Raw genomic sequence first — 72,089 nt, 5'->3', positions numbered from 1 at the left:
ACTTGTAATTCTCTGTAGCGGTCAGTTCACTGGAATGGCATATCATCAGAGACACGATCGTTCCAGTCAACTGACCGCTGCAGCTAATCACAGGCTTCAATGTTTATGTCACTGAAGTACAGGACGTCATTGCAGCACCCCAGAGTCCTGGTTGTTGCAGTACTGTGGCTCCGCCACTACGGGGAGCTATGGTACGTCTGATTGCACTAAGGAGTTTCTCTGATCAGGTACACTCACACCACACTTCACACTCCGGCCACCAGGGGGGGTGGTCCTATCTAGTAGGCCACTCCTCACAACTCTGGTAAAACTGGGGGTTGGACAGGAAGACAGGGAGAAGTAGCTGGGAAGAGCTAGTGAGAGGACCTGTCAGGGATGGGATCCTGGCAGACTCCTCAGAGCAGAACTAACCAGTAAACAACGGGAATACAGAAAAGGAGAAATACCAGAAGGGGTCTTGCTGTTAGACCGAGGCAACATCCTTCTGAGGCGCAACAGTCGGTGGCCGGAACGCCGAGCAAGTAAGAGACTTTAAGTACATTGCAAACCACGGCAGGACAGCTAACTACAGGTTGGCTGTCTCACTTAACACCTAAGCAGACAACGGAGGCAGCTGCGGGAGAGGGGCGACTCTAGAGTCCCGGAAGAACTCCAGGCCTACCCCTGTTGTGAATTTGGATTCTGGGCTCCCCCGGTGGCTACTGGTGGAATTGAACTTGTGACATCATCTTCCCTGTTCACCTGTTCTGATTAGATCTGGGTGTCGCTATATAACCTGGCTTCTCTGTTAGATGCTTGCCGGTCAACAATGTTATCAGAAGCCTCTCTGTGCTTGTTCCTGCTCCCAGACATCTACTAGATAAGTTGGACATTCGTCCATGTTTTGTTTTTGTATTTTGGTTCCAGTTCACAGCTGCAGTTTCGTTACTGTGTCTGGAAAGCTCTTGTTGATCAGGAATTGCCACTCTGGTATTATGAGTTAATGCCAGAGTCCTAAAGTAATTTCTGGATGTGTTTTGTTAGGGTTTTCTACTGACCATGAAAGTATGCTTTCTGTCTTCTGCTATCTAGAAAGCGGACCTCAAATTTGCTAAAACTATTTTCCTGCTGCGTTTGTTGTTTCATCTCATATCACCGCCAATATATGTGGGGGGCCTCTGTCTCCTTTTTTTGGGCATTTCTCTAGAGGTGAGTCAGGTCTTATATTTCCCTCTGCTAGCATTATTTAGTTCTCCGGCCGGCGCTGGGCATATAGGGATAAAAAGTAGGACATGCTACCTGGCTACTTCTAGATGATGCGGTAGGTTTAGTTCATGGTCAGTATAGTTACATCTTCCAAGAGCTTGTTCCTATAGAGGCTTATGCTAGTTCTCTGGCCATGGAGATCATGACAGTTTGACCGGCCCACTAAAGGGTTAAAATCCTTGGCTGAGAAAGGAGAGAAATAAGAAGTCTGCTGAGAGTTTTTTTTTTTTTTTTTTTTCTCTCTTTCTCTGTGCTCTTATTTGGATCACTTGCCAGTCTGTCTATGCTGCAGTCTTTCTTTTTTTTCTCTCTCCTTATAATCTTTGAATGGCTTTGTGTTCACCTGTTAATAATGGATCTTCAGAGTGTAACTGCAGGTTTGAATAATCTCACCACGAAAGTACAAAATTTGCAAGATTTTATTATTCATGCTCCGGTATCTGAGCCGAGAATTCCTTTGCCGGAATTCTTCTCAGGGAATAGATCTAGCTTTCAGAATTTTAGAAATAATTGTAAGCTATTTTTGTCCCTGAAATCTCGTTCTGCTGGAGACCCTGCACAGCAGGTTGGGATTGTGATTTCCTTGCTCCGCGGCGACCCTCAAGACTGGGCTTTTGCATTGGCACCAGGGGATCCTGCGTTGCGCAATGTGGATGCGTTTTTTTTGGCCTTGGGCTTGCTGTATGAGGAACCTCATTTGGAACTTCAGGCAGAAAAAACTTTGATGTCCCTATCGCAGGGGCAAGATGAAGCTGAAATTTACTGCCAAAGATTCCGTAAATGGTCTGTGCTTACTCAGTGGAATGAGTGTGCCTTGGCGGCTACTTTCAGAGAGGGTCTCTCTGATGCCATTAAGGATGTTATGGTGGGGTTCCCTGTGCCTGCGGGTCTGAATGAGTCCATGACAATGGCCATTCAGATCGATAGGCGTCTGCGGGAGCGCAAACCAGTGCACCATCTGGCGGTGTCCACTGAGAAGACGCCAGAAAGCATGCAGTGTGATAGAATTCTGTCCAGAAGCGAGCGGCAGAATTTTAGACGGAAAAATGGGTTGTGTTTCTATTGTGGGGATTCTACTCATGTTATATCAGCATGCTCTAAGCGTACTAAAAAGCTTGATAAATCCGTTTCCATTGGCACTTTACAGTCTAAATTTATTTTGTCTGTGACCCTGATTTGCTCTTTGTCATCTATTACTACTGACGCCTATATCGACTCTGGCGCCGCTTTGAGTCTTATGGATTGGTCCTTTGCCAATCGTTGTGGGTATGATTTAGAGCCTTTGGAAACTCTTATTCCTCTGAAGGGGATTGACTCCACCCCATTGGCTAATAATAAACCACAATACTGGACACAAGTGACTATGTGTATTAATCCGGATCACCAGGAGACTATTCGTTTTCTGGTGCTGTATAATCTACATGATGATTTGGTGCTGGGATTGCCATGGCTGCAGTCTCACAACCCAGTCCTTGACTGGAGAGCTATGTCTGTGTTGAGCTGGGGATGTAAGGGGACTCATGGGGACGTACCTTTGGTGTCCATTTCATCATCTATTCCCTCTGAAATCCCTGAGTTCCTGTCTGATTATCGTGACGTCTTTGAAGAACCCAAGCTGGGTTCACTACCTCCGCACCGTGAGTGCGATTGTGCTATAGATTTAATTCCGGGTAGTAAATACCCAAAGGGTCGTTTATTTAATCTGTCTGTGCCTGAACATACTGCTATGCGAGAATATATAAAGGAGTCCTTGGAAAAGGGACATATTCGTCCATCGTCATCTCCCTTAGGAGCCGGTTTTTTCTTTGTGTCAAAAAAAGACGGCTCTTTGAGACCATGTATTGATTATCGGCTTTTGAATAAAATCACGGTTAAATATCAATACCCATTGCCGTTGCTGACTGATTTGTTTGCTCGCATAAAGGGGGCCAAGTGGTTCTCTAAGATTGATCTCCGTGGGGCGTATAATTTGGTGCGGATCAGGCAGGGGGATGAGTGGAAAACCGCATTTAATACGCCCGAGGGCCACTTTGAGTATTTGGTGATGCCTTTTGGTCTTTCTAATGCCCCTTCAGTCTTCCAGTCCTTTATGCATGATATTTTCCGCGATTTTTTGGATAAATTTATGATAGTGTATCTGGATGATATTCTGATTTTTTCGGATGACTGGGACTCTCATGTCCGGCAAGTTAAGAGGGTTTTTCAGGTTTTGCGGTCTAATTCTCTGTGTGTCAAGGGTTCTAAGTGCGTTTTTGGGGTTCAGAGAATTTCCTTTTTGGGATATATTTTTTCTCCCTCTTCCATTGAGATGGATCCTGTCAAGGTTCAAGCTATTTGTGATTGGACGCAGCCCTCTTCTCTTAAAAGTCTTCAGAAATTTTTGGGCTTTGCCAACTTTTATCGTCGATTTATTTCTGGTTTTTCGGATGTCGTTAAGCCATTGACCGATTTGACTAGACAGGGTGCTGATGTTGCTAATTGGTCCCCTGATGCTGTGGAGGCCTTTCAGGAGCTTAAGCGCTGTTTTTCTTCTGCCCCTGTGTTGCGTCAGCCTGATGTGACTCTTCCTTTTCAGGTTGAGGTCGACGCTTCTGAGATCGGAGCTGGGGCAGTGTTGTCGCAGAAAAGTTCTGACTGCGCCGTGATGAGGCCTTGTGCCTTCTTTTCCCGTAAATTTTCGCCCGCTGAGCGGAATTATGATGTTGGGAATCGGGAGCTTTTGGCCATGAAGTGGGCGTTTGAGGAGTGGCGCCATTGGCTCGAGGGGGCCAGACATCAGGTGGTGGTATTGACTGACCACAAAAATTTGATTTATCTTGAGACCGCCAGGCGCCTGAATCCTAGACAGGCGCGCTGGTCATTATTTTTTTCTCGGTTTAATTTTGTGGTATCGTACCTACCAGGTTCTAAGAATGTTAAGGCGGATGCCCTTTCTAGGAGTTTTGAGCCTGATTCACCTGGCAACTCTGACCCCACAGGTATTCTTAAGGAGGGAGTTATCTTGTCAGCCGTTTCTCCAGACCTGCGGCGGGCCTTGCAGGAGTTTCAGGCGGATAGACCGGATCGTTGTCCGCCTGATAGGCTGTTTGTTCCTGATGATTGGACCAGTAAAGTCATCTCTGAGGTGCATTCTTCTGCGTTGGCAGGTCATCCTGGAATTTTTGGTACCAGGGATTTGGTGGCAAGATCCTTCTGGTGGCCTTCCCTGTCACGAGATGTGCGAGGCTTTGTGCAGTCTTGTGACGTTTGTGCTCGGGCCAAGCCTTGTTGTTCTCGAGCTAGTAGATTATTGTTGCCCTTGCCTATTCCTAAGAGGCCTTGGACACACATCTCGATGGATTTTATTTCAGATCTGCCTGTTTCTCAGAAGATGTCTGTCATCTGGGTGGTGTGTGACCGTTTTTCTAAGATGGTTCATTTGGTTCCCCTGCCCAAATTGCCTTCTTCTTCCGAGTTGGTGCCCCTGTTTTTTCAAAATGTTGTTCGTTTGCATGGTATTCCTGAGAATATCGTTTCTGACAGAGGAACCCAATTTGTGTCTAGATTTTGGCGGGCATTTTGTGCTAGGATGGGCATAGATTTGTCTTTTTCGTCTGCTTTTCACCCTCAGACTAATGGCCAGACCGAGCGGACTAATCAGACCCTGGAGACATATCTGAGGTGTTTTGTGTCTGCTGACCAGGATGATTGGGTTGCTTTTTTGCCATTGGCGGAGTTCGCCCTCAATAATCGGGCCAGCTCTGCCACCTTGGTTTCCCCGTTTTTCTGTAATTCGGGGTTCCATCCTCGATTTTCCTCCGGTCAGATGGAATCCTCGGATTGTCCTGGAGTGGATGCGGTGGTGGAGAGATTGCATCATATCTGGGGGCAGGTGATGGACAATTTAAAGTTGTCCCAGGAGAAGACTCAGCTTTTTGCCAACCGTCACCGTCGTGTTGGTCCTCGGCTTTGTGTTGGAGATTTGGTGTGGTTGTCTTCTCGTTTTGTCCCTATGAGGGTCTCATCTCCTAAGTTTAAGCCTCGGTTCATCGGTCCGTATAAAATATTGGAGATTCTTAACCCTGTTTCCTTCCGTTTGGACCTCCCTGCATCCTTTTCTATTCATAACGTTTTTCATCGGTCGTTATTGCGCAGGTATGAGGCACCGGTTGTGCCTTCCGTTGAGCCTCCTGCTCCGGTGTTGGTTGAGGGTGAGTTGGAGTACGTTGTGGAAAAAATCCTAGACTCCCGTGTTTCCAGACGGAGACTCCAGTATCTGGTCAAGTGGAAGGGATATGGCCAGGAGGATAATTCTTGGGTCACTGCATCTGATGTTCATGCCTCTGATCTGGTTCGTGCCTTTCATAGGGCCCATCCTGATCGCCCTGGTGGTTCTGGTGAGGGTTCGGTGCCCCCTCCTTGAGGGGGGGGTACTGTTGTGAATTTGGATTCTGGGCTCCCCCGGTGGCTACTGGTGGAATTGAACTTGTGACATCATCTTCCCTGTTCACCTGTTCTGATTAGATCTGGGTGTCGCTATATAACCTGGCTTCTCTGTTAGATGCTTGCCGGTCAACAATGTTATCAGAAGCCTCTCTGTGCTTGTTCCTGCTCCCAGACATCTACTAGATAAGTTGGACATTCGTCCATGTTTTGTTTTTGTATTTTGGTTCCAGTTCACAGCTGCAGTTTCGTTACTGTGTCTGGAAAGCTCTTGTTGATCAGGAATTGCCACTCTGGTATTATGAGTTAATGCCAGAGTCCTAAAGTAATTTCTGGATGTGTTTTGTTAGGGTTTTCTACTGACCATGAAAGTATGCTTTCTGTCTTCTGCTATCTAGAAAGCGGACCTCAAATTTGCTAAAACTATTTTCCTGCTGCGTTTGTTGTTTCATCTCATATCACCGCCAATATATGTGGGGGGCCTCTGTCTCCTTTTTTTGGGCATTTCTCTAGAGGTGAGTCAGGTCTTATATTTCCCTCTGCTAGCATTATTTAGTTCTCCGGCCGGCGCTGGGCATATAGGGATAAAAAGTAGGACATGCTACCTGGCTACTTCTAGATGATGCGGTAGGTTTAGTTCATGGTCAGTATAGTTACATCTTCCAAGAGCTTGTTCCTATAGAGGCTTATGCTAGTTCTCTGGCCATGGAGATCATGACATACCCCGTCATACGGGTGCGTCCTACCATATCACCTGGGGGACGGAAAAAGAACAGTAGAGACAGAAAGAAACAGTTGTGAGGACTATCCCGGGAGCTCAGCAGGGAAGAACTACAACACACAGCGCTAGAAGGTAGATACTGATTCCCACCTGTAAAGAGAGCTCCTGATGTGTCGTTGGACCGGCCTGTCTCTGAAAACCCAGTTAACAGCGCTCTGGACTGAGGTCTCCCACATCTTCAGTAAAGAGGTAAAGAGACTGCAATCTGGTGTCCTCGTTATTTACCGCGACCTGCACCCCACAACTACACCACCGTTACAACATCACTTATTCTACCGGACGTCCCCCACTGACAAACAGGGCCACGGACCGGGTTTAGCCACCGTGACAACCCCAGGACTGAGACCCAGAGGCCCGGCTCCGGGTACCCCTAGGCCCTGCGGCGGTGTGGGGGCGCTCCAACTTGGCGTCACGAACAGGATCTACTTAAGCCTGAGGAATCAGGTCATGTGTGCCTTGGAACTGTGATTTGTTGTGCTTGGACTGTACTTTATTGAGAGAACTGTGTGCTACTGCTTGCCGCGGAAAGTTACCGCCAAAATTCGCCATTGCCGCGCGCGGAGGGAGGAGCCTTAGCTACGTGGGCGGGATCAGCCAAAAGAAGCGCGGGACGGAAAGCGCGGTGAGACGCCAATCCCGGAAGAGGAACTCCGACCTCCAGCAGGTTAGTGGGAGGAAGGGACGGCCATGTCCGAGTCGGGAGGAGAGGAGGTGGCGGTCGCAGCCGCGGACGCAGGGGCAGCTCCGGTCCCCGCAGCGGGCGAAGCCGTGGCCCTAATACCACCACTGGCTGCCGCAGAACCCGCTGCCCCCATCAGCCAGTCGGACACTGCCGCTAATGCAAAAGCCATAATGCCCTTCTCCATGCCCTACCTGCCCGGAGCGGCCTGGCTCCCACGATACTCTGGGGAGGCGCATACATTCACTGACTTTAAGGAAGGGCTCTGCAGCCTGCTCGAGTTCTATCCCCTAACCGAGCCTCAGAAGGTCCATATGATAACCGGCCAACTCTTTGGGGCGGCTCTGAGAGAATTGAAATCCTGGCCCGCTGAGGATAAAGGAACTGCACAACAGATTTTTGCCAAGCTTAAAGCCACCTTTGATACTCGCACTGCTACAGAAATTAAACTGACTTTTTATGGATGCAAACAAAGGTCACAGGATAGCTTACGGGACTATGCCCTTAATCTCCAGGAAGCGATGCGGGCCATTAAGCAGAGTGACCCCGGCAGCATGCAGGATGAGGATAAAATCCTGAAGGAGCGGTTCATTGAGGGGCTCCTGTGCAGTCACCAGCGGAGCCAATTGCACTTCCTGGCCATGCAAAATCCAGACTTGACTTTTGCGCAGTTTAAAGATAAAGCTATCCAGGCATTGCAGGAGCGACAGCCCAGCCGCGCAATACCACCCAGGCGCCCCGCTCTCACATACCACCAGGAGGTGGCATCGGATACCCCAGTTGCCGCGGAGGCCGACGCCCAGAGCTTCGAGGACGACTCCCCTGCAGGACTCCGTCTTCAGATGCAGGAGCTAACCGAGAGCGTTGCTGCCCTTGCCCGGACGGTGCAGTCCCTACAGGAGGCCCCCAAAGAGAAGATCCAGTTGGCTTCCAGTCCGGAGGATGTCCCTTGGATGCGACAGAGGAGGACTCTGCCGACTAGGAGCCGGCCCGACGATCGCTTCCACCCGGATGGACGACCCATCTGCCGCCGCTGTCACCAGGTGGGCCATCTTGCAAGGTACTGTCCTTTAAACGAGCAACCCCTGGGGCAAAGGGCCAACCCCCAGGAGTAGGACGGTCAGGCCCGCGGCATTGGAGAACCAAGTATATTGGAGGACGACCAGTTCTCCCTGTAGTGATTGATGGAATCCCCTTGAATGCTTTGCTGGACACCGGTTCTCAGGTGACGACTATACCTTACGTGCTCTACAAACGGTATTGGGAGGACGCTGATATTACTCGTGGCCCTGACGATGATTTCACCATAATCGCCAGTAATGGTCAGCCGTTGCCACAGGTGGGGTATAAGGAGGTCACCATCAAAGTGGGGCGGGTGGAATTGAAAGCCCAAGGGATTGTGATTGTAGATATTGATCGTCGAGAATGTAATCCCATGATGACTCTTGGTACTAATGTTATAGAAAATTGTCTTGCAGAAGTGATTGTTTTGTTGCAACAGGTGGCAGAAACCGCTGGCCACAGTGAGCAACGTGCCCTGCAGAAGGAAATCAGAGCTCTGATGCAGAGACAACAGGTAGAGCTGACTGGTGGTGAGATTGGTCGTGTCACTGTGAGTGATTCAAACCCCATCGCGATACCCCCCAAAAGTGAAATGTTAATATGGTGTCGAGCAGCCATAGGCCTCAGGGGTAAGGACTACCAGGCCTTGGTGGAACCTGTATATTCAGACAATAGGCCTACTGTTCTGACAGCCCGGGGGGTGGTCGACGTCCGACAGGGGAGAGTGCCCGTACGTGTCCTCAATTGTGGGGAGGAAGAGGTCCACCTAACCAAGTATACCACGCTCGCCAAACTGTTCACTGTCAATAATAGTGTAATACAGACACCTGAACCCTTGGTCCCGTCAAACGTGGCGGAGAACAAAGGTTCTGCCGAGCACTTGAAAGACTGGTGTCGGGAATTGCATGTGGGCACTGACTCTACCCCATCTCATCAAATACAGGGGGCTTACAGAGTGGTACACGAGTACGAGCAGGTATTCAGCAAACACCCCTCAGATTTTGGGCAGGTGAAAGGGATCCAACATCACATCCCCACAGGAGATCACCGACCCATAAAAGAGAGATATCGCCCTGTACCCCCAGCTCATTACCAGTGTGCCAAGGACATGTTGCGAGAAATGAAGGAGGCTGGGGTGGTGAGAGACAGCTGTAGCCCCTGGGCGGCTCCGTTAGTCCTTGTTAAAAAGAAAGATGGTACAATGAGGATGTGTGTTGACTACAGACAGTTGAATCGCATTACACATAAGGACGCATACCCACTGCCCAGGATAGAGGAGTCTCTGGCTGCCTTAAAATCTGCTAACTATTTCTCTACCTTAGATCTCACCAGTGGGTACTGGCAGGTTCCTGTGGCGGAGGCGGACAAAGAGAAGACGGCCTTCACGACGCCAATGGGCCTCTGTGAGTTCAACTACATGCCCTTCGGATTGTGCAATGCTCCCGGAACGTTCCAGAGGATGATGGAGAGCTGCCTGGGACACCTGAACTTTGAAACCGTGCTGCTATATCTGGATGACGTCATAGTCTTCTCTAAAACCTACGAAGACCATCTGAAGCACCTGGCCGAGGTGTTTGAAGCCTTGTCCAACTTCGGCCTAAAAGTGAAACCGTCCAAGTGTCATCTGCTGAAACCTAAAGTGCAGTACCTGGGCCATGTGGTGAGCGCTGAAGGAGTGGCCCCAGACCCTGACAAGGTCACAGTGATCAAGGACTGGCCAAAGCCCAGTGACCTCCACGAAGTCCGGCAGTTCCTCGGGCTGGTAGGCTATTACCGGAGGTTCATTAAAGACTTCACCAAAAAGGCCGCACCCTTGCAAAACCTGTTGGTGGGCCAACCAAAGAAGACCAGGGGAAAGAACACCCCCTTTGACTGGAACGGGGAGCTGGAAGAATCCTTCACCTGCTTGAAGTCGGCGCTGACGGGGGAAGAGGTACTGGCTTACCCCGAATACGACCAACCGTTTGTGCTGTACACAGATGCCAGTAATGTGGGATTAGGAGCCGTGCTGTCTCAAGTCCAGAAAGGCAAGGAAAGAGTGATTGCTTACGCCAGCAGGAAACTCCGTCCCACGGAAAGGAACCCTGACAACTACAGTTCCTTCAAACTGGAATTCCTTGCCCTCGTCTGGGCGGTGACAGAGAGGTTTAAGCACTACCTGGCCTCTGCGAAATTCACCGTCTTCACGGACAACAATCCGCTAACGCATCTGGATACTGCCAAACTCGGGGCTTTGGAACAGCGGTGGATGGCCCGGCTGTCCAACTATGATTTCACCATCAAATATCGGGCAGGGCACCAGAATGCCAATGCCGATGCTCTGTCCCGAATGCCCAATTTACCAGAAGTGGGAGAAGACCCGGAGGCACTTGAAGAAGTGGAGCTGCCTGCCTTCCATCGCCCCAAAGCCACTCAGAACTCTCACCATGTGAAGAACAGGCACAAGAACCAACCGGATGCCACGCTGAATCCCCTGCCCCACCACGGATGGGCAGAAACCCAGGATAGTGACCCCGCGGTCCGTCAGGTGAAGGAACTCTTGACGCAGGCTGGCTTGCACCCTGGCCCAGATGATCCACAAGAGACCCAACAGCTGTGGAAGGGGAGAAGCAAACTGTTTATCCATGATGGCAAGTTGTGCAGGAGGAGCATCGACCCACGTACTCATGAATTGGTGTGGCAGATAGTGGTGCCAAGGCGAGATGCGCCCATGATTCTGGGAGCCTACCATGATGGAGCCGGACACTTCGGATGGAAGAAGCTGGAGAAGCTGCTCCGAGGGAGGTTCTATTGGATTGGCATGAAGAGAACCATTGAGAAGTGGTGTCGGGAGTGTGGTCCATGTAGTCTGCGCAGGAAGGACCGTGACAGTCAACGGGCTCCCCTGCGGCCTATCATCACCAAACGGCCGCTCGAACTGGTCGCGCTGGACCATGTGAAGCTGACGCCTAGCCGGTCGGGCTATATCTACGCCCTTACCATCGTGGACCACTACTCCAGGTTTTTGGTGGTTGTGCCTGTCAAGGATCTAACAGCTAGGACTGCCGCCAGGGCCTTCCAGCAGCACTTTTGTAGGCCCCATGGCTACCCAGAGAAAGTACTGACCGATCAGGGGCCTGCATTCGAAGCGGAAGTGTTCCAAGAATTCTGCCAGTTGTACGGGTGTAAGAAGATCAGAACTACACCGTACCACCCTCAAACCAACGGGATGTGCGAGAAGATGAACCAGGTGGTAATTGATTTATTGAAGACCTTACCGGTGGAGGAACGGAACCTGTGGCCGACAAAGTTGCCTGACTTAGTGGATATGTACAATCACATCCCCGTAAGTTCCACCAACTGTACTCCAGCGTACCTGATGCGAGGAAGATCTAGTCGGTTACCCGTTGATCTGGACATGGGGGTCCTAGTACCCGAAGATACCTCGCCGGATGCAGATTGGGATGCAGAAAGGCAGCGAAGGTACCGCGAAATACAGGAGTGTGTAGAGAGAAGTCTCGCCCAGGCCAGGCAGAAACAAGAAAGGGACTACAATCAACATGCTCCTGCGACTCCCCTGTCACCTGGTGAGCAAGTGCTTAAACGAAAGAGGAGGTTACACAAGCTCGATGACCAATGGGAAGCGGAACCGTATACCATCTTGCCATCCGACTTCGACAACACTAAGGTCTGTCTCATCAGCAAGGACAGAGGGGAGACCTCGGCAGCGGTATCCAGGGATCACCTTAAGGTCTGCCCCGATAAGTTGAAAGAGGGGGGCACGGCCCCAGAAATCTCCCCGCCGGTAGAAAAGGAGAAGGTGTTCCATACTGTCCTTGGTGACTTTCCCCAGTCCTGGACTCAGATAAACCAAGCCCTCGTGGTACCTGTCCTAATGTTTCCACAGCCGGACCCGCCAGAAACGATGGAGGTACCAGATCATCCGGCCCCACTACCTCAACAAGCCTTACCTGATGAAGCCATGCCAACCGTTGAACCGGCAAATCCTCCCTCTGCTATCGGTGAATCTGCTGTACCCACTGTTGATAGCAGCAGCTCTGAGAGCCCTAACCTGCCAGTGCTACCCAGACTCACTAGAAGTGTAGTTAGAAGACAGTGCACTACACCAGCGGTAGCAAGAATAGCGGGCCCTGTTAGGCCAATAGCAACCCCTGCGCTGCGAAGGTCCACACGCAGCACTCAAAATCAAACTCCCCTCCGCTACAAACCTTGGAGGTATTAATAAGGGCCGCTATTTAATTGAAAATGTTTGTATATATATCTTTTTGTTACAGGGTTTTAAATGGACAATAGAGTAATGGACGGTGAATTGCTCAAAAACTTTCAAAAAGGGGGCCCCTTTGTTTACCCGGGGTCCCCGCTGTTTCAACCACTGAACTGAGAGTCATAAACTGTGCATGACCTAACTTTTGCAACGTTCAAGAATCCTCACCTCCTGTAAAGGGAAGCACTGTTATGTTTACTTGTTTATGCTATTTCAAAAGTTTGTGTGTTTCCTGTTAACATGTATTATTGTTCTTGTTTTCCCAGTCCCGGAGTACTGGATTTAACCGGGGGGGAGTGCAGCACCCCAGAGTCCTGGTTGTTGCAGTACTGTGGCTCCGCCACTACGGGGAGCTATGGTACGTCTGATTGCACTAAGGAGTTTCTCTGATCAGGTACACTCACACCACACTTCACACTCCGGCCACCAGGGGGGGTGGTCCTATCTAGTAGGCCACTCCTCACAACTCTGGTAAAACTGGGGGTTGGACAGGAAGACAGGGAGAAGTAGCTGGGAAGAGCTAGTGAGAGGACCTGTCAGGGATGGGATCCTGGCAGACTCCTCAGAGCAGAACTAACCAGTAAACAACGGGAATACAGAAAAGGAGAAATACCAGAAGGGGTCTTGCTGTTAGACCGAGGCAACATCCTTCTGAGGCGCAACAGTCGGTGGCCGGAACGCCGAGCAAGTAAGAGACTTTAAGTACATTGCAAACCACGGCAGGACAGCTAACTACAGGTTGGCTGTCTCACTTAACACCTAAGCAGACAACGGAGGCAGCTGCGGGAGAGGGGCGACTCTAGAGTCCCTGAAGAACTCCAGGCCTACCCCGTCATACGGGTGCGTCCTACCATATCATCTGGAGGACGGAAAAAGAACAGTAGAGACAGAAAGAAACAGTTGTGAGGACTATCCCGGGAGCTCAGCAGGGAAGAACTACAACACACAGCGCTAGAAGGTAGATACTGATTCCCACCTGTAAAGAGAGCTCCTGATGTGTCGTTGGACCGGCCTGTCTCTGAAAACCCAGTTAACAGCGCTCTGGACTGAGGTCTCCCACATCTTCAGTAAAGAGGTAAAGAGACTGCAATCTGGTGTCCTCGTTATTTACCGCGACCTGCACCCCACAACTACACCACCGTTACAACATCACTTATTCTACCGGACGTCCCCCACTGACAAACAGGGCCACGGACCGGGTTTAGCCACCGTGACAACCCCAGGACTGAGACCCAGAGGCCCGGCTCCGGGTACCCCTAGGCCCTGCGGCGGTGTGGGGGCGCTCCATCATCACAGTTTGGCCTGCCAAAGATCCATAGTGGTAAAAGCAGGTGAGTATGGGTCACCAAAAGTGTCCCTACAGGTGTCAGATTTTTTTTTTTTTTTACTTCAGACAACACCTCAAAGTAATTTTCAAGTCCTAGGTTGTTACTGGTTTGATCAATAGAGGGCAGTATAATACCTGAAATATCTGAAAATAAAGAAAACCCCAAAAAGTGGTAAGTATGAAGTAAATTACTGAGAAGGGGTAACGTTTAGCTTTTTTTTTTTATCATTTTACATAGCCATATAAAAAATAAAAATATACATATAGATATCTGGCCAAAGATTTTAGAGCTTATATCCCAGCTCAGAATAATCTGTGAGGGTTCTGGGTGTCAGATCATAAAGGACACAGAATATATATCTGACTATCCCCTCGATGAATTGTGGAAGTGAATATGATCCTATGTAGATTAACTCATAAAATATCCCCTTTAATGATAAATGCATTTTTTTTTTTTAAAGGGACCTGTTTTTCAAGGTCAGAGCAGTGAAATATGAGCATGACGCCTGGTATGAGCCAGTGGGGTCCAGTGTACAATGGTTGTACATTACTTACGCCAACTGCACAGTCCATGACCTCTGTCCATAGCCAGAGGTCACTGGCGCTGTAACTGTGCAGTCATGTAATATAATAATAGTAGCCTGTTAATTATTGACACACTTTTCTGCATTTTTTATTTTTTTTTGCAAAAGCACTATAGATCCCAGTGGATTTCATTATATTTTTAACATGAGTACTTCTTTATCGCTCGGGATTCACACAGTCAATAGGAAAAACATTAGAAAAAAAAACTCATATCCAGAGCCAGGGTGTGTATTGAGAAAACAAAAAAGACACTGAAAATTCACCCAAAGGCCAGAAAAGCAGCACAATAAAAAAAAACTTGTATGTTTTGTATTTTACTTTTCACTGGCAGCACTTTATTTTGCAGAAAAACAAAAGGATTGGGCATGTTGAAATCCATCTGCCCAATCCTTCTCTCCCCTGACACCTGCCATCAGGGAAGAGTCAGGTGGCTCCCATACACATTAGATAAATGGCCACTTTGGGCAAAATTCGTGTTTTATATTTCAGTAATGACTCTGACGTAACATTGAGCTGCAGTATTTCGAGACACAAACCAAAAAATGGCATTTAAAAATGCCATAAAAATGATGATTTTTGTCGGTTTCTAAAACTCCATTGTCAAAGGGGCAGTTGATGGAGAGAGTGGTGAGGAACAGATGTGCGGTGATGCTCACTGGCATGGTAGCTACCTGGGCATCTCTAGCTCTCAGGTTTACCTCCTTAAGCGTAAACCCTGTCCTGGTGATTTTCCACAAGTATCACTCCTTTCTGGCAGCCATTGCTCCACTACACAGCTATACACTTGCTATACACTTCTATTGTGGCTGTCTCCTACACATTAGATGGTTGACCACGTAAACTAAACACTAGGGCGGTCCTCCCGCTTACAGATGGCAGTACAGTCCACCTATGGAAGGTAGGAATAAATGGATCCACTGGCCAAAAGCAAAATATAACTTGTGCTACTGGGATAGTGCTGTAATATCCCATCCAGCCATATTAGTATCAGTATATTTGACTCCCTCTCAAATTTGCCCACAGGAGACCGTAATTGGGTTAGTTGCAAGACTAGGCCCCCTTTTTGATAGGCCATGCTCCATCCCCACCTGGTTCCAGACTCTTGTTCATGCCTGGACTGTGCCGTGACAGAAAAATTGGTGGAGGCATTGCTTTTCGGGATGTTTTGGGAGGCTTCTGTAGCACCTGAGGGATTTGCCATCTCTTCCAGAAGTTCAGGAGGTCTCCATGAGGACCATGTACATTCTGGGAGAGTCGGCAAGTTTGGTCTTAGTTTCTTAGAGAGACCAAGGGTTCCTCTGGTTCATGACTAGATACCGAAATTATAGATGGCACATGGTAGATGTTGCCCTATTGTCGACTTTGCTTCAGGGCACGAGAGCTTCAAATTATGCCTGTAAGGAATAGAAGCCATCTTTCAGTAGTCCAGACGGTGGTTTCCTCCATCCCACACTGGAGATATTTCCTAGTATCGTGCATGTAATAAGTGATATAAAGGACATAATATCAGTATTTCCCCTCATATTTTACATCTTCTCCAGGACAGAGGCCATAGTTCGTCGGGAGATGACCAGTGTTGTGACTCCGCCCAACCAGAAATCTGAGGAATCCGAGGACTTTGAACTTCACTATGTAAACTTTCTGCCTCTTACATAGAAATGTTCTTCTATTCCCCGAGGTATTCGTTGGATGAACGTTCCTCAGTTGCGGATACCATATCTTGACAACATGTGTAGGTTAGAAATGCCTCTTTGAGGACCCGTAAGGCTGGGAATTGCCTGCCTCAACCTGTGCCCCGAGGATGAGGAATGTGACATGATATGTCCTGAGGTGATAGACACAACTTGTCATGGAGGAATCGAAGAATGCCCCTGTCTCCAGACATGCAGGTGGAGGATGTCTCATGGCTTCAAGGGATTTGCCTCAATCATTTAACCTGTGAAATGAGGCCAATGATCAGTGGCGTAACTACAAAGTTATGGGCCCCGGTGCGAACTTCCAAATGGGGCCCCCCCCCCCTACCTCCGTGACGCCCCCCCACCCCCTTCCCCTAGATACGCCTCGGACTGTTGCAGGAATCTCCTGCACTGCAACATGGTGTTGGGTGCCAGCACAGCCCGCACAGTGGTATATCCAGCACAGCCCGCACAGTGGTATATCCAGCACAGCCCGCACAGGGGTATATCCAGCACAGCCCGCACAGGGGTATATAGAGCACAGCCCACACAGGGGTATATACAGCACAGCCCGCACAGGGGTATATACAGCACAGCCCGCACAGTGGTATATACAGCACAGCCCGCACAGTGGTATGTACAGCACAGCCCGCACAGTGGTATATACAGCACAGCCCGCACAGTGGTATATACAGCACAGCCCGCACAGGGGTAAATACAGCACAGCCCGCACAGGGGTATATACAGCACAGCCCGCACAGGGGTATATACAGCACAGCCCGCACAGGGGTATATACAGCACAGCCCGCACAGGGGTATATACAGCACAGCCCGCACAGGGGTATATACAGCACAGCCCGCACAGGGGTATATACAGCACAGCCCGCACAGGGGTATATACAGCACAGCCCGCACAGGGGTATATACAGCACAGCCCGCACAGGGGTATATACAGCACAGCCCGCACAGGGGTATATCCAGCACAGCCCGCACAGGGGTATATACAGCACAGCCCGCACAGGGGTATATACAGCACAGCCCGCACAGGGGTATATACAGCACAGCCCGCACAGGGGTATATAGAGCACAGCCAGCACAGGGGTATATAGAGCACAGCCAGCACAGGGGTATATAGAGCACAGCCAGCACAGGGGTATATAGAGCACAGCCAGCACAGGGGTATATAGAGCACAGCCCGCATCTCATCCCCCCCCCCCCCGATAATGGCCCCACAGTCCGGTGAAAAAGAAAAAAAAAAACTCTCCTCACCTTTCCTTTTGCCCGCGCTGCTCCTGGTGGCTGCAGTCTGCCCAGGACACTGCAGGTGCGCGATGATATGACATCATCGCGCACCCGCAGTGTACTGTCAGAGGCAGAGCGGGGAATGATGGGAGAGGGAGCGTCAGGTGACGCTCTCCTCCATCATTGCATTGAACTATACCGGTGTCATAGACGCCGGTATAGTTAAATGCGGCGGCGGCGGCGGCGGCGGGGGGGGGAGGAACAGTGCAGCGGCCCACTACTGGCATCGGCTCTTCTGGCATTTGCCAGAAGTGCCCGATGTCCAGCCCGGCCCTGCCCTGACCTGCCGGCCCGGGGCCCCTGACCTGCGGGGCCCGGTCGCAATGGCGACCGCTGCGACCGCGGTCGTTACGCCCCTGCCAATGATAGCACAAGATAAAGATATGCAAAGTGACAAAATGTAATGTGTGATACACTGCCGCACATGCTCACTGAAAGAGGGCATACATAGGTGAATGCCTGACAGTGTGTGCTGAAAGTCCTACCATAGGGTAGGGGATGAAATAGTGTAGTGCCCAACACCACTATAACAAAGTGCCCATTGGACACACAACAGTACTGGGTTGTGCTAAAACGAGAGGCCTTTACAGTCACCAAACATAGTGCCCAATAACAGTGTTGTAATGCCGGTGACTCCCACAGTTTGTTAGTTCCGTCCTACTCACTGTGTGCACTGCTCTGCTACTCCCAGTGTCAGACCATTTCGCTGAGCTGCCTCGTGCAACACTTCCAGAACTGCTACATCCTCCTGTTGCTGGATAGTCTCCACCCAGCTATAGGGAGGTGCGGTCAGACTCTGCAGGAATTTAAAACCACTGTGTTCTGCAGAATTTTGCTTCCCTGGCCTATCCCCTGCCAACAGTAGATATAATAGGAAGCTCCTCCCTCCACACCTTGCCTAAGTTTAGGTCCTGTTGCAGTTCGTCACTAGTTACATGTCACGGTGCATTATTGTTTTGACTCTCTTGTTAATGACCCAGCTTGTTTTCTCGTTTGGTCTGATTTCTCCGCTTCTGACCCCAACATCATGTTTTGAACCTGTTCTGCCCACCCTGTCCTCGGAATGTCTGACCATAACTCTGTCTTCGCCCTCTGTGCTTCGTATTTGTGCATTTGACCCCTCATTCAGCTGCAGCAGGTCCAACTGCGATGGAGAGGTACCTGGTGACTACCCGAACGGCCCAAGCCTATCCTCACCATCAGAGATCTTATGATAATGTACACATATTTTAAATTATTTGTGGAAATATAACTCAATCTTAAATCTTTTCCACATACCACCTCTCAATTAGATGCTCCTCCAGGCTCTATTCACCCTTCGGTTGCCATTACATCTATCCTTCTGTAGACCTAGGGCTCCTGGTCCATCATGTACAGTGCAGTGTCTCCTGCCAACACAGCTCTGCTCTGCCTCCACCTCTGACATAGTGTATCCTACCTTTAGAATACACTCTCTGCTCCAATACAGTACCCTGTCTGCCTGATTTTATCATCTACCATCTACATCATGATAGTATTCTATGTTTTATGACATCATTATTAGCTGGCTTCTAGCAGAGCCCAACTCTCCTGCACTCCTCCACAATGGAGCATGTAATAACCAATCAGTGCAGAGTGAGCTGTGTTTGTTGCCCTCTGCTGAGAGATCAGTAATCAGTAATGTAAAACTGCAAATGTTGCCATATGCATCAACAAACCAACAATTGCAATTTCACATCACCCATCTGTGAGAATCAGGCAAAAAACACAGCTCAGCTCTCCCCCGTTATTACAAGATCCATTGTGGAGGATTGCAGGAGAGTTGAGCTCTGCAATAAACCAGCTAATAAGTATGTAAAATTGCACACGCAACAATGGTAGGAGACAAAATCAGCCAGGGCAGGGTACTATACAGTAGTAGAGAGCGTACAGGAGCATGATATGAATTCTGCAATTAGATCACCTTGATGATAACTTAGAGAGATTGGGCCCCACATGAGCACATAGGAGAGGAAAGGAGGGGTATGCAGCACTGGGGAGAAGCAAGTGCTGCTGAGAAATTTAGTTTTAGTAAAGGAAGTAATCTATTGCTGGAATCAGAGTCTCTGCATTTGAGTCTTGCTGCTCTCAGATGGGGTAGGAAAATCCTGGCGGTAGATTCAATATTAGTAACAGTTCAATATAGTGCCCTATAAGGGTATGTGTAGGGCCGGTGTGTCCTATGTTAGTCTTGCTGGAGTAGAAGGTAACAAATTCATTAAGAGGTGCATGAGTGGAGAGCGCTGAGCCAGAAATACTAATGCAGTCTGGCTCTGGAGTAGCATTTCTGTTGTACAAAATCTGTGCACTTTTGATTAATTTGATGGGTGGGTGCAGGCTCCTCCCATCCCACCCCAGCTACTCCCATCCCACCCCAGCTCCTCACATTCTACCCCGGCTCCTCCCGTCCCACCCCAGCTCCTCACATTCCACCCTTGCTTCTCCCATCCCACCCCAGCTACTCCCATCCCACCCCGGCTCCTCCCATCCCACCCCAGCTCCTCCCATCCCACCCCGGCTCCTCACATTCCACCCCGGCTCCTCCCATCCCACCTCAGCTTCTCACATCCCACCTCAGCTTCTCACATCCCACCCTGGCTCCTCCCATCCCACCCCGGCTCCTCACATCCCACCCCGGCTCCACACATCCCACCCCGACTCCTCCCATCCCACCCCAGCTCCTCACATTCCACCCCGGCTCCTCCCATCCCACCCCAGCTCCTACATCCCACCCCGGCTCCTCCCATCCCACCCCGGCTCCTCACATCCCACCCTGGCTCCTCACATCCCACCCCAGCTCCTCACATTCCACCCCAGCTCCTCCCGTTCCACCCCAGCTCCTCCCGTCCCACCCCAGCTCCTCCCATCCCACCCCGGCTCCTCCCATCCCACCCCAGCTCCTCCCGTCCCACCCCAGCTCCTCCCATCCCACCCCAGCTCCTCCCGTCCCACCCCGGCTCCTACCATCCCACCCCGGCTCCTCACATCCCACCTCGGCTCCTCCCATCCCACCCCGGCTCCTCCCATCCCACCCCGGCTCCACACATCCCACCCCGGCTCCACACATCCCACCCCGGCTCCTCCCATCCCACCCCGGCTCCTCACATCCCACCCCGGCTCCTCACATCCCACCCCAGCTCCTCACATCCCACCCTGGCTCCTCCCATCCCACCCCGGCTCCTCACATCCCACCCCGGCTCCTCACATCCCACCCTGACTCTTCTTGTCCCATCACAGCTCCTCCCATTTCAGTATAGGTGATTCAAACGTGGCAAAAAAATTTCACATCTTTCCGATGCGCCGAAAATGTGCAACTTTTCAAAACTTTTACAGTTTTCTAGCACAAAAGCTTTGACAAATCGTCCCCAGTGTCTTTTTCAGGCAGATTCTGCTACAGAAACCACCTGAAAAAACTATCAGAAAACACTCAAAAGAAGGAACATAAGCATCTCTATGTAACAACGACTCGCTGCTCACCTGTTCAGGCGTTCAGGCTTTTGAACATCTTTTTACTGCTTCAGGTTTCTAAAAATACCAAGCGGTTAAAAGAAGTGACATATCCATTCTTCAAGCGTTTTCCTCTCGGAAGTCAGTGGGAAAGCTGAAAATACCCCAGCCGTCTTCTGCAGCTTTTTGCAATTATTTTTGCTTAAAAAAATGCTAGTGGTGCCTTAATTATTCAAAGGAGTGAAAATAATAACTGGAAAATTACATCACAAAAACCAGGGGAAAAAAACTCCAAAAAAGTGTCGTCAGCTATAATCGTTAGAAAAACTCTTAGGAAATTACTAAAAAATCTACACAAAAGACGAATGAGAAAAAAACCCACCAGCTTCCTGAAGAGTTCTCTGATTGAAAAACTCGGTGGGTTAACCGGAGTTTAAGTCATTATGTGAACATAGCCTTAGTGTATTGTAGAGCCCAAATATCAGAACTATAGAGGAGGGGAGGGAAGGGGGATGTGGGCTGTTCCTGTGCTGTATACTACTGTGTAGGCAGTGCTGTATACTACTGTGTAGGCTGTGCTTTATACTCCTGTGTGGGCTGTGCTGTATACTACTGTGTGGGCAGTGCTGTATACTACTGTGTGGGCAGTGCTGTATACTACTGTGTGGACTGTGCTGTATACTACTGTGTGGGCAGTGCTGTATACTACTGTGTGGGCTGTGCTGTATGCTTCTGTGTGGGCAGTGCTGTATACTACTGTGTGGGCAGTGCTGTATACTACTATGTGGGCAGTGCTGTATACTACTGGGTAGGCTGTGCTGTATACTACTGGGTAGGCTGTGCTTTATACTACTGTGTGGGCAGTGCTGTATACTACTGGGTAGGCTGTGCTGTATACTACTGTGTGGGCAGTGCTGTATACTACTGTGTGGGCAGTGCTATATACTACTGTGTATGCTGTTCTGTATACTACTGTGTGGGCAGTGCTGTATACTACTGTGTGGGCAGTGCTATATACTACTGTGTGGGCAGTGCTGTATACTACTGTGTAGGCTGTGCTGTATACTACTGTGTGGGCAGTGCTGTATACTACTGTGTGGGCTGTGCTGTATACTACTGTGTGGGCAGTGCTATATACTACTGTGTAGGCTGTTCTGTATACTACTGTGTGGGCAGTGCTGTATACTACTGTGTGGGCAGTGCTGTATACTACTGTGTGGGCAGTGCTGTATACTACTGTGTGGGCTGTGCTGTATACTACTGTGTGGGCAGTGCTGTATACTACTGTGTGGGCTGTGCTGTATACTACTGTGTGGGCAGTGCTGTATACTACTGTGTGGGCAGTGCTGTATACTACTGTGTAGGCTGTGCTTTATACTCCTGTGTGGGCAGTGCTGTATACTACTGTGTGGGCAGTGCTGTATACTACTGTGTGGGCTGTGCTGTATACTACTGTGTGGGCAGTGCTGTATACTACTGTGTGGGCTGTGCTGTATACTACTGTGTGGGCAGTGCTATATACTACTGTGTAGGCTGTTCTGTATACTACTGTGTGGGCAGTGCTGTATACTACTGTGTGGGCAGTGCTGTATACTACTGTGTGGGCTGTGCTGTATACTACTGTGTGGGCAGTGCTGTATACTACTGTGTGGGCAGTGCTGTATACTACTGTGTAGGCTGTGCTTTATACTCCTGTGTGGGCTGTGCTGTATACTACTGTGTGGGCAGTGCTGTATACTACTGTGTGGGCTGTTCTATATACTACTGTGTGGGCAGTGCTGTATACTACTGTGTGGGCTGTTCTATATACTACTGTGTGGGCTGTGCTATATACTACGTGGCAGTGCTATATACTACTATGTGGGCTGGGCTGTATACTATGGGGTATATTATATTCTATGGAGGAGGCTGTGATATATACTATGTGACTGTTATATATTTGGGGGGTACATTATACATTATATTCTATGGGGGGGCTGTTTTATTTTTATATTCTATGAGGGGTGATTGCATCATACTATATGAGGGGGCTACATTATACTATATGGGTGGCTGCATTATATTATATGGGGAGGTTACATTATACTCTGTGGGGGGGTTACATTATACTCTGTGGGGGGGCTGCATTATACTCTGGGGTGGTGGCTACATTATACTATATGTGGGCTGCATTATACTGTATCGAGGACTATGGGGAATACATTATACTATATGAAAACTATGGGGTGCATTATACTATGGGAAGTGAATTGTACTACATGGATGACTATGGCGGTGCATTATACTATATGGAGCACTATGAGGAGTGTATTATGCTATATGGAGGACTGAGGAGTATATTTTGATATATAGAGGACTATGAGGAGTTATTATACTATATGGAGGACGATAGGAAGTGTATAATACTATATGGAGGATTATGAGGAGTGTATTATACTATATGGAGGACTATGGGGCACATTATATTATATGGAGGACTATGGGGTGTGCATTTCACAATATGGAGGACTGTGGTGCACATTATAATATATGGAGGAGTATGGGGTGTATTATACTAAACAAGCAAAATGCTGCATATTCATTGGGTGATTGGATTGTTTATGCCAGAATAAAAATCATTGTTCTCAGCAGGAAATCGCCGATGTAAACTGTAGATGTGCTGCTGATAACATGATGCTGTATGGTGATCTGTTAGTGATCTATTAGTGATAGTTCTGTCCCATCATTCTTCCTCAGACGGGAAACAAGCGTTGAACGACTTCAATATTGTCGATCACACTTGTTTAGCGGCCTGAACTTAGTGCATGTCAATACAACCAAAATGCTTCTGTGTGATGTGCAATATGTTAGCATTTGGGGCCCCATTTTAAACTTTGCCTAGGGCCCCACTTTGCCTAAAACCGGCCCTGATTCCCTATCAGTGTGTCTTGGAGCGTGGGAGGAAACTGGAGAACCAGGAGGAAACCCACGCGAACACGAGGAGAACATACAAACTCCTTGCAGATGTTGTCCTTGGTGGGATTTGAACCCAGGACGCCAGCTCTGCAAGGCTACAGTACTAACCACTGAGCCACCGTCCTGCCCTATAGTGCATTATAGTGCTCAAACAACAAAACCATATAGTGCCCATATAGCAATTCCATCTAGTGTTTTTGTAACAGTGCCATATATTTTGCAAGTGTAACATAGTGCTAAAATAACACTGCTATATGTTGTCCAGATGGCAGTACCTCGTAGTGCCCAAGTAACAGTTCTATAGTGTGTGTATAACTATATCGTGGAATTTTCGCTAACAGCTTAATATCATGTTCAAGTAACAGTGCTACAGTGACCAAATGAAAGCACTATACAGTGACCAAATGAAAGCATCATACAGTGACCTCATGAACACAAACAGTGACCAAATGAAAGCATCAAACAATGACCTCATGAAAGCAAACAGTGACCAAATGAAAGCATCGGTGACTAAATGAAAGCACTATACAGTGACCAAATGAAAGCACTATACCATGACCAAATGAAAGCACTGTACATTGACCAAATGAAAGCACCATACAGTGACCAAATGAAAGCATCAAACAGTGACCTCATAAAAGCATCAGTGACCAAACAAAAACATCAAACAATGACCTCATGAAAGCATCAAACAGTGACCAAATGAAAGCATCAAACAGTGACCAAATGAAAGCATCAAACAGTGACCAAATGAAAGCATCAAACAGTGACCTCATAAAAGCATCAGTGACCAAACGAAAGCATCAAACAGTGATCAAATGAAAGCATCAAACAGTGACCAAATGAAAGCACTATACAGTGACCAAATGAAATCACCATACATTGACCAAATGAAAGCACCATACAGTGACCAAATGAAAGCACCATACAGTGACCAAATTAAAACATCAAACAGTGACATCATGAAAGCATCAAACAGTGACCAAATGGAAGTATCAAACAGTAACCTCATGAAAGAATCATACAGTGAACAAATGAAAGCATAAAACAGTGACCTCATGAAAGCATCAGTGACCAGCTGAAAGCATCAGTGACCAAATGAAAGCATCAGTGACCTCATAAAAACATCAAACTGACCAAATGAAAGAACATGCAGTGACCAAATTAAATTAAAGCATCCAACAGTGACCAAATGACCTCATGGAAACATCAAACTGTTACCAAATGAAACCATTGGTGACCAAATGAAAGCACTATACAGTGACCAAATGAAAGCACTGTACAGTGACCAAAGGAAATCACCATACATTGACCAAATGAAAGCACCATACAGTGACCAAATGAAAGCACTATACAGTGACCAAATGAAAGCACTATACAGTGACCAAATGAAATCACCATACATTGACCAAATGAAAGCACCATACAGTGACCAAATGAAAGCACCATACAGTGACCAAATTAAAACATCAAACAGTGAACAAATGAAAGCATGAGTGACCAACTGAAAGCATCAGTGACCAAATGAAAGCATCAGTGACCTCATAAAAACATCAAACAGTGACCAAATGAAAGAACATACAATGACCCAATTAAATTAAAGCATCCAACAGAGACCAAATGACCTCATGGAAACATCAAACTGTTACCAAATGAAAGCATCTAACAGTGGCCTCAAGAAAGCACTATACAGTGACCAAATGAAAGCATCAGTGACCAAATGACCTTATGAAAGCATCAAACTATGACCAAATGAAAGCATCAAACAGTGACCAAATGAAAGCATCAGTGACGAAATGAAGCATCATACAGAGACCTTATAAAGGCATCACACAGTGACCAAATGAAAGCATCAAACAGTGACCAAATGAAAGCATCAAACAGTGACCAAATGAAAGCACTATACAGTTACCAAATGAAAGCACTATACAGTGACCAAATGAAAGCACCATAGAGTGACCAAATGGAAGCATCAAACAGTGACCAAATGAAAGAACTATACAGTGAGTGACAACATAAAAAGCACCATATGAGGCCCAAGTAATGGTTCCATACAATGCTCCTATGACTGAACCATACAAAGCTCAAAACTGCTGTTGAATATCAGTATCATATAGTGTCCCAATAACATTGCGTATAGAGCATAAGTAGTAAGTCCAGTTTCCAAATATTACTGTAATATTTTGATAAAATAATACCATCATGCAGTGCTGAGATTCGCCGCCTGTGATCCCTCAGTAGTGGTCACTCAGCACCGGGGCCCTGCACTAGGACCCCAGTGTCAGGATTCCCTGTGACCTCCTCCATCACATCCTCCTCAGCCTCAGGCCCCTTTCACACATCATTTTTTTGCGGTCATTCACAATCTGTTGGCTCGATGGATCCGTCGCAGATTGTGAAAAACTGATGCAACGGATCCGCTTTTTGGATGAATCTGACTGGGGGGCTGGCTAATTGGATCCAAAAAAAGCGGAGCATGCTCAGTTAAAAAAAACGGAATCCGTTGCCCATAGGCTTCCATTCTAGCAAATGACGGACGGTGACGGATCCATCGCTGTCTGTTTTTTTCAATGGAGACAAAAAAAGTTACTTTGTCCGTCGTCTCCGGCCTCCGGACAGACAATTTTCGACGGATCCGGCGAACAACAGGTGAAACGTCGCTAATATAAGTCTATGCGAAAAAAAACGGATCCGTCGGCATCAGTCGCTGGATCCGGTTTTCTTTCAAAACTCGACGGATTTAGCGATAGCAAAAAACTGGTGTGTGAAAGGGGCCAAACTATCAGCGAGGCTCCTTGTGGCCCCAGAAGCCGCCTCCCTGAGTCAGGAGGACATTTATGGAGGAGCATGTTTCGCCCGTCCTCGTCTCTTTCCCTTCTTGGTCCCTGGGGATCAGAGGCTGCAGAGTCAGGAGGAGGTGGTGGGATCAATACCAGCGAGAGATGAATAATGTAGGGGAACCTAATACCGGGCTGCCTGTGTCCCACCGCTCCTCCCGCCCCTGGCTCTCTGCTCCAGTGTATAATGGCCACTCACACACAACAAGTAATAACGGTAAGCGCAAAGTACAGCGGCAAGTAATAAACATTCATCCGCACACACAGGGCGGCGCTGCAATGTTATACTCTGCTGTGAGTGATGTGTGCGAGGGGTGGTGTGTATGTATGCCCATGACTGGTCACTGCACCTACGTCATTATGCCGGTGTCAGTGCACCTACGTCATTATGCCGGTGTCAGTGCACCTACGTCATTATGCCTGTGTCAGTGCACCTACGTCATTATGCCGGTGTCAGTGCACCTACGTCATTATGCCGGTGTCAGTATGCCAGTTTCAATGTGCCCGTGTCAGTGTGTCCTTGTGTATGCCGGTGTCAGTGTGCCGATGTCAGTGTGTCTGTATGCATGTCAATGTCAGTGTGTCCTTGTGTATGCCAGTGTCAGTGTGCCAATGTCAGTGCCGTTATCAGTGTGCCCGTGTGTATGCCGATTTCAGTGAGCCGGTGTCAGTGTCAGTGTGTCTGCCTGTGTCAATGTGCCCTTGTGTTGTATGCCAGTGTCAGTGTGCCAATGTTAGTGTCAGTGTACAGTGTTCCAGTGTACAGTGTGTAAGCAGGTGTCAGTGTGCATGTCAGTGTCAGTGTGCCGATGTCAGTGTGTCTGTGTGTATAAAGTGTCAGTGTGTCTGTCTGTATGCCGGTGTCAGTGTGCCCGTGTGTATGCCAATTTCAGTGTGCCGGTGTCAGTGTGCCGATGTCAGTGTGTATGCCGGTGTCAATGTGCCATGTCAGTGTGAATGCCGGTGTCAGTGTGCCGGTGTCAGTGTGTATGCCGGTGTCAGTGGGTATGCCTGTGTCAGTGTGCCGTCAGTGTGAATGCCGGTGTCAGTGTGTATGCCGGTGTCAGTGTGTATGCCGGTGTCAGTGTGCCGTGTCAGTGTGTATGCCGGTGTCAGTGTGTCTGTGTGTATGCTGGTGTCAGTGTGCCGATGTTAGTGTGTCTATGTGTATGCCGGTGTCAGTGTGTATGCTGGTCTCAGGGTGCTGGTGTCAGTGTGCCGGTGTCAGTGTGTCTGTGTGTATGCCGGTGTGTCTGTGTGTATGCTGGTGTCAGTGTGCCGCTATCAGTGTGTATGCTGGTGTCAGTGTGCTGTGTCAGTGTGTATGCCAGTGTCAGTGTGTATGCCAGTGTCAGTGTGACCTTGTGTCTGCCGGTGTCAGTGTGCCGTGTCAGTGTGTATGCCGGTGTCAGTGTGCCGGTGTCAGTGCGTATGCCGCTGCCAGTGTGTATGCCGGTGTCAGTGTGTATGCCGATGTCAGTGTGCCCTTGTGAATGCCGGTGTCAGTGTGCATGCCGGTGTCAGTGTGTATGCCGGTGTCAGTGTGCCAGTGTGCATGCCGGTGTCAGTGTGTATGCCGGTGTCAGCGTGCCAGTGTCAGTGTGCATGCCGGTGTCAGTATGTATGCCGATGTCAGTGTGCCCTTGTGTATGCCGGTGTCAGTGTGCATGCCGGTGTCAGTGTGTATGCCGGTGTCAGTGTGTCTGCCGGTGTCATCCCTCGCTGAGTCCCGCAGCCTCCTCCCTGCCCGGACTGTAGAACCGGTGGGACCAGCTCAGGTGTCGCCTCCCCGTCCCTCCTCCGCCTCCTCCCTCTCTGTCCGGTCCTCACTCTCCAATGTGACCGGGGAGCAGCAGCTGTCAGCGCCCGGAGCGGAGGTGAGGGGCAGAGGGGGCTTGAGGGCGCGGGGGAAGGGAGCGAGGGGAGCAGAAGTTGGGGGCTGAGGATGGGGGGCAGCGCTGTACCTGGAGGTTGTGGCAGGTGAGAGGAGCAGGGAACTGGGGGGCAGGCTGCGCCTCGGGCATTGGGGGCTATCCAGGCACGTGAGGGTCAGGGATGGGGGATGACCACCTCGGAGAGAGAAGTGGCGCAAGAAGATGGGGGCAGTGGGGAGAAAGATGGCGCAAGAATTCTGCGGGGTCAGTGGCTGAGGTTGTGTATCGGGAGGTAGAAGGCACTGCTGGAGGGTGCGGGCAGATGGGGCAGATACTGTGTGTGGGGAGATGGGTCATATTGGGTAGTGGGCAACGGAGCAGGTATATAGGGGGTCAGAGACACGGGGCAGGTATATAGGGGGTCAGAGACACGGGGCAGGTATATAGGGGGTCAGATACACGGGGCAGGTATATAGGGGATCAGAGACACGGAGCAGGTATATACTGTGTCAGACACGGTGCAGGTATATAGGGTGTCAGAGACACGGGGCAGGTATATACTGTGTCAGACCCGGAGCATGTATATAGGGGATCAGAGACATGGGGCAGGTATATAGGGGGTCAGAGACACGGGGCTGGTATATAGGGGGTCAGAGACACGGGGCAGGTATATAGGGGGTCAGATACACGGGGCAGGTATATAGGGGATCAGAGACACGGAGCAGGTATATACTGTGTCAGACACGGTGCAGGTATATAGGGTGTCAGAGACACGGGGCAGGTATATAGGCTGTCAGAGACACGGGACAGGTATATAGGGTGTCAGAGACACGGGGCAGGTATATAGGGGATCAGAGACACGGGGCAGGTATATACTGTGTCAGACCCGGAGCAGGTATATAGGGGATCAGAGACATGGGGCAGGTATATAGGGGGTCAGAGACACGGGGCTGGTATATAGGGGGTCAGAGACACGGGGCAGGTATATAGGGGGTCAGAGACATGGGGCAGGTATATAGGGGATCAGAGACACGGAGCAGGTATATACTGTGTCAGACACGGTGCAGGTATATAGGGTGTCAGAGACACGGGGCAGGTATATAGGCTGTCAGAGACACGGGACAGGTATATAGGGTGTCAGAGACACGGGGCAGGTATATAGGGGATCAGAGACACGGGGCAGGTAAATAGGGTGTCAGAGACACGGGGCAGGTATATAGGGTATCAGAGACACGGGGCAGGTATATAGGGTGTCAGAGACACGGGGCAGGTAAATAGGGTGTCAGAGACACGGGGCAGGTATATAGGGTGTCAGACACGGGGCAGGTATATAGGGGTCAGACACGGGGCAGGTATATAGGGTGTCAGAGACACGGGGCAGGTATATAGGGTGTCAGACACGGGCAGGTATATAGGGTGTCAGAGACACGGGGCAGGTATATAGGGTGTCAAAGACACGGGGCAGGTATATAGGGGTCAGAGGCATGGGGCAGGTATATAGGGTGTCAGAGACACGGGGCAGGTATATAGGGGATCAGAGACTCGGGGCAGGTATATAGGGGGTCAGATACACGGGGCAGGTAAATAGGGGGTCAGAGACACGGGGCAGGTATATAGGGGATCAGAGACTCGGGGCAGGTATATAGGGGGTCAGAGACACGGGGCAGGTATATAGGGGGTCAGAGACACGGGGCAGGTATATAGGGGGTCAGAGACACGGGGCAGGTATATAGGGGGTCAGAGACACGGGGCAGGTATATAGGGTGTCAGAGACATGGGGCAGGTATATACTGTGTCAGACACGGTGCAGGTATATAGGGGATCAGAGACATGGGGCAGGTATATAGGGTGTCAGACACGAGGCAGGTATATAGTCTGTCAGAGACACGGGACAGGTATATAGGGTGTCAGAGACACGGGGCAGGTAAATAGGGTGTCAGAGACACGGGGCAGGTAAATAGGGTGTCAGAGACACGGGGCAGGTATATAGGGTGTCAGAGACACGGGGCAGGTATATAGGGTGTCAGAGACACGGGGCAGGTATATAGGGTGTCAGAGACACGGGGCAGGTATATACTGTGTCAGACACGGTGCAGGTATATTGGGTGTCAGAGACACGGGGCAGGTATATAGGGGGTCAGAGACACGGGGCATGTATATAGGGGGTCAGAGACATGGGGCAGGTATATAGGGTGTCAGAGACTCGGGGCAGGTATATAGGGTGTCAGAGACATGGGCAGGTATATAGGGGGTCAGAGACACGGGGCAGGTATATAGGGTGTCAGAGACACGGGACAAGTATATAGGGTGTCAGAGACACGGGGCAGGTTGATAGGGGGTCAGAGACATGGGGTAGGTATATAGGGGGTCAGAGACACGGGGCAGGCATATAGGGGGTCAGAGACACGGGGCAGGTATAAAGGGGGTCAGAGACATGGGGCAGGCATAGAGGGGGTCAGAGACACGGGGCAGGCATATAGGGTGTCCGAGACACGGGGCAGGCATATAGGGTGTCAGTGACACGGGGCAGGCATATAGGGTGTCAGAGACACGGGGCAGGCATATAGGGGGTCAGAGACACGGGGCAGGCATATAGGGGGTCAGAGACACGGGGCAGGCATATAGGGGGTCAGAGACACGGGGGAGGTATATAGGGGGTCAGAGACAGGGGGAGGTATACAGGGGGTCATAGACACGGGGCAGGTATACAGGGGGTCATAGACACGGGGCAGGTATATAGGGGGTCAGAGACAAGGGGGAGGTATACAGGGGGTCATAGACACGGGGCAGGTATATAGGGGGTCAGAGACACGGGGCAGGTATACAGGGGGTCATAGACACGGGGCAGGTATACAGGGGGTCATAGACACGGGGCAGGTATACAGGGGGTCATAGACACGGGGCAGGTATATAGGGGGTCATAGACACGGGGCAGGTATATAGGGGGTCAGAGACACGGGGCAGGCATATAGGGGGTCAGAGACACGGGGCAGGTATATAGGGGGTCAGAGACACGGGGCAGGTATATAGAGTCAGAGACACGGGGCAGGTATATAGGGTGGCAGAGACACGGGGCAGGTATACAGGGGGTCATAGACACGGGGCAGGTATATAGGGGGTCAGAGACACGGGGCAGGTATACAGGGGGTCAGAGACACGGGGCAGGTATACAGGGGGTCATAGACACAGGGCAGGTATATAGGGGGTCATAGACATGGGGCAGGTATATAGGGGGTCATAGACACGGGGCAGGTATATAGGGGGTCATAGACACGGGGCAGGTATATAGGGGGTCAGAGACACGGGGCAGGTATATAGGGGGTCAGAGACACGGGGCAGGTATATAGGGTGTCAGAGACACGGGGCAGGTATATAGGGTGTCAGAGACACGGGGCAGGTATATAGGGTGTCAGAGACACGGGGCAGGTATATAGGGTGGCAGAGACACGGGGCAGGTATATAGGGTGGCAGAGACACGGGGCAGGTATATAGGGTGTCAGAGACGGGGCAGGTATATAGGGGGTCAGAGATGCGGGGCAGGTGTATAGGGTGTCAGAGACACGGGGCAGGTGTATAGGGTGTCAGAGACACGGGCAGGTGTATAGGGGGTCAGAGGCACGGGGCAGGTATATAGGGGGTCAGAGACACGAGGCAGTTATATAGGGGATCAGAGACACGGGGCAGGTATATAGGGTGGCAGAGACACGGGGCAGGTATATAGGGTGGCAGAGACACGGGGCAGGTATATAGGGTGTCAGAAGCACGGGGCAGGTATATAGGGTGTCAGAGACACGGGGCAGGTATATAGGGTGTCAGAGACACGGGGCAGGTGAATAGGGTGTCAGAGACACGGGGCAGGTATATAGGGTGTCAGAGACACTGGGCAGGTATATAGGGTATCAGAGACATAGGGCAAGTATCATCTGAGCCATGACGGGATCTTGGAGGGTCCCACACCCGGGAAATGTGTCTGGGGAGGGGCCCAGTCTGCAGATTAGTAATGTATGTACATATATATAAGTGACACATTACACATATATGCAGATGTCCGCACGCCCTGTATACATGCAATCACCTGCGCTGTAATTACTCCGCTCCCAACCCATCATCAGGGGTGAGACTGACAGGGCTGATAGTCGCCCTGTATAATAGGGGTAGTAGTGTCAGGACCTCCTGCTTGTATGATGCAGGCACAGATCTCAGATGCAGCAGAGCTGAGCCTATATGATGAAGCAGAGCTGAGCTTGTCTGATGTAGCAGACCTGGGCCTACATGATGCATGCACAGATCTTCTCACAGGTAGCAGAGCTGAGCTTATATGATGCAGCAGAGCTGAGCTTGTCTGATGTAGCAGATCTGGGCCTATGATGCATGCACAGATCTTCTCAGATGTAGCAGAGCTGAGCTTGTCTGATGTAGCAGAGCTGAGTCTATATGATGCAGGCACAGATCTCAAATGCAGCAGAGCTGAGCTTGTCTGATGTAGTAGGGTTGGGCCTATATGATGCAGGCACAGATCTTCTCAGATGTAGCAGAGCTGAGCCTATATGATGCAGCAGAGCTGAGCTTGTCTGATGTAGCAGAGTTGGGCCTTTATGATGCAGGCACAGATCTTCTCAGATATAGCAGAGCTGAGCCTATATGATGCAGCAGAGCAGAGCTTGTCTGATGTAGCAGAGTTGGGCCTATATGATGCAGGCACAGATCTTCTCAGATGTAGCAGAGCTGAGCCTATATGATGCAGCAGAGCTGAGCTTGTCTGATGTAGCAGAGTTGGGCCTATATGATGCAGCAGAGCAGAGCTTGTCTGATGTAGCAGAGTTGGGCCTATATGATGCAGGCACAGATCTTCTCAGATGTAGCAGAGCTGAGCCTATATGATGCAGCAGAGCTGAGCTTGTCTGATGTAGTAGAGTTGGGCCTATACGATGCAGCAGAGGTGAGCTTGTCTGATGTAGCAGAGTTGGGCCTATACGATGCAGCAGAGGTGAGCTTGTCTGATGTAGTAGAGTTGGGCCTATACGATGCAGCAGAGGTGAGCTTGTCTGATGTAGCAGAGATGAATTGGTCAGACAGTGGCACCCCTGGATTTCTCAGAGAATTACAGAGCAGCCTGGTTATGTTTCTGTTTCTTTTTCTGTCCTTGCAGTATTTAGATGTAGCAGAGCTGTGTTTGTCAGGGGTCCTAGTGGCAAGCCTGTCTGATAGCTGCACTCCTCACAGACAGTAGAGCTGAGTTTGTCTGTGCAGGTGACACATTCAGTTCTGCTACCTCTGCACTGGTGGAGTAACTCTTACTAATTCCCGTCAAAATATTTCATGTGACAGAATGAAGCATATAAACACTGGTGTCCTGACTGTGGGGTGGAGCAGTATCGGTCTGTCTGCAGCTCTACTGCACACTTCTCCACCTGCAGGCGTTGCTGAGACTTGTAGTTCTACACCAGCTGGGATCCACGTGACCACTTACCCTGGGCAGCGCCCACATATGACAGGCCGGTGATGCTGGAGGCATTATAGGGATGTGCAGAATTTGGGAGACTGTTTTTGTTACTGAGGTGAATGATAAGATTCCTGCCATGTCACTTTTACCTGCTGCTATCTCCCCCTATAATCCCCCCTTATCTCAGCCCTCTGTGATCTCCACACTTGATGTCCTCCCCCTATTCTCTATCTCAGACACTATCTAATGTTATATCTCTGCCTGCTTTGCAGTTGAATGGTGACTATTGTTCTCTGTTATCAGCCGACAGTGTAGCTTTACTATCTTAGTGGTATCTTATAATAAGTAAATTAAACTTTTAAAGAAGTTCTGTGACTTTTTTCTATACTGTGAACTTCAATTACTCTCAATTTTCAAGATCTCTTCTTGCTTTCAGTAAATGGAAACATTCACTAAGGGGGCCCATACACGAGGGCCCAACGATGGTTTCGCCAGGTGCTACCTCCCCGGCTTCTCGCTCGGCCAAGCCCTCCTCTGTTCCCTACAAGACTCCTCTGGCGAGATCAAAACGATCAGCAGGCCAGATCTATCAGGGAAGAGTCTATGGTAGCTCTATAGCGCCAACATAGTCCGTGGCAATTCATACTCCGTAGACTGTGGAGTCTTGCTGGGTTTCGCACAATTATCCAGTGTGTTTCAGTTCGGAGTCTGAGTGAGGATTGTCTAGACTGCAGTTTGTATGGTTTTTAGCCTCGAGGTGAAAAACAAGAATGCGTTTCATTCACTGTCAACAAGTAGAGATCTTGCTGCTGTCGTGTCCAGTTTCTATAACTAGGGATTGGAAATGAGGAGAAATTAAAACATAAGGTATATTAGAGTTCCAGAAGTTCATATTATACCGGTGTTAAGCTGGTCATTCGATTGGTAACTCTTCTTCCTGGCACAGACAAGGAAAGAATAGATCTCCCAAGGAGAGGATTCGCCAATCACTAATGTTATGTGTTATTGATATGACCGGTTTACATATCCATTTAGGTAAAGAAGGACTCTTGGCCATGTCCTGACCGCCATATTCTTCTCAGTACGGAAATCAGTATAAATATGTGTGCTTCCATTCAATTTTAGATGTACACAAGAGTATGGAGGGCGTTGATTCCGGGCCCCTGTACTCTGTTTATAGGTATAGGTATGATCACATTTCTGTCACTGCTTAGGAAATGGTTTGAAATGAGTCATTAAAGAGTCAAAAACAGGTTTTGGACGAATTTTCCTTTTAGAGACAATAAAAAAGGGTACCGCAATGGGGTCTGAATACACCTCACTAATATAATTAATCAAACTGGTTGTGATTATGGATTATTTATTATTATATGTCACCTATAGCCTTCTGTATGCACATACACATAAGTTCTAGAGGAGAATAGGGTGCCTCGTGTGATTCATTTATAGTTTTATAATCGCAAAGAGTGTAGATTATAATTAGTAACATAATACTTGGGAGGCTGACCTTGATAAATGGTCCTGTATCTAATTTGATCAGTTTAACTAGAACATCAATATTTATTGATAAGTCATGGCATAGCTGTTTGATTACTGAAATTAATAATAGGCCCCTGCGTATACGTATACATAGGGCTCGATGGAACGTTTACATGAGAAAATGCTATATATATTATAGACTATTGTGGACTAGTAGTACAAACTATTCCTGGTATGCTGCGCCATCTGCGCTATGTGGAATATGTTCTTTCCAGTTCTACATAACTGGAATTGCTGGTGAGCCATGCATTCCCCAGATTGGCGTAAGCGATCAAAAGTATCACCCATTGGGGATCTATATATATTCTTGTGACTCTTAAATAAAAATCAAAAAATTCTCATTACACATTGCTCTATGCTGTATGGCAATTTAAAGGGAACCAGTCAGCATGCCCAGGGACTTTATGATTTGGGCATTTTGTAGACACCCTTTAAATTTTAAATGTTTTGGACTCCTCTGCCTAAATGGAAAAAAAATGGTTCAGTATTAATGAGACATTTTAGAAGTTGGTCATTTAAAGGGTCAATACAATCCTAGATGCCAAATAACCAAACCCTAGTTTTAAGAACGAGGAGGGGTTTTGTATGTTTGCACTGAGGATCTGGATGGAGCAAGACAAAGCAGGCTGACCTACTGTAGAATTCACTTTCAAACACTGCACTCATTATGCGGCACCTCCTGATGCTGTGCTCGTGCCACCTGGGAGGGCATCTTCCTATAGTTATATAACCAAAGATTTAGGAGTACTGCTGGGCACCCATCGCAGTTCCTAATTATGGATGATCCCATAGAAGCACATGTTGCAGGACTCCCAGGCCTGAGCCTGTGTTATGCAGGTGCTTCCATTCCCTGTGTCTCCCTCTCCCCTCCCAGTACCTGCTCAGGTTACTGGCTCCTTACAATGGGCCCGCAGGTGGATGCTGGGAGTTGTGTGCTTGTTTACAGCAGTGGGCAGGAATGTGCCTCCTCCCGTATACAGGATCCGCTCTCTGGTGTCAGCGTGGCACCCCTGCCAGCTCCTGTGACACTGACCAGCTGGAGGGTTAGGATTAGGCTGGGATTAGTTTTCTGTTAGTTTTGCTGCTCTGTCACTTTTCTTAATCTACAATTTCTGGTTTGTGTGTTGGGGGAGGCGGACAGGGGACATCACCACCCAGTTCGTTATCTCCCAGAGTTCTGAGTGGCTGTGGGATATAGAGGTGTTTTTTAAAGGAATGTGTCCATAAAGTTTATTGAAAAGAGAGCCATGATGTCATCAGTGAATAAGGCATCATGGGGCTGACGTTTAGGGTGTAAAAATCCATTTATCTATGGTTTCCTTTGGGACTGAATCTGGGTGTTGTGTCTACAGATGGACAATGATCGCAGCTGTGCGCATTGTATAGAGATGGAGATGCCCTCTAAGTGCCTGGAGTGTGAACAATCGCCATGAAATCTCAGCCTCCGAGTGCTGATCTGGAAATCACTTCTTGTTCTGTGTGGTCACCCACCACAATGTTCACTACCCAGAAGGCACCTTGCCCTGGTCTGTCCCTGTTGGTAGCTCTGTTATGGGGGCTCTTTGGAAGAAACTTTTATGGGCTTTACTGAGGCGCAGCGGCTGTAACTGGTAGGCGGCACATATGGGGCACCGGGGATGTCACTCTTCTGAGTGCTACTGTTATATCTTGTGGCTGTCACTATTATGGGGTCACTGTGGCTGTCACTATTATGGGGTCACTGTGGCTGTCACTATTATGGGGTCACTGTGGCTGTCACTATTATGGGGTCACTGTGGCTGTCACTATTATGGGGTCACTGTGGCTGTCATTATTATGGGGTCACTGTGGATGTCATTATTATTGGGTCACCGTGGCTGTAACTATTATGGGGTCACTGTGGATGTCATTATTATGGGATCACTGTGGCTGTCACTATTATGGGGTCACTGTGGCTGTCGTTATTATGGGGCCACTGACTGTCATTATTATGGGGTCACCATGACTGTCACTATTATGGGGTCACTGTGGCTGTCATTATAGGGTCACTGTGGCTGTCACTATTATGGGGTCACTGTGGCTGTCATTACTATGGGGTCACCGAGGCTGTCACTATAATGGAGTCACTGTGGATGTCATTATTATGGGGTCACTGTGGCTGTTACTATTATGGGGTCACTGTGGCTGTCATTATTATGGGGTCACTGTGGTTGTCATTATTATGGGGTCATTGTGGCTGTCACTATTATAGGGTCACCGTGGCTGTCATTATTATGGAGTCACTGTGGCTGTCACTATTATAGGGTCACTGTGGCTGTCATTATTATGGGGTCACTGTGGCAGTCATTATTATGGGGTCACTGTGACAGTCATTATTATGGGGTCGTCGTGGCTGTCATTATTAAGGGGTCACTGTGGCTGTCACTATTTTGGGGTCACTGTGGCTGTCATTATTATGGGGTCACTGTGGCTGTCACTATTATGGGGTCACTGTGGCAGTCATTAATATGGGGTCACTGTGGATGTCACTATTATGGGGTCACTGTGGCTGTCATTATTATGGGGTCACCGTGGCTGTAACTATTATGGGGTCACTGTGGCTGTCATTGTTATGGGATCACTGTGGCTGTCACTATTATGGGGTCACTGTGGCTGTCGTTATTATGGGGTCACTGACTGTCATTATTATGGGGTCACCGTGACTGTCACTATTAAGGGGTCACTGTGGCTGTCATTATAGGGTCACTGTGGCTGTCACTATTATGGGGTCACTGTGGCTGTCATTATTATGCGGTCACCGTGGCTGTCACTATTATGGAGTCACTGTGGATGTCATTATTATGGGGTCACTGTGGCTGTTACTATTATGGGGTCACTGTGGCTGTCATTATTATGGGGTCACTGTGGTTGTCATTATTATGGAGTCACTGTGGATGTCATTATTATGGGGTCACTGTGGCTGTTACTATTATGGGGTCACTGTGGCTGTCATTATTATGGGGTCACTGTGGTTGTCATTATTATGGGGTCACTGTGGATGTCATTATTATGGAGTCACTGTGGATGTCATTATTATGGGGTCACTGTGGCTGTTACTATTATGGGGTCACTGTGGCTGTCATTATTATGGGGTCACCGTAGCAGTCATTATTATGGGGTCACCATGGCTGTCATTATTATGGGGTCACTGGGGCTGTTACTATTATGGGGTCACTATGGCTGTCACTATTATGGGGTCACTGTGGCTGTCATTATTATGGGGTCACCGTGGCTGTAACTATTATGGGGTCACTGTGGCTGTCATTATTATGGGGTCACTGTGGCTGTCATTATTATGGGGTCACTGTGGATGTCATTATTATGGGGTCACCATAGCTGTCATTATTGGGTCACTGTGGCTGTCATTATTATGGGGTCACTGTGGCTGTCACTATTATGGGGTCACTGTGGCTGTCACTATTATGGGGTCACCGTAGCTGTCATTATTATGGGGTCACTATGGCTGTCATTATTATGGGGTCACTGTGGCTGTCATTATTATGGGGTCACTGTGGCTGTCATTATTATGGGGTCACTGGGGCTGTCACTATCATTGGGTCACTATGGCTGTCATTATTATGGGGTCACCGTAGCTGTCATTATTATGGGGTCACTGTGGTTGTCATTATTATGGGGTCACTGTGGCTGTCACTATTATGGGGTCACTGTGGCTGTCATTATGGGGTCACTGTGGCTGTCATTATTATGGGGTCATTGTGTGATGTCATTATTATGGGGTCACTGTGGATGTCATTATTATGGGGTCACCATAGCTGTCATTATTGGGTCACTGTGGCTGTCATTATTATGGGGTCACTGTGGCTGTCACTATTATGGGGTCACTGTGGCTGTCACTATTATGGGGTCACCGTAGCTGTCATTATTATGGGGTCACTATGGCTGTCATTATTATGGGGTCACTGTGGCTGTCATTATTATGGGGTCACTGGGGCTGTCACTATCATTGGGTCACTATGGCTGTCATTATTATGGGGTCACCGTAGCTGTCATTATTATGGGGTCACTGTGGCTGTCATTATTATGGGGTCACTGTGGCTGTCACTATTATGGGGTCACTGTGGCTGTCATTATTATGGGGTCACTGTGGCTGTCATTATTATGGGGTCATTGTGTGATGTCATTATTATGGGGTCACTGTGGCTGTCACTATTATGGGGTCACTGTGGCTGTCACTATTATGGGGTCACAATGGCTGTCATTATTATGGGGTCACTGTGGCTGTCATTATTATGGGGTCATTGTGTGATGTCATTATTATGGGGTCACCGTAGCTGTCATTATTATGGGGTCACTGGGGCTGTCACTATTATTGGGTCACTATGGCTGTCATTATCATGGGGTCACCGTAGCTGTCATTATTATGGGGTCACTGTGGCTGTCATTATTATGGGGTCACTGTGGCTGTCATTATTATGGGGTCACCGTGGCTGTCATTATTATGGGGTCACTGTGGCTATCACTATTATGGGGTCACTGTGGCTGTCATTATTATGGGGTCACTGTGGCTGTCATTATTATGGGGTCACCGTGGCTGTCATTATTATGGGGTCACCGTGGCTATCACTATTATGGGGTCACTGTGGCTGTCATTATTATGGGGTCACTATGGCTGTCATTATTATGGGGTCACCGTGGCTGTCACTATTATGGGGTCACTGAGGCATAGCCTGCTTCATGCAACCTCCCTTGGGGGAGACAACCCAAAACATAAAGGATCATGCCACATGGAATATCCCTGTAAGGATAAATTTTGTATGAAATCTACATAGTAATGTAAACAGCCCCCAATGTGTCAGTCAGGGACAAGAAATCACCCCACGACATCTTCCCGTCCCCGCAGTCGTGGTCATGTGACTGCGCCCCTATAATAAGCCCCCAGTGCCGCGGTGGCAGATGACATTTGGCTTCCTTCTCATTGCGCCAATATCAGCACAAATATGCGCTTGTGACACGTGGTGGCGAAACTTGTGGGCCGCAGTCACATGACCGACATATCACACATTCCTGGGGGATATGGACCGTGCAGAAGCCAGTGTCCCACACTCAGAGCAGCATTAACCCCTCTGGTGCCACACTCAGCTCTTTTCTCCCAGGCAGTCATAGTCTATAGTGATCTCTTGAATCTACAGGGTTAAATGATCAAACCGTTAAACAATCTACCTGATCTTATGTTGTATCCCAAAGGGACAAATAATCCCCCAGAAATAGTCTGATTGTGGCATATTACACTTACAGGGAGATGTTTCCATTCTCTGAAGAGCCAGAATTTTGTTCGGAGACATACAGACCCAATATTGCTGAGGAACCGTGTTATTAGTGGCCGCATGGATTTATGGATCAGGCAGGAAAGGGCTAACATTTACCGTGCTGTGTGCAAAGTGCAGTGATGAGGATACAGTGAGGGATAATCTGGGGCTCGGAACTTGTCAATGAACTGTCAGTATGGAATAATTAAAGATTACAAAGTACAATAATATAACTACTATAATACTGCCTCCTATGTACAAGAATATAACTACTATAATACTGCCCCCTAAGTACAAGAATATAACTACTATAATACTGCTCCTATGTACAAGAATATAACTACTATAATACTGCCCCTATGTACAAGAATATAACTACTATAATACTGCTCCCTATATACAAGAATATAACTACTATAATACTGCCCCTATGTACAAGAATATAACTACTATAATACTGCCTTCTATGTACAAGAATATAACTACTATAATACTGCCCCTATGTACAAGAATATAACTACTATAATACTGCCTCCTATGTACAAGAATATAACTACTATAATACTGCCCCCTAAGTACAAGAATATAACTACTATAATACTGCCCCTATGTACAAGAATATAACTACTATAATACTGCCCCTATGTACAAGAATATAACTACTATAATACTGCCCCTATGTATAAGAATATAACTACTATAATACTGCTCCTATGTACAAGAATATAACTACTATAATACTGCTCCTATGTACAAGAATATAACTACTATAATACTGCCTCCTATGTACAAGAATATAACTACTATAATACTGCCCCCTAAGTACAAGAATATAACTACTATAATACTGCCCCTATGTACAAGAATATAACTACTATAACACTGCCCCTATGTACAAGAATATTACTACTATAATACTGCCCCTATGTACAAGAATATAACTACTATAATACTGCTCCTATGTACAAGAATATAACTACTATAATACTGCCCCTATGTACAAGAATATAACTACTATAATACTGCTCCTATGTACAAGAATATAACTACTATAATACTGCTCCTATGTACAAGAATATAACTACTGTAATACCGCCCCTATGTACAAGAATATAACTACTATAATACTGCTCCTATGTACAAGAATATAACTACTATAATACTGCCCCTATGTACAAGTATATACATACTATAATACTGCCCCTATGTACAAGATTATAACTACTATAATACTGGAAAAGAAAAAGCAACGAAGATCAGCTCACCTCCTCTCAGTCCCAGCGCACGGATCATGCAGTGCTGCAAGTAGTACGAAGAAAAAGCAGAAGTCCAGCGTGGGTGATGTCCATAAAAAATACCTTTTATTCCATTTTTGTTAAAAGCACATAAATCCAAAGTCCATCTTCATATCCATAGACACAAAAACGGGTGATTCATACCAGTGACAGTCACAGGCTTAAAGTGCATTAAAATCAAACGCGTTTCAACGGTCTTGCCGCCTTACTCATTGTCGACTTCTGCTTTTTCTTCGTACTATAATACTGCTCCCTATGTACAAGAATATAACTACTATAATACTGCTCCTATGTACAAGAATATAACTACTATAATACTGCCCCCTATGTACAAGAATATAACTACTATAATACTGCCCCTATGTACAAGAATATAACTACTATAATACTGCCCCTATGTACAAGAATATAACTACTATAATACTGCCCCCTATGTACAAGAATATAACTACTATAATACTGCTCCTATGTACAAGAATATAACTACTATAATACTGCCCCTATGTACAAGAATATAACTACTATAATACTGCTCCTATGTACAAGAATATAACTACTATAATACTGCCTTCTATGTACATGAATATAACTACTATAATACTGCTCCTATGTACAAGAATATAACTACTATAATACTGCTCCTATGTGCAATAATATACAGTTAGGTCCATATATATTTGGACAGAGACAACATTTTTCTAATTTTGGTTATAGACAACACCACAATGAATTTTACACAAAACAATTCAGACGCAGTTGATGTTCAGACTTTCAGCTTTCATTTGAGGGTATCCACATTAAAATTGGATGAAGGGTTTAGGAGTTTCAGCTCCTTAACATGTGCCACCCTGTTTTTAAAAGGACCAAAAGTAATTGGACAGATTCAATAATTTTAAATAAAATGTTCATTTCTAGTACTTGGTTGAAAACCCTCTGTTGGCAATGCCTGCCTGAAGTCTTGAACTCATGGACATCACCAGACGCTGTGTTTCCTCCTTTTTGATGCTCTGCCAGGCCTTCACTGCAGTGGTTTTCAGTTGCTGTTTGTTTGTGGCCTTTCTGTCTGAAGTTTAGTCTTTAACAAGTGAAATGCTGCTCAATTGGGTTGAGATCAGGTGACTGACTTGGCCATTCAAGAATATTCCACTTCTTTGCTTTAATAAACTCCTGGATTGCTTTGGCTTTATGTTTTGGGTCATTGTCCATCTGTAGTATGAAACGACGACCAATCAGGTTGGCTGCATTTGGCTGGATCTGAGCACACAGCATGGCTCTGAATACCTCAGAATTCATTCGGCTGCTTCTGTCCTGTGGTGTCACATCATCAATAAACACTAGTGACCCAGTGCCACTGGCAGCCATGCATGCCCAAGCCATCACACCGCCTCCGCCGTGTTTTACAGATGATGTGGTATGCTTTGGATCATGAGCTGTACCACTCCTTCGCCATACTTTTCTCTTTCCATCATTCTGGTAGAGGTTGATCTTGGTTTCATCTGTCCAAAGAATGTTCTTCCAGAACTGTGTCGGCTTTTTTAGATGTTTTTTTAGCAAAGTCCAGTCTAGCCTTTTTCTTCTTGATGCTTATGAGTGGCTTGCACCGTGCAGTGAACCCTCTGTAGTTACTTTCATGCAGTCTGCTCTTTATGGTAGATTTGGATATTGATACGCCGACCTCCTGGAGAGTGTTGGTCACTTGGTTGGCTGTTGTGAAGGGGTTTCTCTTCACCACGGAGATTATTCTGCGATCATCCACCACTGTTGTCTTCCGTGGGCACCCAGGTCTTTTTGCATTGATGAGTTCACCAGTGCTTTCTTTCTCAGGATGTACCAAACTGTAGATTTTGCCACTCCTAATATTGTAGCAATTTCTCGGCTTGTTTTTTTCTGTTTTCGCAGCTTAAGGATGGCTTGTTTCACCTGCACGGAGAGCTCCTTTGACCGCATGTTTACTTCACAGCAAAACCTTCCAAATGCAAGCACCACATCTCAAATCAACTCCAGGCCTTTTATCTGCTTAATTGAGAATGACATAACGAAGGGATTGCCCACACCTGTCCATGAAATAGCCTTGGAGTCAATTGTCCAATTACTTTTGGTCCCTTTAAAAACAGGGTGGCACATGTTAAGGAGCTGAAACTCCTAAACCCTTCATCCAATTTTATTGTGGATACCCTCAAATGAAAGCTGAAAGTCTGAACTTCAACAGCATCTGAATTGTTTTGTTTAAAATTCATTGTGGTAATGTCTATAGCCAAAATTAGAAAAATGTTGTCTCTGTCCAAATATATATGGACCTAACTGTAACTACTATAATACTGCCTCCTATGTACAAGAATATAACTACTATAATACTGCCCCTATGTACAAAAATATAACTACTATAATACTGCCCCTATGTACAAGAATATAACTACTATAATACTGTCCCCTATGTGCAAGAATATAACTACTATAATACTGCTCCTATGTACAAGAATATAACTACTATAATACTGCTCCTATGTACAAGAATATAGCTACTATAATACTGCTCCTATGTACAAGAATATAACTACTATAATACTGCCCCTATGTACAAGAATATAACTACTATAATACTGCTCCTATGTACAATAATATAACTAGTATAATACTGCCCCTATGTACAAGAATATAACTACTATAATATTGCTCCTATGTACAAGAATATAACTACTATAATACGGCCCCCTATGTACAATAATATAACTACTATAATACTGCCCCTATGTACAAGAATATAACTACTATAATATTGCTCCTATGTACAAGAATATAACTACTATAATACGGCCCCCTATGTACAAGAATATAACTACTATAATACTGCCTCCTAGCTGTGAGGACGTGTCTCAGCAGTTCTCCTTATGTCTTGAGCAAGCCCGGGTAGGGTCCACCATGTGTGGGGAAGCTGCCCAAGCAAGGCCCAGGCTTCTCGGCATACACTGGGAGAAACCTCCCAGGCTTCTTCTAATGGGAATACACATCCCAGAGTCACCATTAAGCAATGTAAACCAACAAGCCAAAGCGTCACTGCATCCATGAAGGAAGAAACAGAGTTAATGTGAGTAAAGTTCTGGAAGATTCACTAGCTCCAGTAACAACAAGGAAACCTGAGGTAAAAGTGTCAGTAAGTAAAGAAAGAAAAGCCCAAGGTCCAGTAATTTCCCAAAGGAATTTTCTGTCAGCAAACAGACCCAGCCTGGTGCACAGAAGGTGAAGCAGACGCCATTACCGACCTCAGATGTGAAGCTCACTCATCAACACAGGCAGAGCCGGACATCTCTGGAGAGGCAGACATGGCATTAAAACTTGCAGCAGCGAGACATAGTGACCGGTATGGCACGCTCAGGACGCACAAGGTCGCAGGTGGGTGGCAGCAGTAAAAGTGCTGTGGAGCCCGGAGTCAGCGGTGACACCATAAAGTCATCTTTGGTAAAACCAAAGGAAACTCCTGCATTTAAACACCCAGAGCCATGGGAATGTAGACGCCATTTTAGAACTTTATTTGCCAAATAAGGTCCACTGAATGGCTTCTCCTGAGGTCGTTGTCAGCCAAATGGAACACAAGTAAATCCAGAATGGGGAAAACGGAAAGCAGCTGAAAAACTGTAAAACTTAAAGGGAACCTGTCACCCCCAAAATCGAAGGTGAGCTAAGCCCACCAGCATCAGGGGCTTATCTACAGCATGAAGCCGCAGCGTGAAGAGAAGAAGAGGACGTCATCGTAAGAAGATGGAAGGCCCCGGACCGGACTGCGACGTTCCCTTTAATGATTCCCAGTGCATTCCCCACTCCCCGAACCACCATATCCTAACTCTATCAGGGTCTAAAGAAGGGTTCTCTGTCTGAACTCTGGCAGCTGCCCTCTATCGCGCCCAGTGGACGAATGGATGTTCAATGATCCAAACAGACAAAGGACCTGGAAAATAAGCAGAAACAGATTAAAGACAAAAATCCAGACGGAAATACAAATTAATCCTACGCGAGTTCCAACACCCAATTTTCCTGATTGCCCCCTACTGGAGGCCCAAGTGAGCCGTCTCCGTGGCCGCCCCTATTCTTAAGGAATAAGATGAAAAACGGAAGCTAGAAAGGGCCAATTTACCCAAGCATTGATGAAGGACAGCATTAAATTGATAAATGGTCACTGTCGAAAAATTTTCATGTACAAAAAGCGGACCAACACCCGCCGGACGAATACGAAGCCAATTTTCCAAATGTAAATGCGGACAAATCAAGGAACCAGTGATTGCCTTGATCCGGATTAAAGTTCCTCTACCCATCTGATCCATTTTTGAAGCCCGAAGGAACAAACAAATATCCGAGGTGTGGAGTTGAACATCCTGAACGGAAATACCTGAACACCAACGGGCGCTCTAGCTAACTAACTCGCTCACTCTAAATGTCCCAAAGAAAGCTAAAGAAAAACACAATTTATAGAGGAAGCACTCAAATTTATTAAAACAAACTTTTTCTAAAAGATTCAACAAGTTTAACAACATATGAGGTAAAATAGGCCTCCTCCCGTCAGGACGGATATGTTTTTTTGAACACCTTTCATACTGTAAATTGCTTAACGGGAAATATTGAGAGCAACTAAACTCTTCCATGTAGTTTTAGGAAAAAGGATATACCAGATAAAGATTTGTGAATACGAGAGTGGCTGTATTTCTTAGCCACAAGACCTTGAAGATACCATAAGGTCAAAGCCAAGTCAACCACGACAGACTCCACATTATGTGAGCCACAAAAAACACCATTCATGCTACGCAGCAGTGTATGCTGCCCAAGTCAAAGGTGAAACCGACTTCCGAATATAATCCACCATCACGTCCGCAGTAGCTTCAACAATTCCTGCGGACATAGAATCCCTTCCCGATCGATGTCTGGCCTCTCCTGTAAAAGTGATGACCAATTTTGAACAAACAAGCATCCATCTAGTCCATTGCACGTAGCATCCACCAAACTAGCTTTCAACCACAAATTCCATTGCAAACAAACCAAAACCAATTTCCTAAGAAGTCTAGAAATACAAGCACAAGGCGAGGCGAGCGTATTGACTGCCAGTACAATGCCTCTGCAGTCAGAATGAAGTTGAATTACGATTCAATAACCGCGGATCCCACACGAAAACTGCAACCAAAATGGCAAAAATTTTCAAAAACTTCCAGTTCCTCATAAAGGAAATGTCCGACGTCCACCGTTCTCGAACCCATTGGCGGTTCCAAAAACCTACAAAATCTGAAACCCGAACCAAGTCGGTAGATAAACCAAAAGCTGGCGCTTCAATAAACAGCAACTGAACGTAACATCATCCATTGCAAGACTACAAAAATTGCAACCATACTTCTAGATCGGATCAAAGTGCTTTCGAAATCCGAATAGGCGCAAAGGGTGAAGACAACCCTTTAGTACAATCGATGACAAAACACTCTTGCCATGGGCATGATCTTCAGTGCAAAGTTTAACTTCCCCAACAAGGATTGCAGCTGTTTCAGCATAATCTTCTCCATCCGGAGAACCTCCAAAATCGTAGCATGGAGTGTAACAACTTTATCCTGTGGCAATCTAAGCTCCATGCGAGCCGAGTCGATAACGATCCCAGAAACTCAAAACATTCCACTGGCACCACTGTTTTGTCCTTCGTTAGCGGAACACCAAAAGAAGACATCAGCTGACAAAAAGTACCCAATAAGGCACCGCAGTCGCTTGAACTCGGGGGGGCCAAAAAAAAAATCATCCAAGTAATTGATAAGACCCCCGCCTTCATGGCATGTTCCGTCGCCCATTGTAAAAAGGAGAAAACAATTCGAAATAGAAGCATGACAAGCTGAAGCCCATCGGTAGGCATTTATCGAAGAATTTGTCCCAAAAGCAAAAACCCAAAGAGTTGAAGCCATTGGGTCAAACAGGCAAAAGCCAAAATGCAGATTTGATATCCTCCTTAGCCAGCACACAACCAACTCCGAACCTTTGGACAATAGAAATGGCAATATCAAAAGAAATGTAAGTCAACGTCGCCGGAAAATATGCAACCTCGTCGTTCAAGGAGCCACCCGGAGGATATGATAGGTGATGTATAACCCAAAATGCTCCAGGGTCCTTCTTGGGCACCACTCCAAGGGGGGATACCCTGAAATTCTGAAATAGAGGTTCCGAAAATGGGCCAGCTATACGGCCTAGCGATAATTCCTTAAAAATATACTCAACCGAGGCCTCATGCGAAAAAAACGAACAAAGCCTATCAAAGCACCTGCAACCATTTCCTGAAAAAAAAAAAAGGTTGATAACCCCTCAATGATTAACCGAGCTTTCACCCGGTCTGGAAATATGTCTAGTAACGGTCGCATTGCGGATAGACTCACCGGAGACCGATCCTTTGCTGTTAGTATTCCTGGGCGACCAGGATTGCTGGCTAACACCCAATACTCACGTCTGCAGCGACATGTGTTCAGCCATTTGCAACCTGCGTCATTAAAGGAGAACTATCCTCCTTTTCTCGCAAGCTACGTGTTCAGGGCTGCCACCAGGAATTTCAGGGCCAAATACTGGCAAAATTTTCGGGGCCCCCTTGAGACTCCACCCAGGCTCCTCCCCATCTCCACCCCTTGAACCTTCCACAGTCCCACCACCCACTCTTATAATAATAATAATAATAATAATAACTCTTGGAATAACTCCACATCTGCACCACGTCCTCACCAATCACACATTAACAGTTCCCATCACCAGATCACATACATAGGCAGCAAAAGATTTTTTCAGCCACCACCACGACAAGGTAGACTCTTTTGGGACTGTAATACTCCGTTCTAACCTATTAAAAATTTCTTTAAATATCTAACACTCTTTTTAGGTATATTTTTATTTATTTTCCTTCAAGGGAATGTGTCACATACATTTTTTTAAATGACCAATAATACCACATACAAGGGACAAATACCACCACACCGTGGCCGGACCTCATATTACCAGCACGTAGTGACCGAATAATGCCATTTACAAGGAACAACTACTGCCACACCATGTCCAGATCGCATATTACCACCACATAATGACCGAATAATACTACATACAAGGGAGAAATACCACCACACCATGACCAGATCACATATTACCATCACATAGTGACCGAATAATACCACATACAAGGGAGAAATACCACCACACCATGACCAGATCACATATTACCATCCCATAGTGACTAAATAATACCACATACAAGGGAGAAACACCACCACCATGACCAGATATTACCACCACATAGTGACCGAATAGTGCCACATACAAGGGAGAAATACCGCCACACCATGTCCAGACCACATATTACCACCACATAGTGACCGAATAATGCCACATACAAGGGAGAAATACTGCCACACCATGACCAGACCACATATTACCACCACATAGTGACTGAATAATACCACATAAAAGGGAGAAATACCACCACACCATGACCAGAACACATATTACCACCATATAGTGAACGGATAATAATGATGAACTGAAAGGATTTGAAAGGATAACGTCTGTAAAGCGCTGCGGAATATGTTAGCGCTATATAAAAATAAAGATTATTATTATTTGTCATATAGTATATATCCGTATGTCCGATTAATGTTCCACTGTTGAACGGAAAAAAGTGAGACCCAGCGAGCGGTGGCTTCCAGAAAAGGAACGGTGGCAGCACGTGTGGCTCTCTCCATTAATTTATACAGGAACTCCAAAAATGTCTGAATGACCCTGGTGGGACCTTTATGTACCGTATGTAACATAGATGATATATCCCATCAATATGCCATAAACATCCCTGATGGGACAAACTTTCTAATTACATGGTCAAGATATACAGATCTACACCTGTACTTTAGTTAGAGATAAGTATACGCTAATATAACCTTATATCCCCATAAAGTGGCCATATTGTGCTCAGATGACAGGTCTGTGCAGGCAGTCAGCAGAGGATTACTAAGCTCCGGACTTTACAAGTCTACAGCACTGATCAGACCGTTCTTGGGAGATGTAACACGGATCTTTCTGCTGTCTTCACTTTCCTTTGTTAGTGGGTACTTGGAAACAATTATGGAGCTTTTTTTGCCTGATGTCGTTCCTCTGTTATTTCTCCTGAAAATCTATGAATAAACTGACAAATGGCTGACACCATTCACCTGTGTCGCTACCAGTCTAACCTTTGCTGATCTCTGCCGACAGTATCAGACTGTATGGACGCATCTTATTTAGGAGGGGAACGGTGATCCCTAGTTGTCAGTTAGGCCTGGGGTACAGAGTTTGCAATGCGACTGATTGATCGAGTGATAGCTGCAGCTCTGAGAATTGCACGGCACGCAGTAAATTGCTTTGTTCAGCAGCTGTAGCCCTATAGGTAACAGGTTGTGTCTGCTTAGGCCCGGCGCTATACGCACATTTACAGGAGTAGCAAAAGAGGAACTGCACAACAAAGGGTCCACAGGCATTATATATTAAAGGGATTGTCCACTACTAGGACAACCCCTTCTTGATGTAAATGTTCAGCCCCGATAAAATAATAAAGTCTATACTCACCCCCCATGCTGGCGCCATTCCTTTGGCGTCGGCAGTCGCTCTCCACGGGGCTCTCATGCGGTGTTGTGTCACACAGGTAATAGTTTGTGAAAATATAAAGCGAGACCTCAGCGGCCACATAAAACCGACATGATAATCAGCGCGGACCCTGACCGCACTCATCTCTACACCTACATATAGTGAAATTACCGCGGTTTTACTGCGTGGACTAGTCCGTCCATTATATAATGACCTAATGATAAATATTTAGGCTGCTGTCCCACTAGCAGGATTTGGTCAGTATTTTACATCAGTATTTGTAGCCAAAACCAGGAGTGGGTGATAAATGCAGAAGTGGTGCATATGTTTCTGTTATACTTTTCCTCTATTTGTCCCACTCCTGGTTTTGGCTTACAAATACTGAGGTAAAATACTGACCAAATACTGCTAGTGTGACGGCAGCCTAAGAATGCAGAAATACTGGATCCCGCCCGTGCTCTGAAGTTGTTCACACACTGCTTTTTATGTCAGTTTTCTGCTAAAATAAAATGCAGAGTGTTGGCAGGAAAAATGCTGCGCACATTATGGGCATTTTTGTTGCATTCATTTAAAAAGGTAAAAGAAACGCAGCAAAACACTGGAAGAATTGACACGCTGCAATTTTTTAAAACAACACACAATAGCTCAAAATGCAAGGAAAAATTATTTTGCGGCTACTGTAAAATGCTCACTTCTATATACATACAGTATACAGGTATATGACGTCTACTCACGCATTATAGATGAGGTATGTTATTGGAGCGCCCCGTCAGGGCAAGGGGTTACTGTGTACCGGGTCCTGCGGTTCACAGGGGGATGTCACGGTGGCTGACCCGTCCTTGGCCTTGGGACGTCCGTATAAAAGGGAAAGGGATTTAAAGGGATAATGTTTATGTTTGTGATGCCACCTGTGGTATTCGGTCAGGGTGACCGACGCTGCTTTAAGGGGTCTGCTGGGGTGATGTTATAGCAGCTAGATGATATACCTTCCCACAGGTGAAGTGTATCCCCAGGGCTTCCCAGTGTGTAGATGGTGAATGGTGTGAGGCGCAGTGAAGAACGAGGACACAGGTTTGCAGTCTCTTTACCTTGTTTACTGTTGGTTTCAGCAGCCACAGTCCAGGGCACCAGATCACAGGGCAGGCAGAGTGATGAACATACCCACATTGTGTGCTGGCTTTAGGGTACAGAGCGCAGTGCTCATCTGCAGACGTGGCCGCTCTACAGTCGCTCTACACTGATGGCACCACATATACCAGCACCCTGAGGATCATTTATCAGGAGGGTCTATTACACCAGGGGTCCAATGGGAAGCGGCCAGGAGGGTTAATTATGACTTCGGGCCTGATCATACATATACTAGAACCATAGGCAGTATAAGCTCACACACTTATTTATCAACAGGAAAATACATATACTGTACACTATACATTACATACAACATACACTACAGAAACACTATTACACATACAAGGATCATATACATATTATATCTATCTATATATATATATATATATATATATATATATATATATATAGATATATATATACACACTATACATTACATACAACATATACTACAGAAACACTTGCATATACAAGGATCATATATATCTATATATCTATATACACACACACTATACATTACATGCAACATACACTACAGATACACTATTACACATACAAGGATCATATACATATTATATATATATATATATATATATATATATATATATATATATACACACACACACACACTATACATTACATACAACATATACTACAGAAACACTTAGGCCGGTTTCACACGTCAGTGGCTCCGGTACGTGAGGTGACAGTTTCCTCCCGTACCGGAGACACTGACACACGTAGACCCATAAAAATCAATGCATCTGTTCAGATGTCATTGATTTTGTGCGGACCGTGTGCGGACCGTGTCTCCGTGTGCCAAACACGGAGACATGTCAGTGTTCGTGGGAGCGCACGGATTACACGGACCCAATAGAGTCAATGGGTCCGTGTAAAACACGGACCTCACACAGACATTCTCCGTCTGGGGTCCGTGTGGCGTGCCGGAGACAGCGCTACAGTAAGCGCTGTCCCCCCCCACATGGTGCTGAAGCCGCCATTCATATGTTCCCTGTAGCAGCGTTTGCTACAGAGAAAATATGAATGATAGTGTTTAAAATAAAGATCCATGTGTCCGCCGCCCCCCCACCCCCTGTGCGCCCCCCCCCGCTGGTCAGAAAATACTCACCCGGATCCCCCGTCGGCAGTCGCTCCTTCCTGGTCTGGCCGCGGCTTCTCTACTGTATGCGGCCGATTACACTCATGAATATGTGGCTCCACCTCCAATAGGGGCGGAGCCGCCTATTCATGAGTGTAAATGAGCGGCCCCACGTGACCGCATACAGTAAGCCGCGGCCAGACCAGGAAGGAGCGACTGCCGACGGGGGATCCGGGTGAGTATTTTCTGACCAGCGGGGGGGGCGCACAGGGGGTGGGGGGGCGGCGGACACATGGATCTTTATTTTAAACACTATTCTTCATATTTTCCCTGCAGCAAACGTTGCTGCAGGGATGATATGAATCGCAGCTTCAGCACCATGCAGAGTGGGTACCACACGCTCCGTGTGGTACCCACTCGCCATACGGGCGGCACACGTGTGCCGCAGGTATGGCCTCCGTGAGTTCCCAGGCACACGGACACGGATAACTCCGGTACCGATTTATTCCGGTACCGGAATTATCTGGACGTGTGGGACAGCCCTTACATATACAAGGATCATATATATTATATATATATATATCTATATACACACACGATACATTACATACAACATACACTACAGATACACTATTACATATAGAAGGTTCATCTGCAGTATACCCATACACACTCATTTAGAAACAAGAAAATACATATACTGTACACTACATATTACATACTATCATACTCACACTGTTATGTATACTTACCTATGCTGCTGCAGGGCTTTTACCACCTGCCCAGGACAGCAGACAGACAGGGCAGACATCAGTAGGAAGAATCCACAGCACAGCAGAAAACTATGATGGCTGCTTCCTCTTCTCGGGCAGACACTGTCACCCCCTCCCCCAGTCCCGACTGCCGCTGGTGTTGGGAGTACAGGGAGACTTGTACTGTGCAGTTTCCTCACCAGTATTTCTGTTAATGAAGGACAGTGTAGTGTAGTGCAGTGCTGGCAGGTTGTTCCCACAGCAATAGTGTGGGTGGGGGTCCCTCCTGCAGCCCAGTGAGCAGCCCTAGTTCTGGAGCCACTAGGAGGCAGCATCACAGAATTGCTGACCTTTCTAGAATTGCTGACCTTTCCTGGCTCCAATCTCTTGCTGCTGCTGTCATGTTCAGGAGTAGGTGTCTGAGGTGAGGGTGAGAGAAGAGCCAGTGCTGGAGGCGGCACCGATCTCCACAGAGCAAGTGCTGAAGTCCTTGTGCATCGTGTCTGCGATGCAGTCACCTCATAATGCCTCCAGACCAGCAGGAAAGTGCCACGCCTGTCCCTGGGGCCCGGTTATCTGGAGGAAAAGAGGTGGGGCCCGAAGTGTGCGAGACATGCTGTCTCAGTCAGTCCGGGCCCTCTCTCCTTGCCTCTGATCACCGAACCCCTTACACAAGTAAGGGTAGTAATGCCCTGATGGCGGCCCTGTACGTGTTGCTCGACCTCTGAAAGTTCTGATGCTGAGAGAGCATGAGACTAATCCAGGGGCCCACATCCTTGACTCCCCAAACTACATTGTGGTGTACAGCCAACTTCTGACGGAAGCACTGGTCATAAGTTAGCCAAGCGGAGCCCCCAATGTGTCTGTAAGCTTCTAGGATTATGTCTACATGCTGAAAAAGCCCAGTACACAAACCTGTTCCTTCTCCCCAAGAACCGCTGAATAGATTGAAAATGCTTGTAACCATTACAGCCCTCACCTAGTATTACGGCGTTTATCCGTATCTAGATCTGCTTTTATCCTCATTCTTCTCAGATAAAGCAGCGTTTGGCGTTTTAGAAGAGAGAAGATCTTCACATATTCCTTGCGCCAAATCCTCTCCTTAATCCCCTCATCTAAATGAAAACTGAGGAGGGAGATGTGGCACATCATATCCTCTTTTAGTAGCGAAGTTGCAATATCAGGGGGCCTATGGGACCCCCCACAAGGCTATTCAACCCATTATCTAGCTGCTTCCCACCCAGGGCTTCCTGAACAGCTCTCTGAATCAATGAGTAGAGCCCCCTCTTCCACCTCCCCATCATCCATAGGATGCATCTCACCATGTCCGGTGTCCTGATGTTCATGGGGCTGGCTCCCATCTGTGGACCACTGGTCATCCGAAACACTTTGCTGTGGTGCTGCTCCCACCTCCTCAGTCATGACCTCTGGTGACAGCTAGGCCTGTGGCACCGAGGGACCAGAGCGAGGAGTCTGCAGCTGCATGCTGATTCCATAGTGGTATGTTCTCCGCACCTGCGCTCCTGGCTGTGTGGGTCTCGCCGACTGTGCAGCGCCGCCCGGAGGGCCTGCTGACATATCTGCTTTCCGCCCCACACGCTCCGGCAGCGGGACCCGTACCAAATCTTCAGACCCGACTGGCCCTCTGATGCCGTCCGAGATCTCGGTCGTTTTCCCGCGATAGCAGGGGTGGCCTTCTCGCGATGTTGCAGAGCTAGGTAAATGGCCTGCGCTGCCGGCTGCAGCTGGGTGCTCCTTCCTCTTATGGCCTCTCTCCTAGGTGCTAAGGAGGACCTGCCAGACAGGAGGTTTGTGGTCAGGTAGCTCCTAACGCCAGATGGGGTTTGTGCCAGTCAGCATCTTGGCAGTGATTAATCTTCCAGACAAACAGGGCTATGACGTCAGCTTTAAGCTCATGCCTGATCAGGATAGATTCTGGGCCAATTTCCCCAAGTTCAGGGACACGGACAGTTGGAACAAATTTTTGTTTCCATTTCCAGGCCAGATAACGTTACTGTAAATATCATCCTTTGAAATGAGGCTGTTCCCCCGCAGGACATTGTGGTGTGGCTCCGGAGACATTATGACCTTGTCTCTGATCTCACCAAGAATCGAGACGATAAGGGTATTTGCACACGTCAGGATTTCTTGCAGAAATTTCCTGAAGAAAACCGGAAATTTTCTGCAAGAAATCCGCATTTTTTTTTTTGCGTTTTTTTCAGGTTTTTTTCACGTTTTTTTTAGCATTTTGCAAGCGAAATTAGCTTGCAGAATGCTAAAGTTTTCCAAGCGATCTGTAGCATCGCTTGGAAAACTGACTGACAGGTTGGTCACACTTGTCAAACATAGTGTTTGACAAGTGTGACCAACTTTTTACTATAGATGCAGCCTATGCAGCATCAATAGTAAAAGATAGAATGTTTAAAAGTAATTAAAAAAAAATGGTTATACTCACCTGCAGACAGCCGATCTCCTCAGCGGTGTCCGTTCCTATAGATGATATGTGTGCAGGACCTTCGATGATGTCGCGGTCACATGACCGGTCTCGCGACCAATCACAAGACCGCGACGTCATCGCAGGTCCTTCACCACACACCAGCTATAGGAACCGAAGCGGCAGCATGCACCTGAGAGGCGGGAAGACTGCGGGGCCATCGAAGGTGAGTATATCACTATTTTTTATTTTAATTCTTTTTTTTTAACCAATTATATGGTGCCCAGTCCGTGGAGGAGAGTCTCCTCTCCTCCACCCTGGGTACCAACCGCACATAATCTGCTTACTTCCCGCATGGTGTGCACAGCCCCGTGCAGGAAGTAAGCAGATCAATGCATTCCTAGGTGTGCGGAACCCAGCAATTCCGCAAATTTAATGAACATGTTGCTTTTTTTTCCGCGATGCGATTTTTTCACGGAAAAAAATGTAACATTTGCACAAAAAATGCGGAATACCCTGAAAATAATGGGAGGCATATGTTAGCGTTTTTTTCACGTTTTTATCACGTTTTTATAGCGAAAAAAACGCGGAAAAAACGCGAAAAATACTGAACGTGTGCACATGGCCTGATAGTATCTGGACGGGAGGGTGGAAAGTCCTGGTCAAGCTACGGCAGAATAACAACATTACTGCCCACTTACCCAACTCCTTCTTCTTTGGGAGGGAGAAGGGTGTTTGCGTCTATCCTGGGCAGCCTCGCAAGTGCTTTAAATGTGGTAAAGCCGGTCATCTGGCAAATGTCTGTTCTGTGGTCAAGTGCAGCCTGTGCGCAGAAGTAAGCCATGTAGCTGCAGACTGCCAAAACATAAGGTGCAACCTTTGTGGGAAGATTGGCCACCCTCACAAGGACTGTCCAGATGCCAGGCATAACATCTGTAGGGACTTTCCTGATGAGGATTTGGTGGTAGAGGCAGAGGCTCAGGAAGAGGAGCACTAGACCAGAAATCCACCAGGAGTCAGGCCATGTAACACCAGCAGGAGGCACAGGGGAGAATGGAGGTCATCCCCCAAGGACAGCAGCCACAGGAAGCCTGTGCATCTGTTTCTTCATTATTACTTTATCATGGTAACATCAAGCAGACCAAAAGGAGGAACGATATGACAGTGACCAAAATGCCAGAAAAAAAATCAGCAGCGGTGTTGGTGTGATGGTCATGTTTAACAGATGAATAGAGGCAGAATGTGACAGATATATAGAGGACCATCTGCTTACAAAGCGGAAACCCTTACCCATAGACACTAATGTAGCATCAGACATGGAGACCGGTGGTGGACAGAACAATTCTGAATTATGATGATGGGTTCTACTTCTCTGCTTCTCTTATGTATTATTATGGCAGGGTTTTCTTTAAAAAATACATTAACTAATGCGAACAGCATTAAGAGCAATGGACTTGAGCTGACTGTATTGTAACATTTTATTTGATTGGACTTGTATTGCCTTTTTTGAATGATTACTGTTTTGACATTTTCGGTCAAAATGTACAGTAATATGTACTGATTTGTTTTTAATAAAAAAGAAATGCCTCCTATGTACAAGAATATAACTACTATAATACTGCTCCTATGTAAAAGAATATAACTACTATAATACTGCTCCTATGTACAAGAATATAACTACTATAATACTGCCCCTATGTACAAGAGTATAACTACTATAATACTGCCCCTATATACAATAATATAACTACTATAACAATTCTATGTATAATAATATATACAACTACTATAATACTGCCCCTATGTATAAGAATATAACTACTATAATACTGCCCCCTATGTACAAGAATATAACTACTATAATACTGCTCCTATGTACAACAATATAACTACTATAATACTGCTCCTATGTACAAGAATATAACTACTATAATACTGCCCCCATGTACAAGAATATAACTACTATAATACTGCTCCTATGTACAAGAATATAACTACTATAATACTGCTCCTATGTACAAGAATATAACTACTATAATACTGCCCCTATGTACAAGAGTATAACTACTATAATACTGCCCCTATATACAATAATATAACTACTATAACAATTCTATGTATAATAATATATACAACTACTATAATACTGCCCCTATGTATAAGAATATAACTACTATAATACTGCCCCCTATGTACAAGAATATAACTACTATAATACTGCTCCTATGTACAACAATATAACTACTATAATACTGCTCCTATGTACAAGAATATAACTACTATAATACTGCCCCCATGTACAAGAATATAACTACTATAATACTGCTCCTATGTACAAGAATATAACTACTATAATACTGCTCCTATGTACAAGAATATAACTACTATAATACTGCTCCTATGTACAAGAATATAACTACTATAATACTGCTCCTATATACAAGAATATAACTACTATAATACTGCTCCTATATACAAGAATATAACTACTATAATACTGCCCCCTACGTACAAGAATATAACTACTATAATACTGCCCCCATATACAAGAATATAACTACTATAATACTGCCCCCCATGTACAAGAATATAACTACTATAATACTGCTCCTATGTACAAGAATATAACTACTATAATACTGCTCCTATATACAAGAATATAACTACTATAATACTGCCCCAATGTACAAGAATATAACTACTATAATACTGCCCCTATGTACAAGAATATAACTACTATAATACTGCCCCCTATGTACAAGAATATAACTACTATAATACTGCCCCTATGTACAAGAATATAATTACTATAATACTGCTCCCTATGTACAAGAATATAATTACTATAATACTGCCCCCATATACAAGAATATAACTACTATAATACTGCCCCTATGTACAAGAATATAATTACTATAATACTGCTCCCTATGTACAAGAATATAACTACTATAATACTGCCCCCATATACAAGAATATAACTACTATAATACTGCCCCTATGTACAAGAATATAACTACTATAATACTGCCTCTTATATAGAAACTAGAAATAGGCCCAATGCTATCGCATCGGCAGTGCAGTGGGTAGAGCCTGCAGTTGTGGCTGTTACTGCGCATGTGCGAGAATAGCAGTGACGTGAATGTCCTTGCGGCCACGAACTGCGCCTGTGCAAGTGAAACTGTTGCAGTGCCTTTTGGGATTCGGGGACAGCGGCCGGAAGTCCCAACTGGCGATTATGTAGATAGATATATACAGTATATAAGTGATATACACTGGACAAGTACGATATATTGTAGATCTTAACAGAAGTATTCTGATTACTGTTTAGGGTTAAGTACAATCTTGGTAAACCCTCTACTTTCCTGGTACTGGTTTCAGTCAGTGGTAATGGGGTTGTGCTTGTTCGTTACATGTACAATTATTTCTGCTTGGTACTTGCCTCCAGAAGAGGACAGATTATTACTGCTCAGTCTCTTAGATTTATTGTAGATGATGAATCAGTGAAGCAATGATGTAACCAGACCAGTAGAACCATTATTACTGGGGTTTCTAGCATGTCACTGGATTTACTAGTGCCAGGTGTGTTATTAGGACCATAGGTGTACATAGAAATGACGTGAGGCCATACACATACAGTATAGCGACTTCACAGTACTCCACCCACAAAGTATAATGTCTTCACAGTGCCCCAAGACATGATGCCCCAATCATAGTGATGTCTCCATAGTTGCCCCACACACGTTATGAGGCTACCATTGACTTCCACATATTATGAAGGCCTCCACGGTCTCACAACACAATTTGATGGCCCACACAGTCCCACAACAGTATAATTGCCTCTGACAGCTCTACAAGACAGTATGATGGCCCCCACAGCCCTCCACACAGTATAGTGACCCCCACACTGCCCTCAACACAGTATAATGGCCCCACACAATATAATGGCCCACACACAGTATAATGCCCCCCACACAGCATTGCAAGAAATATAATGGCCCCCACACAGTGTAATGGTCCCAACAGCCCTCCACACAGTATAATGCCCCCCACACAGCACTGCACAAAATATAATGGCCCCCACACAGTGTAATGACCCCAACAGCCCTCCACACAGTATAATGCCCCCCACACAGCACTGAACAAATTATAACAGCCCCCACACAGTGTAATGACCCCAACAGCCCTCCACACAGTATAATGCCCCCCACACAGCACTGAGCAAATTATAACGGCCCCCGCACAGTGTAATGGCCCCAACAGCCCTCCACACAGTATAATGCCCCCCACACAGCACTGAGCAAATTATAACGGCCCCCGCACAGTGTAATGGCCCCAACAGCCCTCCACGCAGTATAATGGCTTACACACAGCCTTCCACAAAGTTCAGTGTCCCCCACATTGCCCTTTACGCAGTATAATGTCCCCCACAGCCCCCACACACTCAGTGTAATCACCTCCAAAGTCCTCCCACATATGGTTTAGGACCCCAAAGCTCCCTATACTTAATGATGGCCCCAAATCTCCATACATACATTATGATGACCCCACAGTATATCCCCCACACATAGTAGGCCAGCCTCAGTGATAAAATAAAATAAAACTACTCACCTCTCCCCGGTTCCCGCGCTGCTCCGGTCTCTGAGGTATGTGTCCTGAAGCTCTGTACGGCGGGTGCGATGTAGAGACGTCAGCCCGCAGGCTGCGCTGAGACCCCAGGGCTCAGATGCACAGGGAGGATGATGGAGGAGGGAGCTGACAGCTCCTTGTTCCATCCTGTTCAGCATCCGTATTTAGTATGCAGAAGCCATTGAAAGTGCTTCACCGGGGTGTGGCGGGGGGCTGCCTGCATGAGGACCTCTAACTCACGGGACCAAGACCACCAGAAGCATTAGCAACTGGTCATGGTTTGGACTCCCCCATGTCCGAGGGACAATTGCACTTACTATTAGAAAAAAATGGAATTAGGACGGATGCAAGACATTGTTCATGCGGCAGATATGTTGCAGAGGGTATTCTACCGTGCAGCTCTCATTCTGTATCACTCTGTGCCCGCTCAAGGCAGGAAAATGGGTATTGGTGACGGCTGTGCCAGGAAGTGGTGAAACCCTACTACCATAATAAGGTAATATTCTGCTTCCTCTGCAGCATCAAGATGGGGGAGACGCAGATCTACAACCAACGCTTGTTTGGAATCACCGTAAGTGACTCTGAACTCAAGAGCTTACAATCTACCGCATACATAGTCACTGCCACAGTATAGGAAAGAAAGGAAAGGTGACCTTGTCTGAAGAGCTGACGCTCTTACACTGAGAGGACACAGCTGTGATAAAGCAGGAGGCACCGAGACATCAAGAGAAGGGAGCTGACACTCTAATGTCTGGAATACACAGATGCAGCTGAAGGTGCTGATCTCACGGACGCACAAACAGGAGTATAGTGACATGATCCTTACCTGTGAGCCGCACATACGGAGTACAGTGACATGATCCTTACCTGCGAGCCGCACATACGGGGTACAGTGACATGATCCTTACCTGCGAGCCGCACATACGGGGTACAGTGACATGATCCTTACCTGCGAGCTGCACATATGGGGTACAGTGACATGATCCTTACCTGCAAGCCACATATACAGGTGTACAGTGACATGTTCCTTACCTGCGGAGCTGACACTCTAATGTCCAGAATACACAGATGCAGCAGAAGGAGCTGACCTCACAGACACACATACGTGGTACAGTGACATGATCCTTACCTGCGAGCTGCACATATGGGGTACAGTGACATGATCCATACCTGCGAGCCTCATATACGGGGTACAGTGACATGATCCTTACCTGCGGAGCTGACACTCTAATGTTCAGATACAATAGTGTATATCCACCACATAATGTCATTCTGGCCTGCAGAGCTTGCTGTCTAATCTACAAATGTTGATATATTAGTGAATACTTCTTAATCTCTAGAATACAATGTAATGGAAAAATAAAAAGATATATTCATCTCATCTCAAACTTTCTATTGCTGTGATAGGAAAAGCGGAGACTACTGGGAGAGGTGGACAGGATAGAGAGGGAGCTGGAGCTGCAAAAACTGAAGTTGCAGCAACTAAAGGTAAGAGAGCTGCCATGAGACTTTGTTATGCCAACTGCACCAACTTCATTATCCTTAAACTATTGTAGTTGGAGCAATTGTTGCCCGTAGTATTTCCAATAATGGCCTATATATCACAGTATTACAGTCCATGGGCCAGTCAGAGTTCTCGAGAGGACTATGAGACTTGCTTGTTCCTCTAGTGTTGCTGTTTGTGTACTCTTAAGAACCCCTTTAAGTCTGACGGGTCCTAAATCTTTCACAAATTTTTCAGTATCTATGACGCAAAATCTAATATGGTTCTTTTCTCCCCCATTCTTTGCCCAGAGGAAGTCTCTGCGGGAACGATGGTTGATGGAGGGTCTGGCTCCAGCTCCCTGTGCAGAAACAGAGAATCCTCTAAGTGAGACAGAAGATAAAATAAAGCAACTGGAAGATGAGCTGGAGAGGTGAGTCAGCGGCAGCCATAGAAACTGACCGTGGCGTAAACTCATGTGACGGCCGGGACGTGACCGTGTCCTCTTCTTCTTCCAGCTTCCAGTTACAACTGGTCTATTTGGAAAACCCAGAACTGAAAATTGAAAACTTGAAGAAACAGCAGGTAGCTCCAAAAATGACGTTTTTGACCAACATTTTTATGCTGTCTTGTGTTGTATGATTTCAAAACTAAGGTATGATCTGATTGGGTGTGATTTTTATATTTTATTAATTCAGGGGCCTAACACACAACTTATAAATGGTGATCGAAGCCAACAAAACCCTGTTGAAAAAGACCCGATACATGGAAAGAGAGAAGTTCAAGAAAAGCACAAGGTCATAGAAGAAGATGTTCAGCCTAATGGAGAGAGTGAAAAACAGGGAGAAGTGGTTGTCCCATCACAAAAAGACTCGAAGGATGTGGTGGTGGGACATCCAGTACCCGCTCCTCGAGGCATAAGAGTTTCAGCTAATCATTTGATCAAAAAGAATCAAGATGAAACATCTCCAGATAGGAAAACTGATATTATGGAGAAAGAACATGATACAGAAATGGAAACTTCAAATCATAGTCTTAAACCTCAGAATGACGAATTTGAGAGCCTGAGTCCAAATGAGGAGTTAAAAGATGGAAGTCTTGACCAGGAACATACAGACCAAGATGTTTTAAACCAGAACTCTAATCTGGACAAAAGACTGAGGATTGAAGAGGAAAACATTGAACATCTCACCAAGGAACTAGAACATAAAGACCTAAGCTTCAATGCAGAAAGTCTTAAGTCAGAGGTCTCACAACTAAATTCATCAAATGAAAACATGAAGAATGATTTGGACAGTCAGCATAACTTGGTGAAGGTAACACTGCTTGAGGAAAGTGACCAAAATGAGAATGAAACACAACCATCTCCAGTAGTGGTGAACCAATATGAGAGCCAAGATGAACCTCTGGTGAGGGACAACTCAGTTCACAATAGCCAAGATGTAGAAGAGAAGCAGGTGTCTGTATCAATTATTCAAGATGACCAAAATCATGACCAAAATGAAGAATCTGCACTCCCCAAATGCCAAGAGGAACCTGTTGAACCTGTGCTGGTATTGATAGGTCATGACAAAAAACAAGATTTGGAGTCAACCTCATTTCCTCTACACCAAAGCCTAGTACTAATGTCATCCGACCAGGAGCAGAGTACAAAACCGCCATGTAATGACCAAGTTCCCAGTGTATCACTGCCATGTGAGGATTTAGTGAGCCAAGTTCAGATATCCCAAGTGATGGTCATAACAACCCCAGGACCTCCATTTTCTGAAGAACCTGCCCATCATTCTTCTCAACATGGTCCATCAGCCAACCACCACTACCAGCCTGGCACAACAGAAGCAAGCATGCCTGCAGAAAACCAGCCCCTCCTGCACAAACAACCAGAAACTGATGCCCAACTGGGCCCACAAGGATCTAACACGGCAGAGACTCGGGATAAGAGCACGCCTGGGAAAAAGAAGAGTTGTCAGTGCTGTGTGATCATGTGAAGGACATGACACTATTATTACCATTTCTGTGGTTTGAAATGAGAATTTTTCTAATATAGGTCATCAGAGATTTTTGGATGTAGCATCAGGGCTGTGGCTTCCTAATCATGAGCTAGAAGTGTATTCGTCGCCTGCACTCAGTGGATGTAGCCATTTTGTAGGCTTAGACCATTATCCCTGCTTGTGAATATTTATACAACCCACAAAATGATAGCCTGCCGCCTCCACTGTTCCCAGGAAACGTTTGCACTTTACATATTTTAATGAGATTTTTTTAATACACATATAGTAGATAATGAAAAGAAAATGTTAATAATTGTATGAATTTATTATGAATTAAATAAAACCTGTATTTTTCATTCAGAATCTCGTGTGACACCTTGTTTTGCAGCTGCTCCCTCTCCCCTCTCACAGCATGCAGCTGCATCCCCCTCGTTCCCCTCCATCTTTGTTTTCTTTTTGATGTGTTACACTAGATATATTTTCTGGTTACTGAAGAAGTTTGTACAGTAGAAGTCGAAGGAATTGAAGGTTCGTCCAAGATGACGTCTACGTAAAGTCGATGTTTCAATGCCGTGGCGCCACCTGCTGAGCAAACGGGTCAAAACAGTAAATTATGGGGAAACTGAGCTTTGTGATACCGACTGTTATGGAAAAATAGGGTCACCAAATCCTATACATGTTGTAGGATTATGGCGGCCCTCTAGCTATGGACGAATATCTGGAAGCCCTTTTTCTCTGCAAAGTTGGTTCTCAAAGTGGTCAGATCTTACCTAACTTTTCCTGATCTGAAATCTTTGTCAGAAGAACGGTCTTCAACATGATAAGGACAGTTTTGGCATCCCACTTGGGTTTTATTTTGTGGTTGCAGTTTCTTAGTCTTTTCCCCCAGCTGTCATAGTATTTATGTCCTTCAAGTATGACCTGACCCATCAGGCTAGAGACTGGATGTGAACTTGTCATGCTGAGGAACACCCCCATATCATGGTCTACCGCATCCCCTGGACCTTACTATGTCTCCCCATGTTATTGCTCCAATACATCGAAAATGAGAAATGAAGGAACATTAAAATATTTCTTGATTTCATATTTTCTATCTTTTGGTGTCCACTAGTGATGAGCGAATATACTCGTTACTCGAGATTTCTCGAGCATGCTCGGGTGACCTCTGAGTATTTTGTAGTGCTCGGAGAGCACTGCAGCTGAATGATTTACATCTGTTAGCCAGCTTGATTACATGTGGGGATTCCCTAGCAACCAGGCAACCCCCACATGTACTTATGCTGGCTAATAGCTGTAAACCATTCAGCTGCGGCGATGAAAACTAAATCTCCAAGCACTAAAAAATGCTCGGAGGTCACCCGAGCGTGCTCGGGAAATCTCGAGTAACGAGTATATTCGCTCATCACTAGTGTCTACTGCTCCTAAGCAGAATTCTGTGTGTCCATGGAAACAGGGAGACACGTAAAAAAGGAATTACTGTAGGATAAGACTACACGGGGTTTGTTTGTAGTCTGTTACCATGGAGACACATATTGCTCACGTTGTGGAGTCACATTATATGTGTTTTTCCCAGAAAAGACAGTAAATTGCTTAAAACTGTTTAATGGATCATTTTGTGAATGTATTTTTACCCATTGTGCTTGAAGTCAGTAGCCAAGATCACGTAGTGATAGTAATGCACCTGTCGTGTTATTGGAAGATAAGCGTTAATTGAGTTTGTCAAAGGAAATCTTCATTTTATGGATGGAAACTGCAGCTTTATAGTCATCTGTTTGTAGCCTGGACGATGGTGGTTACTGAGGACTTTGTCCTGACTATGTTAATGAGGCAACATACCCAACAGGAGCAGATCCGAAACTGTGATGTCAATGGCAATGATGGAGGAATGATAGAAATGATGGTAAAAGGAAATTTTACCAACCTCCAATTTTAACTATTGTCATTCCCATTGTATTTCAGAATAAATAGAGCAGAAATAATTAAATTACTGGAATAAATGTACACTACCGTTAAAAAGTTTAGCGTCACTTAGAAATGTCCTTATATTGGAAAGAAAAGTACATTTTTTTCCAATGAAGCTAACATTAAATGATTCAGAAATACCCTCTATACATTGTTAATGTGGTAAAAGACTATTCTAGCTGCAAATGTCTGGTTTGTAATGCAATATCTTCATAGGTGTATAGAGGCCCATTTCCAACAACCATCACTCCAGTGTTCTTATGGTACTTTGTGTTTGCTAACTGTGTAAGAAGGCTAATGGACGGTTAGAATACCCTTGAAAACCCTTGTGCAAGTATGTTAGCTCAGCTGAAAACAGTTTGGCTGATTAGAGAACCTATAAACCTGACCTTCCTTTGAGCTAGTTGAGAATCTGAAGCATTACATTTGTTGGTTCCATTAAACTCTCAAAATGGCCAGAAAAAAAGAAATTTCATGTGAAACTCGACAGTGTATTCTTGTTCTTAGAAATGAAGGCTATTCCATGTGAGAAATTGCCAAGAAACTGAAGATTTCCTACAATGGTGTGTACTACTCCCTTCAGAGGAGAGCACAAACAGGCTCTAACCAGAGTAGAAAGAGAAGTGGGAGGCCGCGCTGCACAACTGAGCAACAAGTACATTAGAGTCTGTAGTGTGAGAAATCGACGCCTCACAGGTCCTCAACTGGCAGCTTCATTAAATAGTACACGCAAAACGCCAGTGTCAACGTCTACAGTGAAGAGGCGACTCCGGGATGCTGGCCTTCAGGGCAGAGTGGCAATGAAAAAGCCATATCTAAGACTGGCTAATAAAAGGAGAAGATTAATATGGGCAAAAGAACACAGACATTGGTCAGAGGAAGATTGGAAAAAAGTGCTATGGACAGACGAATCCAAGTTTGAGGTGTTTGGATCACACAGAAGAACATTTGTAAGATGCAGAACAACTGAAAAGATGCTGGAAGAGTGCCTGATGCCATCTGTCAAGCATGGTGGAGGTCATGTGATGGTCTGGGGTTGCTTTGGTGCTGGTAAAGTGGGAGATTTGTACAAGGTAAAAGCGATTTTGAATAAGGAAGGCTATCACTCCATTTTGCAATGCCATGCCATACCCTGTGGACAGCGCTTAATTGGAGCCAATTTCATCCTACAACAGGACAATGACCCAAAGCACACCTCCAAATTATGCCAGAACTATTTAGGGAAGAAGCAGCAGCTGGTATTCTATCTGTAATGGAGCGGCCAGCGCAGTCACCAGATCTCAGCCCCATTGAGCTGTTGTGGGAGCAGCTTGACGGTATGGTGCAAAAAGTGTCCATCAAGGCTAATCAACTTGTGGGAGGGGCTTCTGAAAGCATGGGGTGACATTTCTCCAGATTACCTCAGCAAATTAACTGCTTGAATGCCAAAGGTCTGCAATGCTGGAATTGCTGCAAAGGGATCATTCTGTGACGAAAGCAAAGGTTTGAAGGATAAAATAATTATTTCAAATAAAAATCTTTTTTTCAAACCTTGTCAATGTCTGGACTAGATTCTCAATTTTATTTGGCAACTAATTTGATTAATAAAAGTATGAGTTTTCATGGAAAACACAAAATTGTCTGGGTGACCCTAAACTTTTGAATGGTAGTGTATATACGTTAATACTGCCCCCTATACACAAGAATATAACTACTATAATACTGACCCCTGAACAGTGTATATACAGTGCCTTGCGAAAGTATTTGGCCCCCTGGAACTTTTCAACCTTTTCCCACATATCATGCTTCATACTTATAGATACCAAATGTAAATTTTTGGTGAAGAATCAACAAGAAGTGGAACATAATTGTGAAGTTGAACGAAATGTATTGGTGATTTTAGATTTTTGTGGAAATTCAAAAACTGAAAAGTGGGGCGTGCAATATTATTCGGCCCCTTTAACTTAATACTTTGCCGTGCCACCTTTTGCTGCGATTACAGCTGCAGTCTCTTGGGGTATTTCTCTATCAGTTTTGTACATTGAGAGACTGAAATTCTTGCCCATTCTTCCTTGGCGAACAGCTCGAGCTCAGTGAGGTTTGATGGAGATCGTTTGTGAACAGCAGTTTTCAGCTCTTTCCACAGTTTCTCGATTGGATTGAGGTCTGGACTTTGACTTGGCCATTCTAACACCTGGATAGGTTTATTTGTGAACCATTCCATTGTACATTTTGCTTTATGTATGGGATCATTGTCTTGTTGGAAGACAAATCTCCGTCCCAGTCTCAGGTCTTTTGCAGACTCCAACAGGGATTCTTCAAGAATGGTCCTGTATTTGGCTCCATCCATCTTCACATCAATTTTAACCATCTTCCCTGTCCCTGCTGAAGAAAAGCAGGCCCAAACCATGATGCTGCCCCCACCATGTTTGACAGTGGGGATGGTGTGTTCAGGGTGATGAGCTGTGTTGCCTTTACACCAAACATATCATTTGGCATTGTTGCCAAAATGTTCGATTTTGGTTTCATCTGACCAGAGCTCCTTCTTCCACATGTTTGGTGCGTCTCCCAGGTGGCTTGTTACAAACTTTAAACAACACTTTTTATAGATATCTTTGAGAAATGGCTTTCTTCTTGCCACTCTTCCATAAAGGCCAGATTTGTGCAGTGTACGATTGTTGTCCTATGGACAGACTGTCCCACCTCAGCTGTAGATCTCTGCAGTTCATCCACAGTGATCATGGGCCTCTTGGCTGCATCTCTGATCAGTCTTCTCCTTGTTTGAGATGAAAGTTTAGAGAGATGGCCGGGTCTTGGTAGATTTGCAGTGGTATGATGCTCCTTCCATTTCAATATGATCACTTGCACAGTGCTCCTTGGGACGTTTATAGTTTTGGAAATCATTTTGTATCCAAATCCGGCTTTAAACTTCTCCACAACAGTATCACGGACCTGCCTGTTGTGTTCCTTGGTCTTCATGATGCTCTCTGTGCTTCAAACAGAACCCTGAGACTATCACAGAGCAGGAGCATTTATACGGAGACTGGATTACACACAGGTGGATTCTATTTGTCATCATTAGGCATTTAGGACAACATTGGATCATTCAGAGATCCACAATGAACTTCTGGAGTGAGTTTGCTGCACTGAAAGTAAAGGGGCCGAATAATATTGCACACCCCACTTTTCAGTTTTTGAATTTCCTCAAAAATTTTAAATAACCAATAAATTTCAATCAACTTCACAATTGTGTTCCACTTGTTGTTGATTCTTCATAAAAATTTACATTTGGTATCTTTATGTTTGAAGCATGTTATGTGGGAAAATGCTGAAAAGTTCCAGGGAGCCGAATACTTTCACAAGGCACTGTAACTACTATAATACTGCCCCTGTGTACAAGAGTATAACTACTATAATATTGTATAAGAATATTATTAATATAAAAGTTGTCAGATAAATATTTATTTCTCCTTCTGGAATAATCTTTCAATCTCAATTCATGTATAAAATCTCTAAAATCTGTATTCACTGAAGACAGATATTCCCAATACGCTGACGGGATTGAACGGAGCAACACACTGTGGCAGGGGGTGTTGTGAAGGGAGAGACTGTAGGGTCTCTGCCAGGGGTGGGATCCTGGCAGAGGCTTGGCATTGAGAGAACGTAACGGGACCGTGCCTGCTCAGCTTAGCGGCGGTGCCCAAGAAAGGACTAGAAGCGAGGCAGATTGTGCTGAGTGAGAAACGAGATCAAGCAGAAGGAGAATACCAGCAGGGGTTTTGTTGAAAGAGGCAGCACCCTGCTGAGGCGCAATACCGGTGGCCGGAACGCCGAGGGAGTGGAATAGAATACAGCTTCAAGCCATACTCCAAACAGCGGCAGGACAGTCGGTCTCAGGCGGGCTGTCTACCACATATCACCTATGAAGTCTTGGGGGGCAATTGCGGGAGAGGGGCGTCTCTAGGGTCCCGGAAGAACTCCAGGCCTACCTGACAAACGGGTGCCATTCCAACCTGAATACAGGGAGGGGTGGATTACAGAGGAACATCAAATCGAGTTGTGAGGGAACTTAAGAAACAGACACAACCGTTGTGGGGTCACTTTCCGTGAGCACAGCAGGGAAGGACTACAACACATAGCGCTAGAAGGAAGGCACAGATTTCCACCTGAGAGGAGGACTCTGGAGGTGCCATTGGACCGGCCGGACTTGCGCAGCCTGGTGAACCGTATTCTGGACTGAGGACTCAGAGATCTCCAGTAAAGAGGTAAAGAGACTGCAACCTGGTGTCCTCGTTATTTACCGCGACCTGCACCCCACAACTGCACCGCTACACCACCATTAGCACCACTTATTTCACCGGACGTCCCCCACTGACGGACAGGGCCACGGACCGGGTCTAGCCACCGTGACAACCCCAGGACTGAGACCTAGAGGCCCGGCTCCGGGTACCCCTCGGCCCTGCGGCGGTGTGGGGGCGCGCCGCACATACAATTATTGTAATAGAAACCACATTCCACATTCTTGAAGTAAAAGTCAGAGACACAATTCTTACAAAAATGAATATTTTATCTCATATTTTCCAAAAAATATTACACAAAAGTAAAACAGTGCACAATATTGTCCTTATGGGGACAGGCGGCCATTGTCACGTACGCCGGGTCTGTGATATGTAAACCAGATATATAGTCTGGATGTGATAGTGCAAACTGTGATGAGGTGACACATGGAAGGAGAGCGCGTGAATCTCATCACAGATGGTGTAGGACAAGGCGAGCACCATTGTTTCCTCATACCTGAGATCTAGTAGGACAAGTGGAGAGGACTCGTCCCTAGCAATATATCAAGTCAATAGTATAATAACCCTGTACCCTACAGTAAATAACACTTATACAATGAGGTGGCCAAAATGTTTTTGATCCAACTACAGCGAGTGTAGGCAACCATCATATATAATAGAAGGTATTCAGGCCCTGGCAATGACGGTGACCTGAGCCCATAGTCACTGGATTGGGATTAATTTGATTTTAAGGCCAAAATGTCAGAAATACCTCAGTTTTGTGTCAATTGGCCCAATCAGGGTTAGACTGTCCACCAGAAACCCCAACAAAGTCATTCTGGACCATCGGAGGCCAAAAATATTGCAAAACTTAAGGCCCAAACGGGGTCAATTTGTTTGAGCATCAGTCCAAACATGTCAGGTTGACTGACTAGAGACCAAAATAGGTAAGATTGGCTCTCCAGTGGTCCAAAAAGTGTCGCATTAATCCACCAAAGACCAAACAGACAATGGTAAGTAGAGACCTAGACTCAGAAGAACATATAAATTGCTCAAATAGGTCTCCAAAAGATCAAACGGTCAAATTGGTCCACCCAATCCTAAATATTGCTCATAATGGCCCATAAGAGACCCAACCAAAGTCAGATTAGTCTACTAGAGGTTCAAAACTGGTCAGACTCACCTACTAGAGGCCCAAACACAGTGAGAGTGGCCCATCAGTGACCAAAACAAGGTCTCACTTACGGACCAGACATTCAAACAAGCCCAGAAAAGATGGCAACCTCATCAGGTAGGCCCAAAGAAGGTCACACTGGCCCACAAAAAGCCAAACAGAGTAGGACTTGTTTACCAGAGGCCCAAGTAGGGTCAGACTTCACCAACAGAGACCCAACAGAGTAAAAGGAGATCTTTCATGTTTTTCAGGTCCAAGTGTATCTAATCATAACCCATATGCTTTGAATCTTGATGTGTCACGTTTGGTGTCCATTTCGGCCAGGTCAGATAACTTCATCTTCTTTCCATCATGGGCAGCTTTAAGTGTCCTTCAGCCTAAACCCATTACTTCCTCTGGGGTTGGCATGAAGTGTTTTTCATACCCAGAAGTAATGACAGGAGGCTTATTCAGTAGGGTTGATGGTGGTGATGGTTTTGGTGGTGGAGGTGGCGTTGGTGGCTGAGGTGGAGGCTCTATCTCTTCCACTACTGCAATG

At 46.4% G+C, this 72,089-nt stretch overlaps 2 protein-coding genes across 2 annotated transcripts in view; one reads left to right on the top strand and one right to left on the bottom strand.

Moving 5' to 3' along the window:
* Nucleotides 1–28,380: 28,380 nt before the first annotated feature.
* Nucleotides 28,381–64,522, top strand: PALM3 (paralemmin 3). The gene is made up of 6 exons (XM_077261830.1): nt 28,381–28,477; nt 61,205–61,256; nt 62,093–62,173; nt 62,480–62,601; nt 62,687–62,753; nt 62,867–64,522. Exons 2-6 carry the CDS (start codon nt 61,212–61,214, stop codon nt 64,154–64,156), a joined length of 1,605 nt encoding a protein of 534 aa, XP_077117945.1. The 5' UTR covers nt 28,381–28,477; nt 61,205–61,211; the 3' UTR covers nt 64,157–64,522.
* A 6,129-nt stretch (nt 64,523–70,651) lies between these two features.
* The window catches only part of IL27RA (interleukin 27 receptor subunit alpha), a 40,711-nt gene continuing 39,273 nt past the window's right edge, over nt 70,652–72,089 (bottom strand). Inside the window, exon 14 of the mRNA XM_077261828.1 lies at nt 70,652–72,089. This exon is cut by the window's right edge and continues 17 nt beyond it. Within this exon, the coding sequence (XP_077117943.1) occupies nt 71,924–72,089 (166 nt within the window). The 3' untranslated portion in view covers nt 70,652–71,923.

The sequence above is a fragment of the Ranitomeya variabilis genome, chromosome 5 (genome assembly GCF_051348905.1).
Source record: "Ranitomeya variabilis isolate aRanVar5 chromosome 5, aRanVar5.hap1, whole genome shotgun sequence".
Taxonomy (NCBI): domain Eukaryota; kingdom Metazoa; phylum Chordata; class Amphibia; order Anura; family Dendrobatidae; genus Ranitomeya; species Ranitomeya variabilis.
The sequence above is the reverse complement of the archived record's forward strand: the minus strand, read 5'-3'. Positions and strand labels throughout refer to the sequence as shown.

Coding starts and splice junctions, on each gene's coding strand:
- PALM3 (XM_077261830.1), top strand. CDS start 61,212: ATGGGGGAGACGCAGATCTACAACCAACGCTTGTTTGGAATCACC. Junction 62,174..62,479: donor TGAAGTTGCAGCAACTAAAG/GTAAGAGAGCTG, acceptor TTCTTTGCCCAG/AGGAAGTCTCTGCGGGAACG. Junction 62,602..62,686: donor CTGGAAGATGAGCTGGAGAG/GTGAGTCAGCGG, acceptor TTCTTCTTCCAG/CTTCCAGTTACAACTGGTCT.